Raw genomic sequence first — 70831 nt, forward strand, 5'->3', positions numbered from 1 at the left:
CGTGGATTTTGACCTTTGACTTCGATCACTGCTGGTATCCCGTTTCCTTTACGAGATCAGTAGCTAACATGCCTACGTGGCGACTAAAACAGCCCACCATAATTTGCTAACATGCATACGTGGCAACTAAAACAGCCCCTAATCTGCCATGTCAGGGTCAAAACCGGTTTTGATCCCTCTAAACCAGTCCGGGGACGAGATTAGCCTGTATTGTGAGTTGAGGGACCAAAGTTGTATGGAAATTTAGTTCGGGGACTTCGTCGGCACAGACGGGATAGTTGAGGAGCGAAAAAGACACTTGTCTTAAAGGATGTGATAACATTTGTGTCATGATCTTCTTTGAGCAACATACCATAAATTAATTTGGTGTTGTAAGCCTTGACGATCGAACAGCAAATATGCAAAGATGTTACGCCTTACAATCAATAAACCTACTATGTAGCATTATCAATGATGGGAAAGGAACAATCAACATGACTATAGAGATTATATTCTGAATTGAAATATCAATCTAAAAAGGCTAGTATAGATGAAGTGCTATGATAAATTGGGATTCCGCTATCATTCTTAACAAGTGTTCGTTGGATACATCCAAAGACCATCAACTTCATTGATTACTAACTTTAACTAAAACAAACTCAAGGTCTCCTATATGGGTTGAATAGTAAAACGCCCTCCATTTTGTATTCATGGCCAAGCACATATGGAAGTCTTTACCAACAAAAATTCAAAAAGCAAATAATGAAGAAAGATATCAAGATTTTATTGGGCTTTCAAGAAAACTATTGGGCTTGAAGATAGGGATCCAAAGGAGGACAAATCAGAGAAGAGATATCACCGATGGATGCTCGTAGGCCCCATAATAGGCTTAGACGGTAAGGCCTGTTGTGGTCCATTACTGATTTCTTTTTTTGAGTGAAGGCCATCATGGCTAGCTTTATTATCGCTTAAATCAAAGTTACATCATCAATAAGAAGAGGTAAAATAAAACTAGGAGAATTGTCCAAGCACAAACTCGGTGGATCAATTCTCACCATTCTTGCTAACTCATGAGCAACCTGATTTTTGCCTCTCTAGGACAATGCTCTATGATAACATTTTCGAACTCTTATAGAACTTCTAGCCAGTCAATATAAACTGCGGCAACAGGTGAAGAAGGAAGTTGATCGCTTGTCATTTCTTTTACCACATCAATGCAATCCGATTGTATGACCAACCTCGAGCATCCGATACTGCTCGCCAGATGAATACATCTTTGGAGCGACATAGCCTCTGCCATTGTTGCATCATAGACAACCTAAATCACATTGTTTGTGGCTGCTACGAAATTGCCACTAGCATCGCGTATGACTGCACCAGTCGCACCCTCCTCATGATCAGCAATAAAAGGTGCATCAATGTTTAGAATATGCATACCATTCGGTGGACGTTTCCAGCCGTGCCGCTGCATTCCGCTAGGTTTTGACAAAGCCCGAACATAGTTCATCGTGAAGGCTTGGATTGCCAAAGCTGAGCGTGTTGCAGGTTGAATAAATTCTCCTTTCATCTTTTGTCTTCTCTCCCACCAGATGTACCAGCTTGCCACCGCTACAAGCTCAGAATTAAGCACTGAAGTCATGTAAACTTTCTGTGTATAGCTACACCCAGGAGATCTTTAAGAACCGAGGATCCAGCTCGGTCCGTAGTCAGGCTTCTGGCAATTAGATCATTAAGACCAAGGGTCGTCCACACTTCCTTTGCCCACGTACAGGTAAACAGAACATGCCGAAGATCCTCAGCCTCCATAACGCAGGTAGGGCATTGGGAACTAACCGGAATATGCCTGTTAGCCAGAACCGGGAGACACGGGATTGTATTGTACAATCCTTTCCAAGCAAATATTTTTACTTTTGCTGGTACTTTCAAACGCCATAGCTTCTTCCAGGTGGGGTGAACTTGTACAGCACCAGCCCATGAGTACGCCGGAACTTCTCGCCATGTTGGTGTTCCCATTCGACATGGTATGCTGAACGAACAGAAAAAATCCCCGATTATTATGGTGCCAGGCAACAAAATCTTCAACATTTGATCGAGCAATGGGGACTGGCAAAATTCGCTGAGCATCAATGGGCCAAAAAATGTCATTGATAAGATCTACATCCCATGATCCCGAGACTGGATCAATCAGCTCACTGACCTTTGAGAGAATTGTATGCCCTCTTCTTGTCACAATTTTCCTGTTAGGACTGCTTGGTATCCAGGGATCTGACCAAATATCAATCTTCTCCCCATCACCAACACGCCATATACATCCACGCTTGAAAGTTTGAATTCCCGCCCAAATACTTTGCCATATGTATAGGATGCTCCCTTCTTCAAAGGTACATCAAGAAGATTTCCATCAGGAAAATACTTTGCTTTAAGTACTTGAGTGCACACCGAGTCTTCATTGGTAATCAGCCGCCAACATTGCTTCGCAAGCAAAGCTAAGTTGAAGCAAAATAAATCACGAAAGCCCATACCGCCTTTAAATTTTTGGACACACATCTTCCACCAAGCCATCCAATGGATTCTTCTATGATCATCGTCATCGTCCCACCAAAAATGTGACATCGCATCTGTTACTTCCTTGCAAATTTGTTTGGAAAGTTTGAAGACCGACATCGCATTACCGTTCACCGACACTGGGTCTCCAATCCACAAACTATTTTGCCCATACATTGGTGGTCATAGGAGAATGACTGAATCCAAAAGAACTTTCATGTTTCGAAACTCATGCCGTGGACACCAAATCTCTCGCTCAATATCTTTGCTAGGCAAGATATTTTCCACAATTTTCTGAACCTTGATTATTTCTTTATTTTTGTTTTTTCTTTTATTTTCCACAAATTTCTGTTTGGGTTTCATATCTAGCCTACCCCAACTTGCTTGGGACAAAAGGCTTAGTAGTGGTAGTTGTTGTAATATCCTTGCTAGGCATTAGCATGCTGGTACCTGGAGTTGTCTTCCCTACATGCGTGGATAACTTAGATGCGTTGCACCTTGTATCGATGACATATTTGAGGGGAAAGGGGGCGGTGGAGATAGTGATCACATATACTACAGAAAAGTCTAGCACTAACTGGCACTTAAACTTCGTTACCACTGTCAACGTCGTTCAGCTTCAGAATCTCCAGGCCAACCATGACTATCCACGAGCATTAAAAAGAAGCAGCAGAATCAACATTCCACATGGTATATTAATAGTACATATACAGAACATGCTGTTGTTGCAGAAGTATTCTTTGATTCGGAATTGCAGTTCTGGCCTCCAAGGACACATATTTATACATATACTAGTAGAACATAATGAAGTTAATAAATGAGAAACAATAATGTTACAAAGAACAAGTATAATTGAACACAGTAAACATGAATTTGATAGCCATCATCAACGACTCCGTGAATGGGAGAAGCCCCACAGCTACAGAAAAGAAAATGTCAGTGTGCATACAAAAATATTACTCCCTCCGGTCGGAATTATCTGTCGAAATATTACATGTATCTAGACTCTTTTTAAACATAGATACATCCATATTTGTGCAAATTTGAGACAAGTAATATGGATCGGAGGGAGTCTATCAACTTAAATATGGAGTCTGTTTTTTAGTGAAGAAATCAACTTAAATATGTACTCCCTCCGATCCATAAAAAGTCCGCGCATTTTGTACTAAGACTAAGTGGAGGACACTTTTTATGGATTCAGAGGGAATACACGATAGTGCAAAAGTAACAGAGGAAAACGTGTGAGAATCAGGCCCATCTAAAGAAGACATACATATTACTTTATTCACGTTATCACAGCATGCATGTAAACTTCCTATTGTTGAATATCCATATGGATCCACATGAAACTTATAATGTCTTAGGTAGAGTTGCGATAGAAATAATTCCCAAATATTTGCAATGCGAAGTTATGAATATGTTATGACAATAAATGTTAAAAAGTAGCGCCTGAAAATGCTGAGGTTAAAAAAAAGGATTGACTTGTGAAAAGAGTCCAAAGGGATTCACATTTCTCAGGATAACACAAACTATTAAAGCAGGAACCTTTAGCATGTGTGCATTTCCTAAATGCCATATTCATGAGCTAACATGACAAGCACACACACATCAATAAAATGGACTGACAAGAAACAAAAATTGTTACCTCGACATTCTTTAGTTCAAACTCCGGTCCATGCGCCAAACATGAGTTCCCAAATGTCTCACATGAGCCACTTGTTCCATGTATCCTATTAAGCAAAATCAAAAATCATGCTAAGAATATTTTTTCCACAGCAAATGAGGAAAGGTATATTCCAACATATAAAACTTACAGATCTTCATCAAGGCGCAGTGCAAAGTTTCCACCACCTCCAAATGCTAAAGTATCTTTCAGGCACAAATAATAGTACCTGTTTGCACCTGGATATGCATCAAAATAAGCTCTTTGTATAAACAAAAACAGAAACAAACTTTAATTTTCTTTGTGTTAATTAACTATAAACGGTTTACCAGTGAACTGGAGTACTATAAAAAAAATTCAAGCAGTACTCAAATATCATCTCATGCCTATTAAATAATAAATTTCATGCTACCTAATACATTATGAAACTGTTTTGCCACAATTTTCAACATAAAGTATAACCTATCAGCATGTGACATGACTACCCTCATTTTCTCCTACCATCAACATTCTAAACAATGGATCACCTAAATTTGCATCCTGCAAAATGTGTAGGTAATGTTATAACTGTAACGGCTGACACACATATGACACAATTCAATAGTCTTAGATGACCACAGGTATGTATAATGGGTGCACGAAAAAAAAGGTATGTGAATGACAGAAAATAAAATGTGTAACATGTTCTCACTTGTTTATTGCACGATCAATACGTACCAGTTGGTCTGAAAAGTCTGGGTTCACCATAAATAGTCGTGAATACAAATGTCTGATTTGTTCCCTGCTCCACCAGGATTATAAGTAAGATTACTACAAAAATTGGCAAGAAACTAAGGGGCATGTATGTCAATACAGATGTCTGCTTTATTCATGCAAGTTTCCAACATGGCTGACCTGGTATTTCCTTTTCTCTGTAGGTCTCAAAGGACCATTCAATAGTCCACCAAAGACAGCCCCTTGCATATCTCCTACAATCTAATCAAACAGGAGGGTCAAGAAATATCTTCAGAAGTTAGCACAACATTTAGAAATAAGCAGCGTAGCATAACAAAAATGTCATGAGTAAAAACACCTCAAAACGGTAAATGCAGGTAGATAGTTGGACGTACCAATAGGCACGGACCCTGAAGATTCTCAGTTCTGCGAAGAAGCGTTCTTAGAGATATTCCATGCTTCCAAGTGCTGCACTTCATTTGCCAAAATTAAGAAGGAACCAAAAAATTAAAAGGCAGCTGATTACAATGCAAATTCCGAGACGAAGAAAAGTTTGGAACCATGGCATGCTGATTAAGCAGTTTACCTATAGAGCAATACCCAGTGGCATCCCTTTAAGGTCCCAGGGAGAGAAGACTGAAAGAACCCAAACAGTTCTGGGGATACAAATGTAGACTTTTCAGTTAAATAATAAACAGCGCCTATGCAATCTGATGTTGACGTTTCCTCGTTTCCATTTTGGTTATCCCCGGACCTATGGGATTGAAGGATCTGGTTGTTATTAGAACTCCCAGTCCTTTCATCTCTGTCACTTTCAGAACCAGACTCCTCGCTCAATTCCAGCGGCCGATCTTTCCACGAGAAATCATTCCCTCTCCATCGCTTAGGAAGTGATTCAGGAGGTAATGGTCTCATACTTCCTGAACAAGGTGAACTATTTTCTTGTCCCAAGTTTGAGTTTGGTAGAAGGGACATCACATAAGATGATAACGATCCTTTGTTGGTAAAAGTAGAATGCTCTGCTGGAAAGGGTGTTTCCTGAAGAACACAATTCATTAGAATAGTGGAACATCAAAAAGTGAGAGATGGACTATTAAAACTTAACTTTAGGGCACATGGGAAACAGTTCTAGAGTTCAATGATCTGATTTTAGTTTAATGTATAGTTCGGTTGTCTTCTTTAAACCAGAAACTCTGTTAACTCCAGGCTAGTCTATTCGCTAAAGTTTATGTCCCTAGCATCCATTCAACTTGAAGATAGGCAATGATGGTAAGCCACATATGCTAGAATGTAAAAATTGAACAAGGCACTTCCCACAAGTGAAGATAGCTGAGGTAGAGGTACCAATGCTTAGGTTCCTTGAACAAGGTTTAAGCTTGCACAAACCAGGCAAATTTAAAAATGTCTGCATGGACCAAAGCTGTTGGTCTGTTGTTTGGTCATATTGCACATTATGTATCTGTTGCAACATTTTCCATATCATTCCTGGCATTACCTAGGTGTGCAGTGCTGAAGATCCTGACCATATTCTTAAATATGGTAGAAACCACTACTTTTCATTTTGAAGGTGAAAAACAGCATTTAGAATTTCTCCTCAATACTGAGCATGAACTATCAGCTGTCCCAATATCAGACAGGGCGCATCAATGCAATAGGAATGGCTGATGTATCACAGCTGCAAGGAAAGTTCCATCATTTACTCAGCCTCAGTACACACTCGAAATCACCCTGTCCCATTCAGAACAAAGGAAAATTCGTGGTTTACAGGATTGGAAGCCTACAAGAATTTTTTATGTGGAACAAATGATTTTTTTTTTTTTGCAAGGGACAAAGGAAGTGGTACCTAGAGTTCCTAAGAGAGCAGGCATGGCTAGCAACCATTGGGGCGTGATCATTGGTCTGAGAGTCCATCTATGTTCAGGAACTCGACCTGCGCCGCGTTCTCAATACAGCGACAAGCCGGCAAACCAATGTTTGTCAATGGCAAAGGCAAACCACGATTCGGCACATCAGCAATGGCAAACATTCCCGACAAAAATAAAATGTTTCTAAATGATTCACTTCTCTGCCTCCAAGGCGGCGCCTTTGGCCCAGGGCACCAATCTAAGATCCGTGAGCTTCCAAGCTCCCGACTTTCCGGGTTCCGGTGACCCCCGGGACGCGAACCCTTTCTATCCAACCAAGAGATCACACAAGATCATGGCCACAGGCCTCACCAACCATCAAATCGAAAGAAAAAAAAAATAACAGAACAGACATCGAACGCAATGTGACGGGGTGCGGGGGCGGGGGCGGCTGGATCTCAGACGCTCACCTGTGGCTCGACGGCGGCGGAGGCGGGGGAGGGAGGGGAGTCGGCGAGGAGGCGGGCGAGCCTGTCGGCTACCTTTTCCTTCCAAGCCTGCATTGCCTTGGTTGGTGGGGCGAGGAGGATTTCGCGACGAGGAGAGGAGAGCGGAGGAGGCCAAGGGAAAGTTTTGTGTGGTTGGTCCGCGCGTCAAGTTAGGCACGTTTGGCAAAGATGCACGGGCACGCCGGCACGGCACAGTTCTAGTTACCTGAGATCTCATGATGCCTCTACCGATCGGTTTCGTCATCGGGCAGAAACGCGAGAGGTCAATATGATTGGTCAAATTCGGAACGAAGATCGATATGGTTTCTGGATTCATCGTGTGATTGTGCCATCGGACTTTACGTTAGAGCAACTCTAGGCCCTAGCAGCAGTTATCTAACTGGAGCGATCCAGACTACGCGAGTTCGGTTGAACTGAACTCACATCCGAAGGCGTTAAAACAGATACCGAAACATAAACTGAACAGAACAGTAATTTAAACACAGATCGTTTCGCGCGTTCAAGTTCATAAACAGCGGATCACATACAATAGAACAAGTTCATACATCAATTTAAGGCAAAGTATCCGGTGAAAACCCTCATTCAGTGCAAACTCCATAAAAAACACGTTTAGAAGTTTTAAAAAAGTTCTAAACAAATACCATATGTTGGGACTGTGATATTCTACAAACCTGCAAAATTTCAAGTTCAAAATCGAAAACATTTGGGAGAAATTTAAAAAAGAAATTTACAATGAATAGTGTCAAAACTACAATGAATAGAGTCAAAATCGAAAATGAACAACAAAACTATTTCCTCTGATCCTAAATTCTTGTCGTGGTTTTAGTTCAAATTTGTACTAAAATCACGACAAGAATTTAGAATCGGAGGAATCAGCTAGCTACGAATACTAGCATACGCGAAGAACTGAACCGAACAATATACTATTCTAATCTATTAATAAAAACAAATAAAACCCAAAATTGTAGCACACGTGGACTTCAATCCGAAGCACGCGCGCACACACTCAGACACTAGCTGGACGTCAAGATCAGACACCCGTTGGACGGCAAAGGTCGGCCTTACTCCTATCGTCGGCGGCCACCTCCCGTCAGCACCCATACACGGCGCGCACCGCTTCGCCCTCCCCTCCTCAGCAGTGTAGTGTAGCGACTAGCGAGTAGTGAGTTGTGACGACGCCGGCCGAGGCCACCGCCCCGCACTTGGCTCGCTTCTTCTGCCTCTGATGCACGTTGCGTCGTCACGCCACCGCTTCGCGCAAAAGGCCGCTGCCCCAAAACGTCATGCTCATCATACACAAGCCTCTATGCAACGTGCAACCCAACCTGTCGGTTACTTTTGCAATATATTATATTACATCTTGTTTTTAAGATATTTCTCACTTTGTGTCATTGCAGAATTTTCATTCCAGTACAGCACAGGCACATGTCTTACATGAGCTCCTTTACGGTACAATTTACCAGTGCCTGAGAGGAGGGAGGAGTAGTATTACGCTAAATCAACAGCTCAGAGCTGGATATTCCAGGAATTCCATATAATAATTTTGTCCCGATTCACTGCCTTCCAGTCCGCGTATTACCATCCCGAGCTCCATTACCTAAAGATTTAGAGAGGGATTGGCCACCGTCATCGGCAAGCCGTTGCCGCCGTTGCCGGCCGGCCGATGGTGCATCTCCGAGATATTTCTACAGAGGCGGCTACTCTCCTGAGAACCAAGAATTCATTTCATTTGATCAAAATGAAATGAAATCAAATTGGATTTCATTTGATTGAATTTGAATTTCGGGTTGAAAAATCATGTTTGTCTACCACATGGAATTGAAGAGTGAGAAACAATTCTAGAGAAATGATAACTTTTAGAGAGGAATTGAGGCTAGTTATAGTGTGATTTCATGGAATTTGAGATTGAATTCCTGTGGCTAATTCCGTGCCAACCAAACAAATTGTTTTTTAGAATTCAAAATATATTCTACAATTCTATACCCAAATGATGGATGCCAAACGAATAGACTTTTTCTCAAGTTCCTTTCTAGGGCAACTTGAACAAACGAATTTAATCTACCAACAAGAAAACCCAGAACAAGCACTGCAACGCCAAATCGATCGTCGTTCTTGAACTCCTTGCCGGGCATTCGTCGGTGTGTCCCCAAAATATCCTTCCTTTTGTGTGTGGTTTGTTTGGATATTGTTCCTATTTTGCCATTGTACCGAAAATACTAGTCCTTTTGCCTATTAGTATTGATGAATCTGAACCTTTGAATCAGTTTCGTTGACTTAGATACCCCGGTCCGCAACTCATTGGAACAACTATCACTCAACTTGTAGTTAAAATGTTGCCATAATATGGTTTGTTTCTCAAGATTTAACTGGATTTCTGTAATTTGTTACGATGTGACCTTCATTTCAGCTTGCAGGTTCCGCCCATGTGCTACGACGCCGAAAACTAGTAAATGGGTGGAATTTGGAGCAGTGTGACTAGGGGAGTAAATAAATCTTTTTGTAGGATAAACCTACACTTGGACACCAAAGTAAAGGTAAACAGTGAAATTTACTCAAACACGGAGGATAAACCTGCCAACAGTATTTCTTTTCGATCAGTATATGCAGAGAGTTTTGGGTTTCGAGTGTACAAGTAAAACATTGATAAATTACTTCGCACGCTACACTGGCTATATATTATCTAGTTGAAGTATGCAGTAAAAGACCACCAAGGATCGGATTAGATCCTTGTTTTTGTTGTTCCATACTCAAACACTGAACTGCAGATAACTCCTCCTGTAGGACAAGCAAGTGCTCTTGTTCAGTTGAGGTTGTCGTGAAGGGAGTACTGCTTATCAGGTAGCGCCTGGATGACGTTAGGGTGCTCTGAAAAAGGTGGAGAGAAAAGAACAAACACAAAGTTGTGTGAGTTTTGAAAGACATTGCCATGTTGTCATGTACATGCATGCGCCAACAGAAAGCACAGGTGATATTGTTAACTACTACTTCTCAAAAAGAATGTTAACTATATCATGGTAATAACTGCATTTATTTCATGACCGACCGAAAATTTAATCATTTTGATAACAGAGTTGGACAGAAAGTTTTGCTTGTCTTCTTGACAAAGAAGCAAGGTGATCTGTATGTAAGAAAAACTAGTCTTGGTCAAGTTATACACCGAAGGACTCTATGGAGTACTGTATTATTAACCGTTCAGATTCAACGGCTAGCATTGAACGTCGGCACTGACAACAGGTCTGACTGAAATTACCTCTACTTGGTCTAAAGAAAGGACAGGGTTTGCCTTAGTTGACTCTCAACCGTGCATCGATTATATGATCGTGTGAAGACCGTGGGTAAGATTTACTGGTAAAGCAAACCAAGAAAATCAACGCGGCCATGAAGAGAAGATTCGGTTGCACATTGGGCGAGGTTTGACTCGTATGGAAAGTTTTAATTAAAGTTGGAGGGCAGAGCAGCAAAAGACTCGTAGGTAGTAACTTACTCTGTAGCACGGCGACCTGCGCCGGCGTGAGCTTCGCTGCGAACCCACTGAGGGCGCTCTTGTAGCTGTAGACCAACGCCTCCTTCGCCTTGTCCCTGCTCGCTCGGAGAATCAACAAATTAGAGAGTAGTATTCGACAGACTGCATGGAATCTGCAGTAGTAGTTCATTCGACACCAGAAGTTGGAAAAACTAATGCTCGTAGAGTTATTTATACCTGCCGAGCACTGTGGCGAGGATGTCAATATGGTACGCCGTGATGTCGACGCCGCCGGCGGGGGGCTTCACCATCACGACGTACACGCAGGCGGTGGCATCGGCGAGGTGCTTCTTCTCCCTGGACGCGGCAGCGACGGCGAGGACGAGGGCCAAGGCAAGGGCGACCGCCGCTGTGGCGCTCGCGTGCCTCATCTTCGACGACGAACAGAGTGCTGGTGGCAGTGGGTGTGTTTCTTGTTTTCTTTTTCTTTGACACCGGGTATGTTTCTTGTTTGTGGCGGGAAGGAAGCGAGGGGGAGGTGGTTGCTTTTATAACCCTGGCGTGTTCCTTTTGGGTGAGAGACGTCAGTCGCCCACCGCTTGGAGTATTTTCGTTGCGTCTCGGCTTTGTGAAAAATTTAAAGCTTATGTGCTGGGCTAATTTTTTGGTTGCAATCCAGACTGCCCGACGCACGCTTTTCGAATGTATAAATAGAAAGCAAATCTAAATATTGTTTTTGAAAGTTATTACTTTTGGTACATATGCCAATTGGAAAACATAATTTTTTTAAAAATATTTACATTTGAATTACTTTAGATATATTTGAGACGTAACCTGAAATATGTGTATTTAATGTTTATACCCAGAAATACAGGCATTGTACTTTTAATAGGTGAAGTATCTGGTGAAAACCACCTTCACGGTGCAAATTCTCCATAAAAAAAAGTTCAAAAAATTCTCAAAACAATTACATATGTTACAAAAGTGATGTTTTATATATTTGTAAAATTTCAAGTCCAAATTCAATGGCGTTTGGTAGCAGCGAAAAAAACAAATTCTGCATGAATAGTGATCTTTCAATGTTTGACACTATTCATTGTAAATTTCTCTTTTTAATTCCTTTCAAATGATTTTGACTCGAACTTGAAAATTTACAGGTGTGTAGAACATCACACTTCCAACATATGTTATTTTTGTAGAATTGTTTTAAAACTTTTAAACATGGTTTTTATGAAGTTTGCACCGAATGAGGGTTTTCACCGGATACGCCGCCTTTTTAATATACCCTAAAATCTTCAGAAGGTTAAATTTTGGGAGGTATGTATTTCATTTGGATTGTTATAGTCAGTTATATATAAAAAAAACTGAATGTTTGAAAAGTTTATATCCATGTGTCCTGAATTCATGTTTTTTAAAATCCTGGAGCCCAAGTGGTGTACCAACTACCAAACTGCCTTGCATGGTGTTCTATCTGGGCTTTCTGAAAAAAACAAAAGGTGCGGCTATTTCTAAGTTGCCTGATGTTTAAGCAAAAGGGTTAAATTTAAGTTGACAAATCAGAACTGTTGGATTAATATCTATTTTATTTCTCTTTTCTCATCATTCGTTTCAAATCTTAAAGCACACACCATATCCAATGGCTGAGAAACATCGGTGGGAAGTTTTACACTTGGATACGAAGACGTGAAAAAAATTGTGTATGCCTATGCAAAAATAAAATGTGCGGGTCCACCAAATTGTAGATGCGAGCAAAAGTTTGTTTTACCTGTAACTAAGAATACCATTACCCGTATCACATATTTGGATGTTTGTTACGTTTGCCTAACTTCAATTAAAGCAAGATTCCCGACAGAGAAATGATCAAATGAATAATTTCGCCATTTCCTGTGTTCTGCTACGTACATAGACTGAAACCGTAGGCGTCCTCTTTTGCCTCCCTTGCATGGCCAGGCGCTTCTCAGCAGTGTTTGAGGAGCATGTGCTCAACTATTAAGGTACACACATGATCCATCCGTTCTAGTACATGATAAAAATGATCAGGATATGGCAGGGGTCCCCTGCTTGCCGGTTTTAATGTGGAATCTCAAACATACGTACGTTCTTGCATCATGGCTGCCTTGAACACGATTCATCTTTAATTACTTCGGTTTTCAAATGGTATCCCTTCAAAAGTCAAGTCATCGATCTTGAACCTTACAGCTAAAATAGTCTCATACTAATGGCGCCTTAGGATTATCCGATGTCAATATAATATCTTGGTGCATACTCTTTATGTTTCTTAATGTTTATACACATGAGGTTGTCCTAAGTCAAACTTTGTCAACTTTGACCGAATTTATAAGAAATACCAACATATGTAACGCCAAATAAATGCCATATGAAAATATACTTGATAATAGTCCTAATGATACTAGCTTGGTGTTGTATATGTAATGTTTTCATCTAGAAACTCGGTCAAAGTTGACAATGTTTGATTTAAGACAAACCTAATTACAGAGGTATTTCAAAACAGAGGGAGCAGTAATTTAGTCTCAAGTTCCTGTTTGATTATTTGTTTGTATCCTCGGACAAGGGGTTTGAAGAGCAAATAGTCAATGAAACAAATACTACCATCGATAGCTGAAAACCTAGTCTCCGGGGTCGCTCTCGTGCTACTCCTGAGGCCGCCCCTACCCATCAAAACCTCCCCAGCCATACTCTCCCACACTCGCCATAGCAGGATGCCGTCTAGGGATGTCACTGGTTGCAGAGGGGCGTGCGGGAAACTCCTGGTTGCAATCTGCCGGAGGAGCAGCGCGTCGTGCCGGAGCAACAAAGGGCGGACGGGATCTTCCACCTCGCTGGTGTCCTCGGTCAACCAGCGGGCGCGGCAGGCATCACTGCTCCGCCATGTTACAAACCTAAATCCAGGCTTTGTGCCGGATGGGGTGCAGTGCTCATATGAAAATGAGCACAAGGGGCGAACAGAGTGAGGCCGCATATGGGCTTGGGCCGAGTGTGGCGGTCAGTCCAGCTAAGAGGGCCAAGCGAGCGCGAGTACCTTCGCGTCGGCGTGCTGGCCCAGAGTGGACTCTGTAGCTACTTAAAGGAGAAGGACATCTTTCTGTTGAGGCATCGAAGAATTGAGCGAATCCGGCAAACTCTAGTTTCCCCATCTCTTGCTTATGTATCTCATCCCCTGCTATTTCTCCAAGACTTGTTCCCTTGTAATCCACTACTTCGTCCCTTGTATCCACCTATAATCCGATAGTAGTATTGAAGGTACTAACAAGTGGTAACAAAGCTATTCCTATCCAAGGGATTTCCGCTCAATTTCTCTGGACCGACCGTAATTCTCAGCGAATGGTGTAGGATCCCATAGCGGATTCGACGCAAAACACTCCGGTGTACCAAAGACGAGTAGGTGGGGATTCGGAGCGAGCAGATCGGGAAAGATGGCTGACAATCTCAAAATGAAGCAGATGTTTGATTTCATGATGGAGGCGGAGAAGAGACGGGAAACGGCGGTGGTAGAACTCACCAACAAATTGGATGCGATCCAGGGAGTGCAAGTGGAGTTGATCGAAGCCCGATAAGACGCTATTGTCGGATTTGACGAAGACCGTGGACCATCTCTCGTTCCAGCTCAGTCATCTTGACCGGAGCCTGACCGATGGACATATCCTTGCCATCTCCACCAAATCAGGCCATGGCGTACTGGATCTCAGCAACAACTTGCTACCATTGCTCACCGGACCGTCAGATACATATATGAGAGGTGCCGCAAGCGGACATGCAGGCTCAGATGGGCACCACCAGCATCTGGAAAATCGGGGGCCTCAAATTGAGCCTCCAAGCAATGGTATGGTCTCAACCCCTATGAACTCTAAACCTGTTGGAAGAGTGTTGGATTTTGACTCGGGAGAGGCTTGATGGGTATAGTCCTAAGCGGTGGAAACGTAATTGTGAGAAATATTTTAGAATCTGTCAAATTGATGAGTTTTATTGGAAGTATTTTGCTACCTTGTACTTCGCTAGTTCAGCTGCTTAGTGGCTGCAGTCAGTTCGGCACAAGGTTGAGTCTATGAGTTGGGGAGAGTTATGTGATTTTGTGTGTGAGAGATTTGGTAGAAATCAGTTTCACTCCCTTATTCGTAGGTGGTATAGATAGTTCTGGTACATATAGACTTTTAACAACTTGATGCACCAAATGTTAACTCATAATTTTGTCAATGATCATGAGATCTTAACCACTACTTTCATTGATGTGTCGTGGGATGAGATTAGAATTGTAGTAATTATTCAGAGGCCGCAAGATTTGGATATTGCTGGTTTCTTGACAATCATTCAGGAGGTGTTGGAAATCTTGAAGCACAGGGCAAATCGTCATAGGATCCCTCAAATTGAGCCAAGTCTTCTCCTAAATCTGTGTTGACTGGTTTCCCTGCGTTGTGCAATGGAAGCAAAAGTGTTCTAGTCTCATCTTCTGAAGATAGATGTGGTAATGATAGTTCAAGGGCTCGCTTGTCGGGTGATAAGTTGAACACTCTGAGAGCATACAAGTGAGTTAAAGCGTTGTGTTTCACTTGTGTGGAGAAGTGGAGTCCTGGGCACAAGTGTGCACAGACAGAACAGTTACATGTGGTAATAAGTTGACCTTGGTTTTGTCGGTTCATCCTAGACTATGATTCGTGGTGTTTAGGATCACCACGACAGGGCCTGAAGACCCGCTGTGCCCCAAGCCGGTACACTTCCCTTTGGACAGAGCTGCAGCGAAGGTGGACAACTTTATATTCATCTTGTAGCGAGAATGTTTCTCCTGTAGCAACATGCCCGGCATGTGATCTTGTCTGCCACTCTGGTGTTCTCCTTATACTATAAAAGGAGGCCCATGGCTTCCTGAGTAAGAAGGTTGGCATCCAGGATAGACCGGGCATAGGAGGTTCAGGGTATGAAAAGGGTTAGATTTCCGACCGCCGGAGTAAAGTAGCATCTCTTCTCCCTCCTGCACCCGCCACCGCGAGCATAGCTTGAGCCGGCCGCTGAAGCCTTCCACTGTAATCTTCCCGGACCAACCACACACATCAATATAACTCAAATCAGGACGTAGGATGTTACACATCCGGATGGCCCGAACCTGGGTAAATCAACGGAGTCAAGAGGTCCTTACCAGCGAGGTTCGAAGTGCTCTCGCACCCACCCTACCTAAACTAAAAGGGGGTGTCTTCACTCCCGGTGTCCGTGCTCTCACACACGACAACGGTTAATCTCCTGCTTAGTAAGAAACACAAAGGGAGAAGTCAAAGTAGAATCAAGCAAAAGTGGCTTGTAGAAGAGCTGCGTACATGGGGCTGCTACTTCTTGAAGCAAGCACCCTCAATATGTGTTGAAATATGATCCGAATCCGTTACCAACTCTTGCTAGACGTAGCAGGATAGATTTGGTCTTTGTGTTGGTATACGAGTTGAACTCGTTTTCCTTTTCCTATTAGAACTCATGTTTATTGCCCGTTATATATACCTCATGTAGTCGCACCTAAAGACGTGTTTGTAATACTCCAACATAGTGAAGGTGCGCCTTCGTGCATCCGTGGTTTTTCCCGCAAGGATTTCCACATTAAATTCGTGTCTCTCGTTTCTAGTTTAATCTCTATTTTCGTAACAAGTGGTATAAGAACCACGTTCCTAAGATTAAATCTACACGTGCGAAGGATCGCACACCGGAAGCTGTCTTTCGCCGAGTTTCAGGTCTTGCCGGTGTCGGTTTCGAGAGACGAGACTGACGGGAATTATTTTCCGTTCCGCTGCTGCCCATCGCCGAATCGAAGACGCAGTCCCTGATTTGGTTTGCTGCTGGGCTTCGGATTCACATCCAGCAGACCACGCACAGCAATCTGACCAAGTCTCAGGCGCAAGTCATCTCGGTGCGTGAGGCGGTCCATGAGCAGGAAAACTCAATAGTTCGCTGCAAGTTCCAAGGCTGCAGCAGGACTAGTAGCACGTGAAGTGCTGCTCAAAGTTCTCGTCTAAATTACTACGAACACTCCGGGTTTTATCAGTTGCTATTTATTCAGTTTTTTTTCCTGCAAATTAATTCGATCAAGGATTGTTTCCGGCTTGTACTACTTTATGCATACAGTTTAATCTGCATCCATGAAGTACGACCTTCCGCTGCTGGATCGTGACACAATATTTTCCTTACGGCAAGTCAAGATGCGGACGTTCTTGGCGCAAGCCAATTATGATGATGCACTGAATGGATTTGCAAAAAAAGAAATCTGTTGATCGGACCCATGAGAATAGGGAGAAAAGGAATGGCAAATTCAAACAAGAGGATGATGCCCGAGCCACCGTTGTTAGCAAACAAGATTCTGATGGTGATGTTCTCGTTGTCTTTACCGGTGATTCCAAAATAAGAGATGTTTGGATTCTTGATACGGCATGTACTTTCCACATGACTCTGCACCACGAGTGGTTTGCAACATATGAAGCTATGCCAAATGGTTCTGTGTTGATGGGCGATGATTCTCCATGCAAGAATTGGCACCGTTCAAATCAAGATGTTTGATGGCACTATCAGAACTTTATCGGATGTTCGCCACATTCCGAGTTTGAAGAAAAATCTTATCTCTTTGAGTACTCTTGATAATAAAGGGTACAAATATTCAGGTGGAGATGGGATCGTCAAGGTCACAAAAGGTTCTCTTGTTGTGATGAAAGGTGATATGAAGGCTGCAAATCTTTACCACCTTCGAGGTACGACAATTACTGGTAATGCTACAGTTGTTTCACCTAAATTATCCGATTCGGATGCTACTAGTCTTTGGCATATGCGTCTTGGCCATATGAGTGAAACTGGAATGATGGAGTTATGCAAAAGAGGCTTACTTGATGGTAAATGCATCGACAAGTTGAAATTTTGTGAACATTGTGTCTTCGGCAAGCAAACTAGAGTGAAGTTTGGCACAAGAACTCATTCTAGCAAAGACATTTTGGAGTACGTTCACTTAGATTTGTGGGGTGAGTCCCGCGTTCCTTCACTTGGAGGTGCTGGTTATATGTTGACCATCATTGATGACTACTCGAGAAGAGTTTGGGCATATTTCTTGAAGCACAAATCGGATGTTTTCAATGCATTTAAGGAGTGGAAGATTATGATTGAAAGACAGACTGGCAAATATATCAAGAAGCTGCGTACTGATAATGGTTTGGAATTTTGTTCTAGAGAATTTGATGCTTTGTGCAAGTCAGAGGGAATTTTCAGACATTACACTGTCCCAGGTACCCCTCAACAAAATGGTGTGGCCGAACGCATGAATAGAACCATCATGGAGAAGGTGTGTTGCATGTTGTCAAGTTCTGGATTATCTAGAAGTTTTTGGGCAGAAGCCGCTTCCACTGCTTGTCACTTAATCAATCGGTCACCTAACCTTGCTATTGGAAAGAAAACTCCCATTGAGTTATGGTCTGGTTCTCCAGCGGATTATTCAGATTTGAAAATATTTGGTTGCCCTGCTTATGCTCATCTTAATAATGGTAAATTGGAGCCTAGAGCTGCCAAGTGCATTTTCCTTGGTTTTAAGCCTGGTGTGAAAGGCTACAAGCCGTGGAATCCTGAAACTAGAAAGGTAGTGGTTAGCAGAAGTGTTACTTTTGATGAGTCTGCTATGTTACCTGATAAGCCATATACTGATGTTCCTATTATAAAGTCACACAATACAAGTGTGCAGGTGGAGCATGTTATTGATTCAGGGTCTACAAAAGAAATTGAAGAGGGAAATGTTCAGGAAGCTCCCAATGTTGTGCAGCCACCACAATGGTCCATTGCAGTTGATAGGACTAAAAGAAATATTGTTCGACCCAGGAGGTTGATTGAAGAATGCAACGTTGTTGCATATGCTTTGAGCGTGGCGGAAGAAATTGAAGGTAATGCTGAACCTTCAACTTATTCAGAGGCTGTCACTTCTGTTGATTCGAATAAATGGATGACTGCCATGCATGATGAGATGGAATCTCTTGAGAAAAATGGTACTTGGGAGTCGGCCAAGTTGCCAAGTGAGAAGAAGCCTATCCGTTGCAAGTGGATTTTCAAGAAAAAGGAGGGCGTTACCCCGACCGAAGAGGTCAGGTACAAAGTAAGGCTCGTTGCAAAAGGTTACAGCCAAATCCCTGGTATTGATTTTACAGATGTCTTTTCCCCTGTTGTCAAGCACAGTTCTATTCATACTTTACTCAGCATTGTGGCTATGCATGATTATGAGCTTGAGCAAATAGATGTGAAAACTGCATTCTTACATGGGGAGCTCGAAGAGGACATTTATATGGAGCAACCGGAAGGTTTTGTCGTTCCGAGAAAGGAGAATTTTGTTTGCAAGTTAAAGAAATCTCTTTATGGTTTGAAGCAATCACCAAGACAATGGTACAAGAGGTTTGACCCCTTTATGATCTCTCAGGGTTTCAGAAGATCAGACTATGATAGTTGTGTTTATTTAAAGACAACTAATAGTTCTCCTATCTACTTGCTCCTATATGTTGATGATATGTTGATTGCTGCAAAGGACAAGGCTGATATTGTGAAACTAAAGGCACAGTTAAATAGCGAATTTGATATGAAGGATCTTGGTGCAGCAAAGAAGATTCTTGGTATGGAGATTTCCAGAGATTGACACTCTGGAAAATTATACCTAAGTCAGAAAGGGTATATCAATAAAGTATTGCATCGTTTCAACATGCAGAATTCAAAACTAGTGAGTACTCCTTTAGCTGCACATTTCAGACTTTCTTCAGATTCATGTCCACAGTCAGATGATGATATTGAGTACATGTCTAGAGTTCCATATTCCAGCGCAGTTGGTTCACTTATGTATGCCATGGTTTGTTCTCGCCCCGATTTATCTCATGCGTTGAGTGTTGTTAGTAGATACATGGCTAATCTTGGTAAAGAGCATTGGAAATCAGTTCAGTGGATTTTCATATACTTGCGGGGCACTGCAAATGCTTGTTTACAATTTGGAAAATCTAGAGATGAACCTGTTGGTTATGTCTATTCAGATTTTGCTGGTGATTTAGATTAGAGGAGATCTCTTACCGGTTATGTGTTCACCATTGGAGGATGTGCCGTTAGTTGGAAAGCAAGTCTTCAAGCTACAGTTGCCTTGTCCACTACAGAAGCCGAGTACATGGCTATTTCATAAACTTGTAAAGAAGCTGTTTGGCTAAGACGTTTATTTACTGAGCTTTGTGGAAGTGCGTCTTGCACTACAATATTTTGTGATAGTCAAAGTGCTATTTACCTGACAAAGAATCAAATGTTCCATGAGAGAACAAAGCACATTGATGTGAGATATCACTTTATTCGAGGTGTCATTGCTAAAGGTGATGTTAAAGTCAGCAAGATTAGTACACATAATAATCCAGCTGATATGATGACAAATACAGTTCCTGCCAATAAGTTTGAGTTTTGCTCAGGCTTAGTTGGTATTACTCAGTAGTCCTATGGACTTTGACGCACAAGGTGTTTATGCTCATTTGTTTGGAGGTGTTTACTTTCTTCGACTACTGGAGGGGATTCGGTTCAAGGTGGAGATTGTTGAAATATGATCCGAATCCGTTACCAACTCTTGCTAGACGTAGCAGGATAGATTTGGCCTTTGTGTTGGTATACGAGTTGAACTCGTTTTCCTTGTCCTATTAGGACTCATGTTTATTGCCATTATATATACCCCATGTAGTCACACCTAAAAACGACCTGTCGTCTCGTGCTTGTAATACTCCAACATAGTGAAGTTGCATTTTCGTACGTCCGTGGTTTTTCCCACGAGGGTTTCCACGTTAAATTCATGTCTCCCGTTTCTAGTTTAATTCTATTTTCATAACAATATGACTATTCTTCTAAGAGTTGCTGAGGCGAGAACGACCATCACGAGGGCGGTGACCTTTTTCCACAACCTGTGGGAGCCGCTGAAGGAGAAGGTGCACTCAATGAAGGCAATTGGTGTGAGCACAGGTTGTCGCACCGCCCGCAAAAAGAAAATCTACTCCCTCCGATCATAGATACTTGTGTCGTGATTTTAATATAAATTCGTACGACAATAATTTAGAATCGGAGGAGTACGCGTAGCATGCAAGGAAATACTCCCTCTTTTCCATATTATAAGGCATATATTTTTTTTGTCTAAGTAAACTTTTCTAAAGTTTGATCAAATCTATAGGAAAAAGTATCAATATCTATGATACCAAATAAATATATCATGAAAATATATTTCATGGATGATCTATTGCTACTAGTTTGGTATTGCAGATGTTTAGTTTTTCCTATAAACTTGGTCAAAATTTTGTTTGACTTAAGACAAAAACCATAAATCCCATAACATGGAAAGGGGGAGTAAGCAACTTGATCTATTCCACAGGCTCTAGGCTAAAATATACTCCCTCCGATCCATAATAAGTGTTGGAATTCATTACAAAGTCATAGTTCGATCCATAATAGGTGTTGGGAATTTAGTGCAAAGCACTTATTATGGATAGGAGGGAGTACTATCCAAGTATAAGAAGATAAAGAAATAATTTTCTACAAAAAGAAGATAAAGAAACAGGAGTCCTTTTGCAATTAGAATATCTCTCTCTAACATATCCATTATACAACCCCCAAACAAATTCTGGCATGAAAAATGGAGACAGATCAGCCCATGAGATGGTACAAATGGTATATATACAAATGGTATACAGCGCTAATGACTAATTTTACACCTCTATAACTTACATGTATGTATTGATTTCAAGAAAAAAGAAAAGCAACCAATTGGAATATAGAAGTACTCCACCTGCATCCTTTATTTGGAGGTTGCCTTGACCTGACTCGCCGCCACCGACATGGAACGGAGCCGCCCAGCAATCTCTGTGAAGGCTGGACGTTGAGCCGGATCTGGGGCCCAACACTGCTCCATTAGCCTCCTCCACTCAGGGTCACATGAGGCTGGCACATGCGGCCTCAATGTGTTGTTTACGATACCTCCTACAAAAGGAATTCAAGAGACCCATATCACATCACATAATAATGGAAGAAGAGAAAACACGAGAATAGAAGTAATTAATGGTCTTGGAAGAAATGAGTTCGCATAAGAACAATGAATTATAAAAGCCTATCACAGTATTTATATGGTGTAAAAATACACGAAATTCAAATCTGGCTATCCTTTTTGGCCGTCGACTGGGTAACCAGAGATCACCAAGAAATCCAGTTGCTCGTGGTAGCAGCCAGTAACCAGTCAGGATTTTAACTCCTAATACCAGCAAAATGCTGGCAGTCTGGAACATCAGATAACCAGGGTATAGGACTGCAGGAATTGAGAACAGGGAGCACAGTGGATATTGTTTTATGTAATGCAGGATACTGTCTGGAACACCTTTTTTTTTATCACATCAGATTGTCAGTTTGTAATTTTTTCTCCTCGCTCTTGCAAATATCACCTTCCCTACTCCAATTTATAATACTGTCTTTGAATGATTCGAAAATTTAGGAAACAAAATTTAACACTGCATGGTCCAAAAGTTTTCTTTAAAAACAGGCTATTTAGTTCAATCAAATGAACTAAAATTTGAAAGTCATACCACTTTTTGGAAACTAGTTCATTTGTTTGAAATAAAGAGGGTTCGAGGGTACCCTAATGATGACCCATTTGCATCTCCATAGATCACCTTACTTTGCCTTTCGTCGTCACTTCGTCCAAAATTATTAACCCAGAAGTGCTACTATTTGGGCCAACAGAAGAAAAAGGAAAACACAGACGGCATTTCAAGTCGGAACAAGTTTCCTTAAAAAATGCTGCAGGGAATGAATTACACACCTATAATTGCACCATAATGCATATTGGCGTAAGGTTCTTCTCCAGTGAGGATTTCCCACATGACAATGCCAAAGGAAAATACATCAACCTGTACCCATGGCAGTGATATGACTCAGTACCTTAAATGGAACTTGTTAAATAAAAACTGAACCAATTGTGGATATTATTGTCACCAAAGTTGAATGAACTAGATGATGCCCCGCACGTTGTTGCGGAATTAACATAAAGAGTATTCAAAATTGAAAACATATAATAAAATTGTACATTTTTCACTTAGTGGGAATAACTTGATGGAAGTAACATGCATGCATGTGCAAAAGGATGAGTTTTCCACTAAATAGGTGTGAACAAATTAATTATGTGATGACGTGGCATGCTTGCATGTTTAGAGAAATCAAGTAGTGGGTTGCTTCTACTTAGATATAGAAGATATAATTTTTTTGGAAAATTAAGACTTTCTAAATAAGTCCAAGATTTTTTTTAGGCCAATAAGTCCAAGAATTTTGGTTTAACCTTCTCAGACACCTTATTGCTGCCTCCATTCAGTAATTCAGGGGCCATCCATGGAAGGGTGCCTCTCACACCACCTGAAACCAGGGTATTTCTTTTTATTTTCGATAAGCCAAAGTCACCGACCTGAACAACAGCATATTCACAGAATGAGTGGAAAACAAAGCAATCAGTTCAAAGAAAAGCATATGAAAAACACTGAGATGTTGCAAATTGAAGTGTATCTCACTTTACAAATAGGACGCGATTGGTCTTTAAGATTCACGAGCAAGTTATCACACTTCAAATCAAAGTGCACAATATTTTTGGAGTGCAAATACTCCAGCCCAAATGCTGCATCCATTGCTATGATGAGCCGCTTACGACGATCAAGATTTCTGCTAACAACCAAAATACTGTCACTCACAAGTCGCAATAAAAGAACAACTGAAATACAAAAAAAGCAAAACCGATAAAGCAATTACTTGTTGCGCTGCAAGACATGCCGAAGAGAACCATTCACCATAAATTCAGTTACAGTCGCCAAGGTACCACCTGGCCCATCTTTCACAACACCATAAAAAGCCACAACATTTGGATGGTGAAGCTTTGAGAGAATTTCAGCTTCGCGCCAGAATTCGTTTGCCTGAAAAAAACAGCGAATATGGAAGTAAATTGTGGTACCTAACATGTTTGGCATCTTATTCTGAGCAATTTCGGGAGTGAGGACATATTAATCAACATCCAAGCATAGTGGTATCCCATTCCTGTCTACTTTGCTGCATGTAGGGATTGTCAAGGCATGACATCATTGCACAATAGTAATCCTAAGCCCCTAATACGGTCAAGCGTATACTGCAATAATGTTGTGTTGTATTGTAAGCTTCCATGCTCATGAATCATGACCTATTTGCGTATTTAAGATGTTGCAAATATAAGCAATGATATCAGAAATACTTATTATGGAAACAAAACTAAGCTGAAGTGGAGCTTACTAATCTTTCCAGCTCTGAAGATCGCCCTGTAAAACAGCTTTTCTTTATTCTCTTAATAGCCACATCACTTCCTCTCCATTTACCATGGTATACAGTCCCAAATGTGCCAGAACCAAGTTCCCTAAGTTCTTCAAGGTCTTCATTCTTGATGATCTGAGGAGAAATTTTTTAGTCTAAATTTCAGTAAGATAATTCAAGGAAAAAACAAAAAGCAGACTGTCCAGCCAAATTTAACAAATTGAAATTCACAAACAGCTAACGCCATTCATGCACACAGAAACCCTGGCCCAATAATAACTGAGGATAATATCAGATGGAGATTAACACAAGATCGATGTGTATTATATTCAGTGTGAATCTCAGTAGAACCAAATTGTGTAACCGAGTTGTAGAATCTCACTCGACCAGATTTTCCAAGTACAAACGTGTATAGTTAAACACTATACTATTACTTGATGTATCTTAACAACGTTTGTGCCTTCACTTCCAACGGTCTAGTGAAGAATAAAGTTAGTATAGTCTCCACGTAAGGATATAAAAAGAAAATTCCCATATAGTACATTTCATCCGGTGGCAAGTAGTAACATTTTGCATTTCATAAACAAACCATGTGAATATTATAACTTCCTTAATTTGAGTTTGATTTCTTTAATTAATTACTGGGCCACTGTGGTGCTATAGCGCTGCATAACTCAATATGGACAGGAACAGCGCTATTAATGCCAAGAAGTGGTATGCAATAACATATTGCTGAAATAGAAGCCGCCAATTTCCCTTTTGGGGGCTAGGGGTAGAGTTTTTTTCTAGCTCAACAGGATTAAAAGAAAATCCAAAATACGCAAGTCAGTACAAAATAACGATTGAGATATGCCATTGGGTTTTACAAAAAAAATGATATTGTAACCTCAACCATCAAATGACCATTGTGTCCTCGACTCCAGTTTTGTCAAGATGTTTTAGTGCTTTGGCTAGTGGGATGTAAATTATAGCATGCGCTATTTTCGATCAAAATACAGTATTCTCACAGTCCTACTCTTTTTATATTAATTTCCTATAAGTCCCATTGTATTCCAGAAGATATTAATGTGCCACATATTTAAACATCTAAATAGAATCCCAACATATTTAAACACCGCCTATTCTAACATCATGTTGGACATTGCACCTGCCCATCTAACATTACACTGGGGTATTTTGATTGCAGCTCCGCACAGTACCATGTCTAAGAGATCTCTTAACATAAGATCACCTATTTGAACACGTTGATGCACATCTATTTGGACAGGTCGGAGTTGCACAAGCTCACCTCTCGGTCTGGTTGGACTTGCTCTCCTAATAGGCTGGCACCGCACGTATAAGCACGATGCCGGAGAGCGGAGAATAGGACAACATCATGTTTTATGTGACCCAATTATTCACTTTTACGCCTGCCAAGTGGGCGTGATCCATGTCAAAACCCACCTTATCACCCCATCTACTTGCATGATGCTCACCAGTACTATCTGAAACAAGCCAATATATGAAAAACGTGGTTTTCATAAAAAGATCTCTAATACATGGTGTTTCGCGCAACTCAGGGCAAAATAGTGGACTAGTGGTGTAATGTAGATGGGTTGGTGCAGTGTGCGGCATGCTAAATTAGATTGTGAGATGTGAAAATGTCGCTTAGACATGGTATTTTGTGCAATTCAAGTTGGACTGGTTGTTCCATGTGCAATTTACCCTCATATTCGCTTTTTGGGCGTCAAAAGCCCATGTTCATGAAGATGCATTAATTTGTCACTCGGACGTCTTGATTTAATTTAACTGCAGAGCTAACTCTTCACATAATGCACCATACTTTTGGAGTACGATGAACTGTTAGTGAGCTGTTCAATGCTTGTTATCGTAGTCCGTGATTGTCATGTGCACCAAAGATGGCAGCAACAAGAAGAGCATGGCAGTAGATATTACTGATAACTAATATCTTTTTAAATTAGTTGTTTCCATCATAGATATAGCCAAAATTATTTGGCAGACTCCATTTGAGGATGGAGAATGATTTCATATTAAGCCAAGATGGATAAACAACTCAATCAAGTCATGAAGTCCTTGCTATACTCCTCTCCATGATAGGCTGTTACAGCATAGCTTCATTCTACTTCAAGTCGACAAAGTCATTGCAGTCTGATATTCCTCTGACAGATGTTTATCCTCACTATTTCCTAGGACACATACCAATTGGTATTGGAGTCAATTTATGCACGCTTACCTGGTTGATTAGACAAAGTCTAGTAGGGAGAACATGATGGAACTGTGAAGGATCTGAAGGAGGTGCTGGCCATATAGGTATCTCCATCCTTGACAACTCTTGGCACAAACCAAACAAGCCCTGAATATCTGGTCTCACTGGTCATGGCTGCATAAGACCATGCCGTATGAGGACAGACATGTCTCGGGTAGGGTTCAACCGCATACCAACAGTCACACATTACCAACTACCATGTGATTGCTGTTTCCGTTATTTCTCTCCACCACCAACGATCTTCACAGAATTGTGCCACTTCAAAGAGTTGTTACTACAGTCCTACCAATGATTTCAACAATGACAACTACCCCACAGCTCGAGGATGAGCTGGCTGTCAAGGAGGGGGGAAATGTCATCTGCGACAAGGATGGTAGCAACAGCATGCGCATGGTAGTCAGAAACTGGCAACCCCTAGGATAATGGGATTATAATAACTCTCCAACTGTTTTTTTTTTTCATTTTGGTAATCAATTCTTCTCAATTATTTATACCCAAGTTTATTGGACACTTCTGTTATTAGTTGACTTATAAAGCTGCCTTTCTTGGCCAGATTTTCTTCCCTTCCACAAGATCCTTTCAGAAGCAAAGGCGTCACTCAAATACTGGTTCCTTCTCCGGCTCACTACGCAGCGTCAGATCTGAATTTTAACTTCTCACCCAGCGCAACATCCCGAACCACAGCACATGCTCTGTTTGTGCACAGATGCCAGAAACGGCAGAGCACATCCTCATGCATTTCCCATACACCAGGGACCTTTATAGGCCACCCTCAGTTGGGGAGGCTTTGGTTCTGCACCCATACGTCTTCTTTCTCCTTCCATGATTATTGGCCCTCCAGGTCACGTGCTCCCCCAAAGCAGCGACTCAAGCACTTCGACTCCACCGTCGTCCTCACCATGCAATGTATTCGTACTGCCAGGCGTGAGAGTAATAAGTGTTCCTAGTCAAGTCTTATGATCTGGCATCAGTGACTGAAGACTCCACAGGATAAGTTGATCGTTGCAGGCAGGCCTTCGGTTAAGCAAACCTCCTTTAGATGTAGCTCCTGCGTCTGTGTTGTTACGATTTTCTTATGGTGTAATCTAAAAAGACCTTGGAGGCCTAATTCTTGTATATTTGTTTGCTTTTCTTCTTAGCAAAAATATTTGCAAAGCCTTTCCACGTTCTCTAAAATAACATTAATGAACAAACCAAATCCTATACTCCATGACGTGTTCCTTTCCTTGGCTTGATGTTCTAGGTCATTTCCTCCTCGAACACCCACAAAAGCAATGCCAAGTACCATTGCAAAAACATGATAACCACAACTAAAATATTATTTCCTTTCAAGATTGCAAGAAGTATTCCTAGACAGGTGCCCATTTACTATTTTCTAATTTTAAGTAGAGTGACATTAAAAGAAGGAACTACATCATAACAAAATAAATTCATCTCTTAAGTTTTGAATGTGTTACTCTACATGACAGCAAGAAGTTTGCATTTTGTACTTGTCTCGATAAAAAGTCAAAGCATTAGAGCATATGACAGTAATTAAAATACATAGCTAGTCAGGTCGACGGGTTCAGATAATAGAATTGCATCATACAAAATATATTTTAGAGTTATGACCATCAACACACGTCCAGGTTAAAACTTAAATCTCCAGAATTTGTAAGGCTAGGTAGGTTTTGCCAGGTCTGACATGAGTTACAAAACTAGCAATAGCCAGAAGAGGCAAATAGATGGTTTGACAAGAGAAGAAACATTCACAGTTTATGGCCAAGAAATCAGATGCTTGAATGACTTTATAAACACCATTGAACAAGCAAGTTGGGACTCAGATAGTTACTTGGCCATGGTGAATCTAAATTACGATTTTACAGTTGCATTTAGACAATTTCAGATGAAAGAAGGCACATGAGTATGTGACTATTAACTAGTACCGACTACCAAGAGACACAGAACTGGTCAATAACTGGTTACAGATCCATGGTTTTAGCTACTTATTTCATATCTTCAACTGCATGCTTTGCTGTTGTTCCACTTATCGCAGAGTTCACTGGCATCAGCACCAAGAAAAGTGTATGCTAGTTTGCCTATATATAGATGCATAACCAGTATGCAGACACAAGCATGAATCAACTCAGAGTTATTGTGATTGTAGAATACAAGCAAAGCATTCCTAATATGTAGAAGGACATCAACTACAAGGGCAGTGCATAAACTGCCTTGCAACTGAAAGACATTTATACCTGCAAGTATTCAAAATCGTTATCTACAAAAGAAGCATCCATGACAGGTCCAACAGCTCTGCTCTCTTCAAACTTTGGCTCCTGAAACCAAGAAAACAGTCCAAATTTATGAACTACCAATGTCACGAAAGAAAAAGGATTTCAGACCTCCTTATACCTCAAATTCAGGAACAGATGGTATCATCTCACGCATATTTGTAAAAGGATTATCAACCTGAAACCCTTCAACGGTCTTCATCATCGGTGGGTTGTCAGTTTGTGATGGGATAAAAGTTGGCGGCAAAATAGTAGAATCAACATTGGTGCTGGAAGGCACTGAATGTGTTCCCACATGAATAACATCCTGAGGGGGGAAATTCTTCACATTAACCATGTCATGCTCTAAATGTGCAAAAGGGTAAGACCCCTCCTCAATCTTTGCTAGATCTTTGTCCCTGTCTTTATGTTGAAACTCATTTTGTGCAAGATTTCTGAAGAATGACCACCTTTGGGGTTCATAGTTAGGCATGTTCAAGCTAAGGATAGGATCATTAAGAGGATGTGGTGATTGCGCTGCAGTGTTAGCTTTCGCAAAGAAGTCAGAAAGAATATCAGGGGAGCTCCTCTCACCAGTAGGTCCGGTACAACCAGCAACATCTTTATCATGTGTTTTAGGGATAATATGTTCCTTACGAGAATCATCTACTGTACTAGTGGAACATGACACAACTGGATCAGATTCAACATCAGTTGAGAATGCAGGCTTGGGAGCATCCCAACTATGTGGCATAGCAACCTGATCTCCCCGCAGATTAGTTGCTTCTATGCCATCAGTAGTTGCCTCCGTAACTTTACCTTTGACTACAATCTTTTCCGCTACATGCATACACGTATCATTTGAGGACATCGTCTCACCAAACAGTTGTTCATTAAATGGAGAAGTCTGTTGTACAGTATTGACATATTCCTTCCCAAACTGTATGAGACTATCATCAGTAATTGGATCATTCAAATTTAACGCCCAGGTGGCTAAATTTGATTTTTCAGTCCCCTCAACTGCAGGATCAATAGCTTCTGCAATTGATTCATTTGCCACACCAGACTGTGATTGAAGAATTAGAATCTGAGAATTAAGTGGATCATCAGATTTAGATAACCGGTTCAGAAACCCTGCCTGCTCCCTTGGAATCCACTCAGAATGAAAAACTCGTCCAGGGTGAGGTGGTGAATTCTTATTACTGTGATCCGACATGTCAACTTGAAATTCAGAACACCCAGATGCAAAAGCTTCACTGGATTGCCGATCATCTTCATTACACTCTGAAGCCTGAGTAGGGGACATAGTTTTTGACGCGGTATAAGTCTCTAGGCTCTTCACACTGTAACTTGGATGGACAGAAGATGCTAGGCCTTCTTGAACAGAAGAAGTAGCAGGCAATTCTGAATGCATATATTTCAGAGCAGAAGACTCGTGATCCAGCATAGGAGCACTCAGATTCTCAAGGGACCGAAAATAATCCAGTCCATTGTTTTGAAGCGGCATTTTGACAGAATCCCGTTTTTCCTTCTTCACTGATCCTACTGCCATGCCATCCTGATATGACTGTTGCTCAAAAGATTGGAGTGAAGCAGTTCCGGAATAAGGTGCATACTGGGAAGTATATCTAAAATCAGAAGGTGTTGATAGAGGAATAGACATCTGGCCCTCGCTATCATGAAATTGTTCACTGGAAGTTGGATAAGAGAAATCAGAACCATGCACATGCTGGATCCCATGGTTAGGGTAAGAATGCAAAGTTGCTGTATTATCACTGGATAGACCCACCGGTACTGGTCTTGACATAATAGCAGGAGGGACAGAAGTTGATTCATTCAGACTATGCAAATTAGAACCAGTTTTCCTTAGATCTGCCGGAGTACTATCAACATTGAAATTAATAAACTGACCAAATTCATTGATGGAAGTGTTTACTAAACCATGCCCACTTGAAGTCTTTGCAGCTCCCACGTCCATACCATTGATGGCAACAACATACTGGATACCAGAATCACTATCCATACTGCCAAGGCTGAAATTCATGTCATCAAAATCAATCGAGGAAACGAGGAAGATCCTAAGCTTCTGGGACCCCTCCCCACTATCAAGGAAGCCACATTCCTCCATCATGTTTCTCAAATCTTCATCATTTGAAACTGAAATCAGTGCATCAAGATCTTCACCTGGCAGCTGATACTTGATAATATGAGGTTGATTAAAGATGGCTGTTGTCTTCTGTTTGAGCTCCTGCCAGGAAATATTCCTACTGATACGGATTATATGTGTCTCGCCACCTGCATACCTAAGCTTTCCATCACTTGGTCGGGGTAATATTTTCCCCCCAAAGCTACAGAGAATTTTTATCCTTCTTGAGGTGTCTGAGGCCCCAGAAGAAGCATAGCCATGGGCCAGTCCATGACTACTTCCACCACTGGAGGGAGCTCGTGGAACCGACCTAGTTGATATGTGCCTGCTTCTGTTTTCATTTTCAGCAAAAGATCTTCTTTCAAGCTCATCTGGTTGCTGATTATCTGTTGTCAAAAAAATCGATGCATCAAACCTACTTTCTGCTCCCGTACGGTGAGCACCAAGGATTCCTCTAGAACTTTTAAGATCGGCAACAGATGCAGCATTTTGATCACGAGGCATAACGGGAACCAGATGCTTTTTGGATATAGCTCGATCTCTCATGAATTCAAGAGCAAACTCCTCCCCAGTCTGAATTGAAAAATTAAGGACGGGCTTAGTGGTGCTTGTAGCAGGGTACTCTGGAACTGGAGAGCTGGTAGATGCTGAGCTCGAGCTCGGGGATCCATGTACAGTACTTTGAGCTTTAGAGAGGACATCATCTTTTCTAGGTTCCATCAAGCCTTCTTGGCTAAAGTCCAACAATTAAGCAAGACCTACAACTCATTGTCATTTATCCATGAATTTGAGAACTGATTCTTTGCCTCCGAGAAGCAACACATTACATGATGTAGCAAATCAGCTCAACCTACAGCACAGAAGCACAATAATCACACTTAAAAAAGAACATGCAAAATTGGAGTTTGTAAGCACTAAAAATCTAATTATCCAGGACAAGATTTGGTATGGGGTTGCATTTGGTAGCATGAAACAACACTGTTGTGGAGCAAGAATTGCGTTCAACACGGTGGGAAGACAAGCAGGGATAAGCTAAATAGTCTAGACAACAGTTCCAATAATATCCCACATGAGGCCAACAAAAAATTAGTAGTATGAGCAGCAGCTCAAATTCTTTATTATTTTTAGAGCAGTAGCAGATCAAATTCTATTACTAATTGTATACATGAGGATCTAGCCAAAGAAGTACACTCGTATTAGATTCTTTAGCGTCAATATGCGACAAATAGTGACATACAAACATTACTCTATGCAAGCCAAGAAAATTAGCCAGACGTAGCCATGCTCCAACAGCAGAACAGCTCACAGTCACAGCAAGATGCTCAGGGTAGCGAGCAGTGGCAATTCATGCAGCCGAACAACACATGACATAACACGCACCCAAAGCACGCTCACGAGACTACCCAAACACGGAGACTACCCAAACAGGACAACAATAATAACAACAACAAACCTTTTAAAAAAAGGAAGACGGAGGGGGGCAGGGGCGGGGCCATAGCACGCCGGCGCCGCGACCTCGTCCTTGCCGCATCAAAGCACGCTGCCGGCCCGGATCGACAGGCACTCGAGACAGCAGGGAGGAACAGGCAAGCGTTCTCTGAAAATCGAGGAACAGGCAAGAAGGGACCCTGACCTGAACAGATGAGCGCGCGCTTGCCGCTGCCGAGAAGGGCGACCGAGGAGAACCACCGCCGGGGCTGCTGATTCGGGTGGGCGAAATTGGCTGAGGGCTGCGTCGGGGCCGAGGAATCTCGGAGGCGACGTGTCTGCGAGGAGAAAGGGGAGGGACGAGAAAGGGAGAGGAGAGGCGACAAGACAAGACGCTCCTCACGCTGACTTCACACTGGCCTCGCCTTCAAAATCAAACTGTTGTTGTTGGCTGGCAAGGCAAGCAAGATGCGTGACTGTGTCGCGTGGGTGCGCAGCGCTTATCTGGAGGGCAGGAGAGTTTCTTTTTTTTTTTTGACACGAGGGCACAGGAGAGTTGGTATGGAGGCCCCCACGGTAGCTCATCACTCGTCATCCGTCTTGTTAAATTTTGGCATCTTTTGCCTGGCTTCATTTGTTCCGTTTTCAAATTGGCAGAGATGCTTCTTTTCTTCTGCGTGGACACCTTATTTTTATAGCAAACGCTATATATCAAGGAAAAGTGGAAAACTAACAGATGCAAATATAAGGGTGAAACCGGATCGGATTCGGACTGATAATGACCATACCGTATCATATTTCATATTTTTCTGGATTCCAATGCGGTACGGATGCGAAAACAGATATGGAATGTACCGGACAATTTCGAAAACAGACTTTGTACGGTAACTGAACGGCATTGACCAGAAGCCGACAAAAATGATCGGACAATATAAAAAAATAATAAAAACAACCATGTTCAAAATTAAGTATCATCAATTTCCATTGTCGAAACGAACCACAAGTAGTGCCGCTGTACTAGCTACTACCAGCTGCTTCCTCCAATCCATCCAATCCATAATAAGTGGATCGGAGAACTCGGAAAAGGTACGAACACTAATTCGCCGTTGCATCTTCTTAGGGATTAGCTAATGACTACTGAGTACTACTGTAACGGTTCATTCCATTGTCCCGTCGTAACACGATTGGCTACGGCCACTCTTTGGGTCCTGGTCACGATATGGACGGGGAATAGAGAGACTGTATACTAGGACTCTACCGCCTAGGTGAAAAAGATAGCTCGGCCCGAGCTTTTCTTTTGATGGGCTGCATATGAAATACCTCATAAATCGGATTAGTCATGTCGGATTATCCGATTAATAATCTAGTGTGTGCGTATAATACCGATCACATATCCTATTCTGAATCCAGCTAACTATTCGGCATCTGTTTTAGAATCCGACCGGATAGACAAGTTCATCTCCCATATTCTATCTTACCTGATTTGGAACCGGAAACAGATCTGGTTGGAAATTATCTGATCCAGTTTCACCTCTATACAAATACGAGAACAACAACGAAAGGATACAACAGAACTGCAAATTCCACCAAGAAACAGAAGTCCTTCAAAAACTAAAATTAGAAGTAAATTCAGAGAGTTTCTCCGCAACTCCCAACGTTATCAAGAACTGATCCCCCCGGCGTTACCGGAGCAGTCGGAAGAAAGAATGAGCCCCCAGAGGCCACATACCTGGCATTGAAGTCCCTTGCTCAAAAGCTTTTTTGAACCGCACTCTTGTCAAACACATCGGCCGGAGGCGTCATTCAAACCCTTCTAGCACCAGATCTAGGGACAAATCCAGACCGCCTAGCAAGCAGCCAGATTCACTAGACACCACGACGAACCCAAAATGGCAGACACATCCATCTTCTTCCCTGGGCACGCCGCCGCGCACCCGCTCACAAGTCGTAGACAAAACACAGAGACACTCCAAATCCAGGGCGCCAAGGAGCAAAACACAGATCTGACCAACTCGCCCTTGCTAGCCCCCCAACGTCAGCGAAATTGAAGACGCTGGCACAAGAAAGGAGCCGGAGGACTTATTTGAAAACAGAATGTCGTCTTCACCTCGCCACCGCTGTCAAGAAACAAAGAATTAGGGCTAAAAACACCAACCAAATGGAAGACCGGGTTCCCCTACTCCTGCCGGTGCCGAAACAATGCAGGAGGCGACGGGAACCGCGGCCTGCCACCGGCGGGCACCAAACTCCTCCGGCTTTTTATGTAATCCTCCGGGAGGGCGGTTCCGCATCCTTGCTTTGCTTACTCTCTTTTTTTGTCTTCGCTTATGCATAGCGGGGTGATGGGTTTTCTACACCTCCACCCGGTTGGATCCGCTCGTGTTACATCTAGAAGTTGAATCTTAAAATTTACACTTACAATCCTGCACTTTCTCGAAATCAACATATAATGGCGTGTACAATGAGATGACTTCAGCGTTTTCTTAGTTATGTCACTTAGTATAATTGCTTACGTTAAAGAGAAAGAAACGAAGAAGAGCATTAGTCTTCTCTTAACTAAGAGTAATCTCTTCACAAGAATGATAAGACAATTTTCCCATTGTACTAGTTTCACATTTTCTTAACATTTATTTCATTAATATTATTCGTCCAAACTTTAATTGTAGGATTTAACTCTAAAGATAACTTATTTTACAACATGCTTTGTTTTCTTTGTACATGCTCTAAGTCCATTGTACTTTGAAACATGAATGAAATATATTTTTATATATGTTTCAGTTGTGATTCAAAATCATGGATTATGAATTTATTTCAAGAAAGTGTGAGTTGTAAAGGTAAAAGTTTGTCACCAACCATGGATTGCGGTTTTTTTTTATGAACTGCAAGGATGTAAATGTAGAAAAGTTAACAACAGCAGGTCAAACGTTATCTCGTCGCTCCTTCCCTAGCCGCCACCCAGCTGGCCTCAGATCACATCACGCCAGCCTGCTGGCAAGCAACGCGTCCCTTCTCTAGGTTTTGGTGCTATACAGATTCTCAAAAGTTAGGACGCGGTGCTATGATAGTAATGGTAGCACCACGCGGGTCAAGAATAAGGTTTTTCCAACTCCTCGTCCTCCTCGTCCACCTCGTCAACGACGATCTCGCCGGTGGCGTCAAGGATTACGGGGTGGTTACTCGCTGCTCTATTGGAGAGGTGGATCTAGTTTTCTGTTTGTGTTTTGCAGGTAGTCTACGTGTCTGATCGACGAGGCTCAACCAGCTTCAATCTCATCGTGGAGTTAGTGAGGCTAGGTCTTCTCGCATCCGTCTGGCCGCATCTGGAATGGTCATCCAACCCTCTTCGTCGCCTTCTTTTCCGGGAAGGTGGTCTGTTTCTCAGATTACTGTCGCCGGCATCTTCTGACTCCGACCAGCAACTTCCCGGCTGCTACTAACGTTTTCTTGGTTCTGACGTAGTTCGGAGGTCCAAAGACAGCATCGAGCTTCGCTCGTGGCTCGCCACCGACGAGTGCTGGAGGAAGATAACGACGTTTACCCACAAGAACTTCAGTGTAATTTTATTTTACTTTAAAAATGGTTCTATAAAGGTTGGTTGCTTTAATATATGGCCTTGACCTTCTTGAAAAAAAAGATAAATGCAAAAATACTCCCTCGATTCTAAAATATATTGTGTATAGCTTTTCTTGACCATCAAACTTCCAGCCCAAACAAACACAACCAAAAATTTGATCTGCGGAATAGCTTTTTTTCTTGAGCGATAAAATTTGATCTAGCTTGTAGCAAAAAATATCAACATCCTTTTAAAAAAAATATAGAAATCGGGATGGACCCGAGGCGGGAGAGAGAGAATGTAGAGAGAGGAGGGCTGGTCGGCGGCATGTATTTTTATCTAACCAAGTTCAATTTTTTTTTTGAGAAAATCAGGCAATAGTTAGTATTTTTTTTGTCGACTAATATTGTAAGTTAGTGTTTTGATTTAGGTAGTCCTTCTTGTACCTCCTCTGATTCATAATAAGTGTCTCAGATTTATAGTATAAAGAATCTGAGGCATTTACTATGGATCGAAGGGAATATCAATACAACATGTAAAATATATTAACTAATACAGTTGCATATGAGATAATTGAGCAATCAACTGTGTTTATTTTTTATGTCTCCAATGATATTTTCGATTGTTGCAGTCAATGCATGTTTACCTTAGGACAAAGTTTTTTTTCCCTGAAATTGGCCAATTTTCGATTTGTTACCTTAGGTTTGACTGCTAGCTGGATGGTAACCATATTTACTGCTCACCAGTTCAAATTCCATATTATGCTCAGTTTGGGACCAATATCGGATGAATATTTTTTTACTAGCCAGCAGATAACCACCTATTATTATCCAGAATTTCTTTCAGAAATATTTGAATGAGCAGCAGTAAAGCTTCTCAGGACAATAGGCCTGAATGGTGGAGCTGAATCAACGAGCACTTGCGTCTTCAAACTACTGTACAACATTTCCTAATAGCTTGGTGGCCTCATCTTGCAAAAGCTTCCAAGCGGCATCTACATGTTGCTCCTCTGTCAACGGTGCTCCAACTACAAATCTCAACACAAACTTGCCAGAAAGAACCTGTTCAAGAAAGTACCAAGAAGAAAATCAGTGGATACATGCTCATGATTAGATATCAAGACTACGAAGGATCTGCTAGTAACTCACCGTATGTGATATGAAGATCTTGCCACTTGAGTTCGCACTATCCATTAGGTCATAGTTAAGTTTATGGCCATTGTCGACCTCACAAGTTGGGGGCACAAGGCAGAAACAAACAAGGGAAAAATTCCTCGGAGTTACTACCTGAATTAACAAGTAAAAAAAAGCTTTCTAAAAATAAAGATTTCCAGTTTAAGAAAATATAATGTGCTTCTAGACTAGAGCCAGTAGTCTTAAAATTAGACATTGGTTTCTTTTTCCCTATACCTCAAATCTTGGATCAGATATTACAAGTTGTTCAAAATGTTGAGCCAACTGGATGTGCTTTCTGATATAGCTCTGTAGGTTTTCCACGCCATAAAGCCTCAATACCATCCATAGCTTCAGTGATCTGAAACAAAAGAAAGGCTCCACTTGGTAAAATACATGAAACTAAGACTGTTCATCGCCCGGTTGTGGCCAGTTTGTCAGTTAAACACCCGATCCAGCCTAGAAGCAGCAGGTCAGGCTGGTGTGGGTTATACAGTTTATGCCCTTTAGACTGCCACCACACAAACAACAGCCGTCGCGGCATCATCATCCCGCCCAGTGCCAGCACCGGCAGCAAGCAAGCCATCCTCACAGTGGTGATGGGCATGACGGCAGCCCCGTCCGGCGTTCCAGAAAGCAAGCAGTCATTGTGGCTGCGGCGGCAGAGGTCCCATTCGGCACATCGTTCCAGCAGCTAACAGTCATCGGGGGGGCAACAGCAAGCGAGCAGTCAGCCATGGCGTCGTGAGATGTCCCTCTGTCAATGAGACAACGTTCTCTAGCACCTCCATTGGAGTCCTGAGCGGCGGAGCAAGATCACTAGCTTTGGGTGTGTTCGGTTGATGAACAAAGTCAACCCTACCAATGTTTTGGCCATGAATATTTTTTTTACTCTTGCTTGGATGGTTGTCAAAATATTGGCAAGCCAATGTTTCATGACATACTTTAGTTCATCTTTGTTGCCAACATTGGCCAAATCTTGGCAACTAAAACCTTAGCCAAAATATTGGCTAGCCAACTTTTGGGTGAGATAGGCTTGGGCTAAAACCAAACACAGCTCTGCTTGGAGCTCTAACCCCTGAGCAGAGCAGCTATGCAATTGATTGATGCATGTTCTAGGTAGCTAGCTCTGTATTTCTGCTCAACCGTGGCTGCTGTGGCACTGGCATCATGTTTGCGTTGCCCACACCCGCAAGAAGCTAGTCTAGGGCTCAAATATGCCAAACAGGCAACTGACGGTTTCAGCGGTTTGAAACCTGACCTGCAACCCGCGAAAACCAGCCATGCGTTTTGGTTTGAGTTAGTTTGACCGTTTATCATGTTGAGCCTAACCTGTGAACAGCCCTACAAGAAACTAGCAGAATTCAAACCGTAGTAATAATGCAGCTAGTCATAGTGACTGCATTAGAAAACCAGAATTCTAACCATAGTAAGCTGTCCTCAACAACATTAATGGTTTAGAGGTGTTGCCTGTTAAGCTACTTGAATATTTCCGACACAATCTCAACCTTGAACCTTCACGCAGTTGTGATTGAGGAGGGGTGTTCTAGGTTCCAACCTACCTTCCTCCTTCTAGCTCTTGCGTTCCATGGGCGTGAACTGGACGGGAGGAGGTAAGCTAGTCATTAGTCCTGGATCTGAAAGGGAGTGATTATTGGGATCCTCTTGAAGCAACCGCCAGTCATCTTCAAGCTCACCGGTGGTACCAGCATGCTGAAGATGAAGCCAGTGCTGCCTCAAGGATCTCCGGCGGACGCTCCTCCCCGTCGGCCAGCAGATCTGAGACGGCATCGAGCCAATGGCCTCTAAGGCACAACCTAGATCTACTACATACACAGCCATGGCGAGGCCAAGCCTCTGTACTCTACCTCTCTGGCCACGAAGCTGACAGAGTGTAGGCAAGAAAGCGGCGGCGGTAGGAACGGGGGTCTCGAGCAGAGGGAAGGGGAGGGGAGAAACAGAGGAGGAAGGGGCGAGTATGGTTGCACAATGCTATATACACCAATACATCTAGCTGATCACATAAGCATCATATATATAGCATGGATGTATCTATTCTTAAAAAGCGTCTAGATACATGTAATATTTCGACAACAATTTAAGATCGGAGAGAGTATTAAGAAAATCCTGTTGAATAAAGAACAGATAAAATGATAGAGTATTGAAATGCTAACCCTGTTGTTCAATACCTTGTCTAGCACACAAATTGTCAAGTACTAAACTACTCCCTCCGATCCTAAGTTCTTGTCGTTGTTGTAGTTCAAATTGTTTTAAAACAACGACAAGAATTTAGGAGTATATATGCTAGAGAAATTTACCTAAAACGACGGCCAAGTGGAATCTGCCAATCTTTGAAGTCAATAACAGAATTTTCTTGGGAAGCCTGAAAATATAATTTTATTACACATTGGCACCAAGCCAAACAAAATTACATACAGAAACGGACTTTTTATAAATAAAAAACTTTAACAAGCTTCTACACAGAATTTGCTGTTATTAAAATTACATTACAGGCATGCAGACCTTCTTCAACACAATACTTTGATTCTCTTGATTAAAACTTCAGAAATATACACTTCAGTTCATTCTGTAATTTGATTAAAACTGCAGGAAATATTTACATACTGCATTATTACCAATATTGTACGTAGTAATTATAGTACAAAATTGCGGCAAGTCCTTGTAAAAACGTAGTAGGCAGAGTTTCACAACCACTCGGGAGATGTTTCATAGGATCTGGAGGGAGCCAGTAACCAGTCACATTTTACTCGCTTCTCTTGTTATATTTAAATTTTTTGGCACATACAATTTCTAAACAAACAATAACAAGCAGACTAAAGAAAAATCTGAAACTGGCATACTCCTGCTAGGAAAAACAACTCTCAAAAGCCAATGGATTTCCAGTCCAGTTGATAACCAGCTGGTTACCACTAGGATTTGGGAACTTAGGATCAGAAAGAAATCACATTCTCTATTCAGACAAAAGTGACGACCTCTTCAAAAAGTAAATCCAAATAGAATATCATCATTCATCAGCAATGATGAAAATATCGAGAAGAAAAGCATAGAGAGGGAATGAAAGTCTTAACCTTATTCTTAAGAAACTCTGGATTTGTAGACAATGCTTGTATGAGATAATTCCTATCCTGTTTGTAATGTGTGATGTTAGTTTCTGCATTGGCAATACTGACACAATAACGAAGTAAGATACTTGGACGCAAACAAAAGAAAGAAAGAAAGTTAAGATGAGTAAAATATTTTATGCAGATCGGGGCATGTAACATGGCTTACTTTAACCCAAAGCAAGGAACAGTCGAAATTTGTGAGGAACCATTTATGTGCATTCATATTAAATGAATCAGCTTCTTCCACTCCATTGAGGTATTTTCGGTACTCTGGGCATATACAAGCACTTCCAGCATATGCAGCATCAATATGGAACCACATGTCATGGGCCTACCAGAAATAAACAAATCAAAGAAATAAACAAAAGAATTCCATCAACAAACATAGATACAGCAAGATATTTAAAATTCCATATGTATAAATTGCATAAGTCATATACAGAAACAAGGTAACTAATAACACTCGGTCTGTAGAACCAAGTTCCGAAAGGCATGCTCCAAAAAGATCACAGACGTAGGACAGTACCAGTTCCTACGGGAGAACCCACCAAAACCTATTTTTAGCTCAAATATAAATTTAGATAACTTGGGATTTCAAATACTTCTGAAAAAGGCAGGAACTGAACTATTGAAGATATTAAATATCTAGACAGATTAGATCGCTTCAACTTAATCTTGGTCATTTCCAGATTATCATACTCAAAAACTGGGCTAAAGCCCTAAACACCTGTGCTATCTGTCCTAGTTCATGCAAGGGGTCCACTGCCGATGAAGATGTTGTACCAACCTGAAACAAATAAGAAGTTTTTTTAGAAAGTAAATATTGATGAAAAAACTACTCCCTCCGTTTCTAAATACTTGTCGCTGTTTTAGTACAAGTTTGCACTAAAACAGCGACAAGTATTTAGGAACGGAGGGAGTACAAGGGAAAAGCTAAGCTTAACTATTCCATATTAAAAAACTCTATTTTGCACCTATTCTACCGCCTCTGCTGTGGGGCACCAGGTCATTCTCAATTTCTCATATTAGATGGTACTTTCCAATTAATTACACCTCTTTTGTAATGGTACCGAGCTAATTTTCTCAAAAATAAATAACATCTTATTTTTGAAGTAGATGAAGATTGAAAAGTAAGGGGTCATTCGGTTTGCAGAATTTTTAGAACATTTTTACAGGATTTCAACCTTTAGGATTTTTTCCTAGTAGCATTCGTTTGACATGAGTAGAGATGCTAGATTCCTAAGTATTATGTCCAAATTGACCTAATTTCTCAGGAGTCTTAGCATAAGGTGAGACCCCATGGAAATATCCTAAGGATTGAAGTGTGCAGGACATTCTAATGCTCTACTTTTCCTATTCCTGTGATTTCAGAATCCTGTAAACCAAATAAATATAGCTCACATGACTGATAGGATAACTGAACTTTCATATACTATCAGGGTTTAAGTTGTCATTAACTCAGTATATTGACTCATGTAGTTCACCAAAAGAAATATAGTAGATCATATTGAGATGTCAATGTTGGAACGCATGAACCTGTTTCTCAGTGCCTAACTATAGCAAAAGAAAATGCACACAAAGGAAGTACAGTTCATTGCTTACCGTTGCACAGATGAAGAATGGTATCAAACCAGCTGACAAATCTATGGAGATGGCCTCGCTAACTGCTCCTGGTGTAACAGCATAGTTCATACTACAGTCAGCCTTCACAATTCGGATGTTTTCTGGGAAAATTCCAGCAATCTGTAAACAGAAGTATTTCAGTGAGGTAAGCAGAAAATAAACAGAAACTACAAGAATATAATACAAATTTTGTAACTACTCCTTCCTTTCCATATTACAAGGCATATGATTTCTGTCCTAAGTCGGACTTTTTATAGTTTGACCTAGTTTATAGGAAAAAAATATCAAGATCTATAATATTCCCTCCGATCCATAATAAGTGTCGCTAGTTTAGTACAAAGTTGTACTAAAGTTGTACTAAATCAGCGACACATTATGGATCGGAGGGAGTACCAAACAAATACCAATAGATCAACTATTAAATATATTTTCATAATGCATTTATTTGATATTATAGATGATATTTTTATCATCAAACTTTCAAAAGTTTGACTTAAGACAAAAATCATATGCCTTATAATATGGAAAGGATGGAGTATTTCACAGACATTCTTTTTAAATAGCATCAAGTCTGAAGATCAGAACAAGAAGTCAGTTTTTTTTGAGAAAAAAAAATATAACTAGTGAGATTTTTTATTAGATAAAGATAACTCGAAATCATTCTACAGAGAGATCAGACCATTCATTTTAACATAACTAGTGAGATTTTTGTTGAATTCTATCTGCATACCTGGCATGCCTTTTTCAGAGCAGAATGTGTTTGATCAGATGCATAAACTACTATTTTTTCAAGGGATTTCTTCCCGTGCTTCCTTAAAGTTCTATCTCGTGCAGACAATAGTACAACAAGAATGGCTTCACTGGCGGTACCCTGGATTACTCCTCCACCAAGTGCTGCAAACAAAGACGCAATAGAGAAATTCAGAAGAGAGACTTCCGCCAGAAATTAAGTCTGAAAATTTGTGCACCAAGAGCTAACAGCAATATCCACTATTCTGCTTAAGTGGCATACAAAAATTAGATGTCTCAATTATCAGATCAAGGATAGTCCTCCTTCAAAAAAAAAATCAAGGATAGTCCATATCACAGTGTGTATCTTAGGATGCCACAGTCCTACTGGATTGTTTCAACCCTAATCCTACGCAGGATCATAATCAGGTAGTAGCATATAATTATAAAATAGTGGTCCAGACCATACGATTTTTAGAGCCATGATTTTCAAGGTAAATCATAAGATGACTGAGATTTTTTTTTTCTCTGGAGAAAACAGAAAAGCTTTGTGTCTTCGAGCATTGATAGAAGAAAACATATGTACAAGCCCAAGACATGATTACAACTCTAAATACCAGTGCTATGCAGCACCAGGAGCAGCAACCACAGACCCACAGCCCCTGCCGTCGCCAAGAAGCAGGCCTTGGCCCTGATTGTGTCCATCCCTTCCGAGAGCTGCACCTTGCAGAGCGCAACCCAGACCTGGTTGGTAGCCAACATTTGGTTGCCAAAGGAATCTTGCCAACTTCTTCACAAATTTTGCCAATAAAGGCTAACAAACCCTTAGCCAATTTTTTGGCTAGCCAATAGTTGGCAAAAATTGGTAGGGCACAAATAGTCAAGAACCAAACACACCCATACTTCCCCAACGCGAGCGGGCCACAGGCCCTTCCGATAACCACGATCTAATGCCTATTGGCCAACACGCATTATCTCAAATACGTCTCTGCCGTTAAGCCATAAAAGAGCCATGTTCCCTTCCCAACCACCAATTTGGTGGATTGAAATAACACGCCTCGCTCATCTCTAGAGAATTGCATGTCCAGGACTTGCCAGGGGCAGCAAGGGTCAGTGCACATCCTCTAGATCCAACGAACCGTGAGGCTGATTACAGTCCGAGCATCCTTTTGACATGCTAATTAACGAACATGGTCATAAACTATGGTTGTATTAGCCATGGTCATAAGATTAACGAACATGTAAATGGTACTACCTAGGACAATCATTCCGACATGCTCACGTTGTCCTACATGGCTACATGTCTATCGCATAGCCAATGATGTGGCTTGAAAATGCAGGTCATACTAGGGTGCATGCAGTCAACTACATGAAATTTTGGACTACTAATTTCTGGAAAACTATATAGATCGACAATGTGAAAATAGTGGACTTCCGTTGTAAAATTATTTCATATCATATGATTTTTGTTGATGTTGGTAGCATGTTATGATTGAAGGTAGTAAAAGTCTTGCAATGGAGACTGCAAAAAGTAAAGAACAACCTACATTTCTGAGGAGGTGTCATCTTTAACAATTAGGTCAGGATTCCTTTGTAAAACTAGACTAAATACTCAATATTATGGCAGGAAGAAAGAAATAAGAAATGGCAATGCATGATAAACAAATCAATTATATGAATAACCATCAGCCAAATATGGCAAGTTTCACGGATGGTGTTTGTTAACCTTCTCCTTCAGATCATATCTAGACATGTCAATTAATGGAGGTGCTCAAATATTATAAGAGAACAGAACTATAGAAACAATAATATATGACTGCACTCTTACCAGCTGATAGAAACTCGCTAGGAAGCTTAAGCATTTTTGCAACCCAGTCTAAGACTATAACCTCTAGCTCTGTTGCAGCAGGAGAGGTTATCCAACTAAATCCAACAATGTTAAATGCAGCACTAAGCATCTCCCCCAGGAATCCAGCGGTGCTGCTATTTGAAGGATAGTAAGCAAAATAATTTGGACTTTGCCAATGAGTTACTCCCGGTACTATCTTCTCCCGAATATCTGGACACCAGAATATTAAGCTTAATACATGAAAAATTCCTTAAGTTTAGCGCATGAAATACTTTTGATGAATCCAAATTCCCATGTCACTTGAAAGTGGACTGGAAGAAACATCACCATCAAAAAGGGCATCCAAAGTATCAGGTTGGTTTGGAGCTGAATCTGGAAGAAGTTCCTTTAGATATCCTGGCTGCAAGGAAATCAACCAATCAGTGGCTATGGAAGCATAAATGTGGATTGGAATGGCAACAAACTCCATAACATAATCCATATTCTGTACTCAATGGGTGGGAAAGTTGACTGTTTGTTCCCTTAATTCTTTAATGGCATCATGACCACTCTACAACCAGAGAGATGATAGTTTTATGGCCCTTACAATAATGCATTGCCATATATGCTTCTTGCAAACAGTATAGTAATGTCATTAATTAAACTAGTAAGGGCATGAAGTGTTCCCATGGTGTCCTATGTCGAGGGATCAAGAAATATGTCTTCTTACTTAGTTACTTTGACGCCAATTATCTGAGGACTACCTACTGTACTATATGCATGCATTTCTACGTGTGCAATTAAAACTTAAGCATTCCCCTTATCTGTACCCGAACCTGCCTATATAAGCCATCATCTGCACTCCCTCAACGGCACAATCACTAGTTCCATTCCACGTTATGCTCCACTCAGGATACCCTTTTGGACCTGCTTGGGATTGTTGTATTTTTTGTCGAAGGGGCTGGTATTTAGTTCCACTCCCCCCAAGTTGAACTAAATACCTGTCCTTCCACTAAAAATACAACAATCCAAGCAGGCCATTATTGTATCTACTCCACCAATATTTGACACTTTTAACATTCCATTTCTGTATATTTACTGATGCAGAGTCCCTTGAACCTTGCATTCATTAGTTTCATGTCTTTCTGATCCTCAGTAGTCAGATCTCCACTTCGACTTGTCTACAGTATATTTGTTATTAGCTTGTACCATATTTGCTATCTGCTTTATTAATATACTCCCTCTTTCAAAAAATAGAAGGACAAGTCCTAATCTGAGAAATCCGGAAATGCAAGAACTAATTGATCCTTGAACTCCCATAACACGTCCCTATGTCCTCGTTACTAGTTGCCAAATTGATTCTTAATTGCACCTCTACTCAATGCTGCAATGTGGTTGGCCTAGTAGGAAATTTTCTTGGGAATAAAATTCATAGATTTCAGCACCCTTCTTGGGAGAAAATTTTCCTTGCTTCACTCGACTTTAAAATTTGTCCTTGTATTTTTGGATGGAGTATTAGGAAAAGGTTTTGCCTTATTTTTCTTTATAAAAAATATAGTGCATCTAGTTCCATTAGACATGCTTGTATATAAATTGGTTGTGCCAAACTGTTGTTTTATTATGTCAATTTCTTAGAGACACTACAAAAACACAAATTTTCCCATTACCATTACAAAACCTGGGTAATTTGCTAGAAGACACCGCAACGGCTAAAAAAATTTATACTCCCTCTGACCCATATTACTTGTCACAGATTTAGTATATGGGTCTGAGGGAGTAGCTGAGATGAGAGAGGACTGAAGGGCGTAATAGAAACTTCACATGTGTTCTCTCTCTTCTAGCTCAAAACGTGTTATTTTTTTAGTGGTTGTGGTGTCTTATACTCCCTCCGACGGGTATTACTTGTCTCAAATTTGCCCAAATACGGATGTATCTATGTGCAAAAAGTGTCTAGATACATGTAATATTTTGACAAGTAATTCCGACCCGAGGGAGTAATAAATTACCTGGTTTTTGTAATGGCACTAGACAAATTGGTGGCTTTGTTGAGTCTCTGATCAATTGACTCAAAATACCGGGACAACTAATCTTACCTTGTATAAACCAGAGCACGATAAACCACATAGATGAAACCTACTAAATTGGTCAATGTGCAACCTGAGTCATACTATATTCAGTAGTAGTTGTCGATTCTGTAGTTTAAGCAAAGCTGCTGAATATCAAGGGCGATAGAGTAACAGAAGTAGCATACTAGCAAGTTGTACTGCAGAACGTGTCGAGAGCCGTGGTCGTACCTGGACTTGGCTAAGGACGGGATAGGTCTCAATGGATTTGTAGTAGTCGGCGATGAAATCCACCATCCGGTGGCCGCACTCCCGCAGCTGCTCCTCGTCCATCGGCCGCATCCAACCGCCGCCGCCATTGCTGGTAGTGCTACCGTCCCTTAATTGGCAAAATTATCAGCACAAAAAAAAGCAGGCGGGGATTATAGAGAACTGCTGGACGAAGGGAGATAGTAGAGGGAGACAGTAGAATGCCGAGGTATGGGGATGAGATGTTCACATGTTTTCCGACGGCAGAAGTAGAGGGGCGGGGGCGGGGGAGGGAGCCAGGGAGGAGGCCAGGAGGGGAATGGATTTTGTTTTTCTCTATCGTTGGGGTTTTATCCATCGTCGGGACGTGTGATCCTGGTGCAGTATGTGCTTTGTGGGTATCGAAGCGGCAGCCACGTAATCAAACAAACCGGCCTGGAAGCATGCAGCGTTTTTTTCTGGACGCGACCACGCCCGCTAGCCAACCCCTGGAAGAAATGTCGTCATTGACCCTGTCTCTGACCTCATGAACCCGGATCAAGGAAGGAGGGTGGGATGAACCGTTGGTGAAGGAAACTTTGTGGGAGGAAGATTTGCAGCTGATCCTATCAATTCCAGACAGCGTGTTGCTGATGCTTCAGGCAGTTTACACCACAAGTCTGCGCGGAAAAACTTGATCTAAGATCAGGCAATGTCGACGTGTGACTGCGTTGTGATCTTATTGAAGGTGGTGGCTCAAAGCTTAGCTTTGTGGATGGCAACCCCGAGTTCGATCTTTGATTGGACTCGTCATCGTCTCACTACCAGGATCACAAAGTTTAGTGACGGTGATTTATTTTCGTGTCGGACACCAGAAATACCGTCACAAAAATCATAAATTGTGATGCTAACTAGTGTTGGCCGTGCCCAGTGAGTAGAAGATCACAAATTGTCTTCTTTTTTTGTTGATTTGAGTTCTAACAATGGTCATTTGCAGCAACCATTGCTTTTTGGATGTGTGGACTTCTAACTACCCATGAATCTTGTACTTAGTTTGATGTTTGAACCTAGCTAGTAGCTGAAATATGATGTATGGACAAAATGATGTGTATAACTTTTGTTGGTTCTGATTTGGATGAATGCAATGTGGTGTTAATGTCATGCATCTAATTGTTGTGATCTGGAGCTATTTATTATTGTGAAATTTCATTTTTACGAATTGGTCCATTTTTCTGTCGGTTATTGCAGCGCCAGAAGAAAAAATTAGTTACGTCATTCTTATTTCTTTGTCGGCTGTTCGAATGTCAGAAAGTACCGTATTCTTGTCGGGTCAACCGACACAATTTATTTTTTTGTCGTTTATTTCTGACTGGTGAGCCGTCAAACGAAGTCGTTGAAACCGGACGGCAAAATGTTTTCTTGTCGGCCACCGTCAGAAATATCCGCCAGAAATATTATTTGTGACGGGTCACCGTCACGCAAATTCATTTTCTCCGACGCTCCAGTTCTAACGGTATTTGCGTGACAGTTTGCCGACACGAATTATTTTTCTATCGGTTTTTGGGCTATTTCTAACGGTTTCGCACCGTCACCGAACCCTGGAATCCTGGTAGTGTCTGTGCACTTGCGATGTTTTTTCGTGAAGGGTTTTCTTAGGAGTTATGTTTCTTTTTGTTTGCTCCGGCCTGTAACATAGGGTTAGTGGTAGTTTGGTATAGTCACTGTTTTGATTTTTTAGTCGACTTTGTTCGCTTTTCTGTTTGGCTACGGCTGTGTGCATCAGTCGAGCAGAGACTGTAGATTATCTATTCCCAGACCCGCAGCTGCATTGCCCGATGGGTACGAAATTTTTCCCATTTACCTACCCATGGTTAAATATTTGGCTCAAATTCGTACCCTAATGAGGTTTTTACCCGGCAGGTACAAGGTGTAATGGGTACCCAGTGTCTTAGATGTTGTCTCTTAAAACATCATAGAACTTAAGAGACAACCTCTCTCCAATCCATGGTATATCAAGTATGGTCTCCTAGACTTTCTTATTCAGTAAATTGTAGCACCGTTCTAGTATTTTATCTGTAGACCTCATATTCCACCTAAGATCTTGTGCCAAGAGCGGTATCTAATAATGGTTTCCCGACATTACTAGAAGGAGGGAGAATATTATTTCTTATCAGTAGTAATAATATCTCCAATGGATCGTTACTAAGAATTGGTACTAAGATAGAAATAGCAAGAAATTCAAATGAGAGGATGTAACCCACAAAGTAAGGTTTTAGTAACAAGTGATCTATCCAACAAGTATTTAGTTGTTGCTTGCGCTTACAAGAGATCGACTAGTTTCTTGTACAGGTAACCATATTACTTTACTTTTCATCATTTCTCCTCTCCACATCATAAAAATCCTAACATGGCACGTCATATCCTTAGTAACAGTTGACATGTACTATTGGAGATGCTTTAAGAAACAACAAGAATATCTCTCTTCTTTAATTATGAAGGCACATGTGATTTTTGCCTATATGGAGGGCTAGGAGACAGCTAAGATGGCGCATTGAGAGAGGCCTGAGTCACACCCTGAGTTGCTCCTTGTGAGATCGAGATAGGCGATCAGAGGGGGGGTGAATGATTGCGCGGAAGCAAATTAAAACTTTTCCCGAAAGTTCAAACCCTAAATCACCTTTCTGTCCGTGATAGTAAAACAGCCGTAACTTTTGATTGGATGAACCAAAAAATACGTATGAGTATGGAAAAGAAAGGTATTAAAATTATCTAACCAACCCAACAAGAATCAGCTCAATCGGACTTACCAATCAAAAGATATGATCAAAATAGTAACAGCTGACAGAAAGTTACGAGGATTAATCTAAAACCAATTTCGAGGAATAACAAGAAAGATGAATTAATCGCAATCTTCTCTTGATCTCGTGATAAACCTGCAGCAAAGTATTATGAACTTGTGATGAACCTGCACCAAAGTATTAGAAAGATCTAGCACGAAGATTTCACGAAGATCCGAGAAAACAGAGATGACACCGCCAACGAATCTCTTTATTGCAACGATGTCGATCGATTACAAAAGATGCAACCATGCATCCAAGAACTCTCCAAGAATTGATCTAGATCCAAAGCTTTGAGTTCCCTCACGTCCTTGCTAAAACCCTAGCTAGGATGCCCTCTATTTATAAGGGAAAATTCGCAACCCTAAACCGAATCCGAATCCAACACGGACTCCTCTGTCCCGTTCAGTATTTTGCCCGTGGGGCCCACATACGACCTCGGATTGAGATGACGCCAAAAGAAAAGTTGTTCGTCTCGACGACGCGCACAACTTTCATGTGGATCACGTTTACATCCGACGCCATCTTAATGATGCTACTGTTTAATCTTTAAACAGCTCTCATCCAGCCACGGCTGAACCTACATATCTTCACCTCGATGTCACTTCATGCCATCAACTCTTCTTGTGATGTCTTCAAAACTCGACCATCACGTATCGAATATCTCCAATACCGTACATCTCCGGTATAAACAATATACGACAAACCGGTGCCCTCCCGGATCATCGTAGCATTCACTTCCATTGTTCCTTCGCACGAACGTCCCGCATGACCTTGATCCTCGACCTCAGCTTCTCCCAAGCTTCGTCTCTCGATCCCGTCATCGACCACGTTCTTCTAGCTCCGGCAACACCTGAAAGCGAACACACAAATAACCAGTACGAGCACAAGTCCATGACTTGACTCAGGGTAAATTTCACACAACTCACGTCATGTTTTCACATAAGAAACTAATGGATCAGCACACCACTAGTAAAGCACTAAGTCCAAACAAGATACATGTCATCACTTAAATATCCATATTATCCAAAGTATCCACATCAATGTTTCATCTAAAACACTTGCCAATGTTACACATCACATATGATTTCATAATCTCCCCCTTGATGAAAACATTGGCAACCTCTCGTTAACAACATTAGACATTGAACATTGATTGGCATACACATTCACTTAACTCTCAGATTTTCAAGGTTTTGAAAAGAAAATGAAAAACATCAAAAAGTTGGAGAAACACTAATAAAAGAACACCAATAAAAGGTAAAATATGGTATGTATATGTGTTGAAATCTCTCCCCCTTTGACAATGAATTTCATCAAAACCACACAAAAATATTTCCCCCGCTTCAATTTTTTTTTTAAAACTAAAAGCGATTTTTTTTCTTGTAACGAGCATTATGAAACATCATGAACATGATAATTGTGTATCCAAGTCATGTAAAAAGTAGTTGTACTCGACATGTATATAAGTATGATGTAATCTACACATGACTAACAATCAAGTATTGTTACGATTTATTGCAAGACATGGTCTCCCCTTGTCAACTACATCAATACTTGAATACAAAATAGCTTGCAACACATTACATTAAACATAGCACTTTATAAAAGCATAATATTTATTTTCATTTGAATTTATATACCAAGTCAATTCAACCTTGTCAAGCCTATATTTAAAACACCATGCCAAGCCTATGTCCAAAGTGCAATGATTAACAATCAGAAGCTTAAGGCAAATGGTAAGCAATCAGAAGCTTAAGACACAGGTTTCAATAAACACAGCAACTTCCAAGTTCATACCAAAGTGCAATGGTAAGCAGTCTCGTGAAGATGTAGTGCGATATTGGCATATTTATTTAGTAAAAATTGCTTGACACCACGTGTCTTTGTATATTTGGAACCTTGATACCATCATATTTTCATCATTGCTAGTAATTAAGTATCCAAGACCAAAATAGCTAACAAAGTTTAACCATGACAAGATTTAGTTCAAGTTATCATTCGTATTAGAAATCATGTGATAGACTATTTCATACGAGGATACATATAAAATGACAATGTCCTCAAAACATAAACGTGGTTGCAAAAATGTCATTTCAGGATGGAATACAATGCTCATTACTTTTTCAGATTTTTTATTTATTAAAGATAAAAGAACGAAAAAGAAGCAAGTATCGTACACGAAGAACAAACTCCCCCTCAAACCATCCCGTATGGTTTGATTACTCCAAGTTCACCTCGAAGAAAAGCAAACCGAGAAGAATCCAATGGTTTAGTAAAAATGTCTGCCAATTGACGTTCGGTATCTATAAAGTTGAGCACAACATTTTCTTTTTCAACATGATCTCTAAGAAAATGATATCTTATATCTATGTGCTTAGTTCTAGAATGTTGCACTGGGTTTTTAGCAATACATATAGCACTAGTGTTATCACAATAAAGTGGTACACTTTCTAAAATAACCCCATAATCTTTCATTGTAGCTATTATCCATAAAATCTGTGAGCAACAGCAAACAGCAGCTACATATTCACTTTCAGCAGTAGACAGAACTTTGTTTCTTAGAAGACCAAAGTACTAAAGAATCACCCAAAAATAAGCATGTACCAGATGTACTCTTTCTATCAATTCTACAACCTCCAAAATCAGCATCCGAAAATGCACGCAATATGATACTAGAGGAAGCAGAAAGCCAAATGCCAAAAGATTGGGTGCCATGTAGATACCTGAAAATCCTCTTGACAGCTTGTAAATGTGATGTACGTGGGGAAGCTTGAAACCGTGCACACAAGCATACAGAAAATTGTATATCCGGTCTAGAGGCAGCAAGATAAAGAAGTGAACCAATCATACTCCTGTACATCTTTTGGTCAACAGGTTCACCATCCTAATCAAGATCAAGCGACGTCGTAGATCCCATTGGTGTCATAATAGGCTTGCAGTTTTCCATCCCAAAACGTCGTAGCAGATCCTTCGTATACTTACTTTGATGTACAAAGGTGCCCTACTTTGTTTGCTTGATTTGCAGCCCCAAAAAGTAAGTAAGTTCACCCATCATGCTCATCTCAAATTCCCTGCTCATAGTTTCTGAAAATTCTGACACCAAAGCATGAGAGGCAGACCCAAAGATAATATCATCAACATAAACTTGTACGAAGAGTTGATCATTGCCATGCTTGAGTACAAATAAGGTTTTATCAACGTTTCCCATGGTAAAACCCTTTTCAAGTAAAAACAATTTTAACCTATCATACCATGCACGTGGGGCTTGTTTTAAACCATACAAAGCCTTTGAGAGTTTATAAACATGGTTTGGGAAATTTGGATTCTCAAAACCCGGTGGTTGCTTAACATAAACCTCCTCATCAATGAAGCCATTGAGAAAAGCACTTTTAACATCCATTTGATAAAGCTTGAAACCTTTAGATGCAGCAAATGCCAATAAAATTCTTGTAGCTTCTAATCTAGCAACAGGGCAAAAGTTTCATCAAAATCAAGACCCTCAATTTGAGTAAAACCTTGAGCAACCAACCTAGCCTTGTTGCGAACAATAACACCATCCTCACTTTGTTTGTTTTTAAAAACCCAACGTGTACCAATAAGGGTATGACCTGGAGGTGGTGAAACAAGAGTCCAAACTTGGTTACGCTCAAAATTTTCTAATTCCTCATGCATGGCATTGATCCACGATTCATCAGTAAATGCATGAGATATATCTTTGGGCTCAGCAGTAGTAGTAGGTGTAGGAACAGCTACAGATGGTGCATGGACAGCAGGGGGCACGCCATCCTCCTCATCATCTTCATCATCTAAAAATATTCCCTTCCCCTGAACATGTGTTCCTGCATTAGAAACAAGAGGACTAGAGCCAGAACTAGCCTCATCAAAAGTCACTTCACTGGTTTCCATTAGTCGGTTAGTCTCGTAAACATAAACACGATAACCACGTGAATGAGCAGGATATCCAAGAAACATGCCATCATATGATCTAGACTCAAACTTATCTAGATTGCCAGATTTAAGAACAAAGCATTTGCATCCAAAAACTCTTAGGTGAGATATAACAGGTTTACGTCCAAATCGTAGTTCATATGGCGTTTTATCAATTTTGGATCTCAAGAACACACGATTTGAAACATAACAAGCAGTAGATATAGCTTCAGCCCAAAACTTTCTAGGAGTAGAAAATTCATCAAGCATAGTACGGGCCATCTCAACTAGAGTTCGATTCTTACGCTCCACTACACCATTTTGTTGCGGTACATAAGGTGCAGAAAATTGATGTTCAATGACAAGTTCATCGCAAAACTGATTAAAATATGAATTCTTAAATTCAGTTCCATTATCACTCCTGATAGTTTTCAAAGATCCTGGGTGCTCAACACTTAATCTATTCACAAGACTCTTAAAATGACTAAAAGCCTCATCCTTAGATGCCATAAAATAAACCCAAGAATATCTTGAATAATCATCAACAATCACCAGAACATACCACTTACCACCAAAAGTTTGTACTCTTGATGGACCAACTGTATCAAGGTGTAGAATCTGTCCTGGGGCATCAGTCATGACACCAGTAATGCGTGCATGAGAACCTGCAACCATCTTACCATGTCTACAAGGAGAGCATACAACATGTTTTTCTCCCTTAAGTTTAGGCAAACCATTTAAGACATTCATACCACTAATGCGAGTAAGATGATCAAAACCAATATGCCCAAGTCTACGATGCCAAAATAATAAATCTGTAGATGTGTTGGCAACTAGACACCTAAATTTTGCATTTGAAGCAGCATGAAAATCAGCCTTAAAAACTTTCCCAAAGCGTGATATATCAAAAACAAGATCACCCGAAGCATCTAAAACTTTGCAAGCACTCTTCTTGAAAGATACTTCAAGATCCTCATCAATCATTTGTGAAACCGACAATAAGTTGTATTTTAGATTTTCAACCAAAGCAACATCTTTGAACACAAAATTGTCGGTTACCTTTACTGTACCTTTCCCAACAACAGTAGAGGTAGAAGCATCTCCATAGGTTACACTTTCAGCCCGAGATGCACGTTTGAGGAAGGAGAACCAATTTTTATCACCGGTCATGTGACGAGAACAACCGGAGTCCACTAGCCATATGTTCTCCTTCCTCACGCGAAGTGCCTACAAACAAACACATGCCGAGATCTCAGTACTGGGGTTAGATAAAAAGCTTTTAGGTATCCAGTACTGAGATACACGACGAGTAGGCAGAGCACGAGTTTCTTTATACATTGGGACAGATTGTATGTATCTCGTGCAAGTTGAAACGGAAGGTGAAACATTCACCCTAGGCACATAACGGGGAGTAGTAGTTTTATCATGAGCATAATGTGCCTTGAAGGAATTAGATCTAGCTTGTTTTCTTTCCTTTTTAATTACTCTAGCTAGTCTAAAACAAGAACCTACACCATGTCCAGGTTTATTACAATAAGTGCAAGTGTATCTACTTCCAGGTTTAGCATGTGATATATGACCTACATTTGCAATTGTTGAAGTATCATTAGACATGATGCCGGCAGATTTAAAAATCACATTGGTTGGCTTGTTAGATGTTTCAAAAATTCCATTACCAAGTGACTTAACAATAGTGGGTGGATTAGCCTTAAAATGAGCATGTGTATTAAAACCGAGGCCGGTCTTATTTTTACTCACTTTAGACTTATCTAAAATCATATTCAGATTTTTGTGCCCACTAGAAAATTTCTGCAAAGATGCGTGTAAATAATTAACTTGATGAGACAAGGCAATACAATTATCACAAACACCATCAATGATTTGTTTTCCACTTTGGATATGTAAGGCATTTTCAACATGAGAAACCCTAGCATTTGCATCTTTCAACTTCAATTCAAGAATATGACAATTATTACAAGAAGTTGAATCTGTCAAATCAGAAGTATCCATGCTAGCATCATTAATATGTTTACGTTTATGCACAATAGGTTTCTCGTTGTTTTCTAATGCAACTCTAAGCTTATCAAGAGTATCATCATGAATAGAACGCAAAGAGGTAAGCTCAGAATATATAGAATCACAAGACTTGCAGGAATCATCATCAGGAATCATAGACTTAAGTTTAGTAATTTCAGAATTCAAGGATGCAATTTTCAAGTCATATTTCTTAATTCTTTTAGTAGCATGATCAAGCAAAGAACTCAATTTACTAGCACTTTTAAGTAATTCATCATAAGAGAGTTCTACCTCACTGTTGCTGTCACTGTCGTAGTCGTCACGGGAGGTAGCACTCTTATTGCTAGCCATAAGACACATCCCATTAATGTCGCGCTTTCCTTTGGATGCATCATCTTCATCAGACTCGATATCCACATCACTCAAGCATGGTTCACCATATTCATTGATTACAGAGAAAATACTGTGAGCCACCGCTCGAGCAAAGTCGTCCCTCTTTTTATTCTTGATGTTGAAGGGGCGCTTCTTCTTCTTGTCCTCCCCATTTTCTTCTTTCGACATCTTGGATAAGAATTTAGGACAATTTTGGCGAAAGTGATTTGGATCACCACATTCAAAGCACCTTGGAGCATTGTTCCCACCTCTCTTCCTTGAACGAACATTTTGCAGGGCACGTGTAAAACGAGAGGTGAGGAGTGCCAATTCTTCCTCTGGGTATTGCTCTAGCTGTTCATCAGTTAGTTGAGACAAAGAAGACAGAGCATAACAATATGTAGATGTACCATCATTAGATCTGCCAGGGTTAGTAACAAGTGCAATTGATTTGGAACCGGTTCTCCTAGCAAGAATATCTAATTCATGAGTTTTCAATTTTGAGTACAGAATATCAAGTGTAAGTGTGCTCATGACAGTAGATTCTCTAATAGATGTAACTTTCATCTCCCATCTGGACATATCTAATGCACTCAAAAGTTGCCTAGAAGCCTCAGCATCAGTATAAGTAACACCTAATGCACGTAAGTTGCTGAGAATTTTATTAAAGCGTGCAAAGAATTCATCCAAAGATTCACCTGTATTCATCTAAATCTCATGTACTCCTTTTTGTACATGTCTTGACGCACCTCCTTAACAGAGGTTGAACCTTCATGATAACTACAAAGTGCGTTCCATACCTCATGAGCGGATGCAAGGTGAGCGACACGGTCGAAGTCACTTCGTTGTAGACCTTTGATGATATAGTTCCTCGCCTTGTAGTTGTTCTCCACGTGGACCAAGTTTATTGGTGTGATCGCATTGTCTGCGGGAAGCTCATAGGGCTTGGCGATCTTCTCCCATATGGCGTAACTTTGTGCCATGATGTATGCCTTCATCTTTGCCTTCCAAAACTGAAAATCAACACCATCGAACACACAGGGTTTGGTAGAATACCTATCCATATCTAGCAAGTCTAATCAACCGGTTAAGATAGATTAGAGAAACCTTGCTCTGATACCAATTGTGAGATCGAGATAGGCAATCAGAGGGGGGGTGAATGATTGCGCGGAAGCAAATTAAAACTTTTCTCGAAAGTTCAAACCCTAAATCACCTTTCTGTCCGTGATAGTAAAACAGCCGTAACTTTTGATTGGATGAACCAAAAAATACGTATGAGTATGGAAAAGAAAGGTATTAAAATTATCTAACCAACCCAACAAGAATCAGCTCAATCGGACTTACCAATCAAAAGATATGATCAAAATAGTAACAGCTGACAGAAAGTTACGAGGATTAATCTAAAACCAATTTCGAGGAATAACAAGAAAGATGAATTAATCGCAATCTTCTCTTGATCTCGTGATAAACCTGCAGCAAAGTATTATGAACTTGTGATGAACCTGCACCAAAGTATTAGAAAGATCTAGCACGAAGATTTCACGAAGATCCGAGAAGAACAGAGATGACACCGCCAACGAATCCCTCTGATTGCCTATCTCGATCTCACACTCCTTCTTTGAAAGGCAATTTTCATTCTCCGACAAACGTGAGAATGAGTCTTCACACCTCTTTAATATTGATCGGAGATCTAAATAAAAAAATCATTTTTATATATCCACAGACCCCACAGGCAAGCAAGAGAAGCGGTTATTATTAAGCCAACAACAAACAATATTAGCAGTAGCATGTTCCTAATTGTAAGATGCTTTATCTTTGCTCTAAGTCAAACTTCTTAAAGTTTGAGTGAGTTTATAGAAAAATACACTAATATATATGATATCAAATAAGTATACTATGACAATACTTATTTCTCATTGTTCGTAATAAGCATGATACCTTAGCACACGTTCTGGCTTCTTTCCCACCAAATGTGTCCTTCACGCGAAGCCTTGTCGGACGTAAATTGATTGCTTGGGCCGACCTCTTGGCTCGCTTTGCTACTGTGAACCTATGTCCTGGTCAGGATGAGTTTCATTGGAATCTTCACCCCAACGGTTTATTTCCGGTCAAATCAATGTGTGGTGAATGATCCAAATAGCTTCTAATATGTAGCCTCCCCATGATGTCTCTCGTATATTTGGGTCTTCGTTACAGGGTGTTGATAAAAGATTGAGAGCTCTTCTTATATTTGGGGCTGCTGCTTTATATTGGGCAATTTGACTGTACATAAATGATAATGTTTTTAATAGAAAGATTTAACTTCTTGCACACACTAACTCCGTACTTGGTCTACACTTCTCAAGCCGGCGGAGTGTCAATTGGTTTTGATGGCATGCAACAAGCTGGAGCAAGTGGCCAGGGATATTTTTACCCATCATGAGTGGCGGTCTAGTCTCCGCCTTGAGGCTGCTTAGAGTTGTTTAATGTCTTTCGTTGTAATAAGTTTGTTCGGTAATTGGTAGCTGTGTTCGTTTCGGCGCAGAGCCCCGGGGTTTTATATTCTGTGTTGTATCACTCGATATAACATTAGATCAATAAAAACTTCTATTTTAAAAAATAAAACTAATTTAAGCTTGTATTTTTTTTCTATAAACTTAGTCAAAACTTAAAATTTTGACTTAGGACAAAACTGGAACATCTTATAATTAGAAACAGAGGAGGACAAAACATTATGAACATCTCTTCACAAGATAGTAGCAACTAGACAGAGAAGATTGTGATTTGTGAACTCTCAAAAAAAAAAAAGATGGTGAACTGAGTCATGTATGTTAGAAAATGCACATTCTGAAGGTCTCTTCATATTCGCTTGGCCCATTTTTCTGCAGCGTGCAGCCCAGCCCAGCCCAACGTGCTGTCTCCACTACCATCACGGATGAAATCATCATTCATGCTAAGCTCTACCGTTTTCTCTTGCTTGCAAGTTAACAGCACTCGCTAATTGTCCACGTTGCCCAAAGAAAGAGGCAATAATTTGGCATCATGGCAATTGACAAAAGATCAATCATAGTTCCATGCCACAAATGATTTGATGAATCATGAACTGAAGTGGTCTAAAATAACAAGTAGGGATTCCGCTCCAAGTTTGCCTTGTTTGCCAGGTTAGTGTGAACGCGAAAGACCAAAGATGTAGTATGTCCTTCACTAAGCCATTGTTGAATGACTTTTCTTGTTAGCAAAGTCGATCTCTGCCCAAAAATGGAAGATCCTAATGTTTTCTATTTCGTCCATGCATGATTATTCCGTGATCTTTCCTTTTCTTGAAAGAAAAGTCTCAAACGTTGACAACTCATTGAGTCAATTTCAGGTCACATGGCACAAATTAATTGCGCTACGCATAGAACGGTATGGTCACTGCTAGAAAATCGCGGTTTATCTCTCCATAAATAGCCGGCTAGTGAACTTCACAGTCGAACTCGAACTTGAAAGGCCACTCGTCCCATTGATTTTGCCTATAGCTAAACACTCAAAAATGCATCAAGATCAAATTCTCATTCAATGTGGGAAAATTTTACACCTATATGCAATCGCAATCTATCCATCTAGACTGTCTAGCCATGTTAGAACATACTGCTATGCAATTATGCTTTTCATCTTGATTTTATCAGATCTTGAATGAACGTATCGTCAAAGCTTAATCAATGGTCAAAATTTGGCACCGTTTGATAACGCACAACATGATGGACACATATTGTAGGCAAAGGCAGTATGCATTCGTGGATCCACACTCTGTTTCTGTTGGGGTCCCTTTTCATTTTTCTGACGATCGACTAGCTTTCTGTAAACTCTAAAAGGCTTCATGGATGCTGAAACTATCATGGCTGTTAATAAATTATTGAAGATCAGCTCTCGAGCTAGTCTCAACTCCTCAATCATAGTCTTAAAGCGTCTGAACATCTTTTGTGGATATTATGGCTTTTCTGCTAGGATTATATTACGCTTGGCAGAGAACATGAATAATAGTTTCAGTTGAACGAAACGTAGCGCCATTGAGCAGAATAATGAATGAAATACAGTCGGTAAAAAATCGGTGATACATATCTAGGCATGCTCAAGTGTCTCCATACATGCATCCCTTTCCGAGTAATGGCATGCTCTTGCTCAACCACCGTCCACCGGCTTAGCTTGTTGCTGTGGGTCTGACCGGAGGAGGAGCCAAGTGCAAGATACGTGAGGACAGCAGCAAACGACGCGAAGCTAGTCTGATCAATTTGACGGATACCGATAATACCGCTAGCAGCTGATGGATGACCGGTCGATGATCGACGCGAGAGAGGAAGGAATAAATGCTCCGATCCTAATCGCGAGCTTTGTATATAATTAATCTAGCGTTTGATGCTTCAGCAATCTACAGCAAGACGTCAACGTCGGGATCGACCGATCTCGATCCTGAATCGGATCAGGGCCGGCGTGGGAGTAATTTACTTGCAGTTGCTAGCGAATGGTCGTTGTGGTGGCATGCATGGAATGACATCACTCGATCGGGAGCAGCTAGCATTGCCACATGTAGACTCACTCGATCTCTCTTATGGAGCCGGAGCCGAGTTCGAATTGTCCCCGAATGATCCGAAAGGGACCGATGAGGGGTAGATGGATGCGTACGGCGATTTGGGTCCATCCCTGACCCTCGTGGCTCGGGGGATTCAAATCAATGCGCTTCACTGTTGACAACCTTGCGGCATGTAGCCAATGCACTCATCCATCCATCCATCGCCATACGAGTATATTGCAGGCGGCGTCACGGACCATTCATTGGACGCGTCGTATGTATCCAAGCTTGCGTCTCGTTTCATTCCCTCTGCTGTTTTCATGTGTGCTCCTCACGCGCTGACACGCTACGGTTAGTGCACATTTTATTCTTTACCTTCTTTCTCTTCAGGTACGTATTACTATTATGTACTCACTCCACTGGACTACTCCCGCATTATACAGCAGCAGAATATCGTTTATTGACGGTAGATATTATTTTTATTTATTTTTCAAAAAGGAGGTTGAAAACCCCGGCCTCTGCATCAAAATGGTGCACACAGCCATTATCTATCTATTTATCTATTTATTTATTCAAACAGCCTGACAAAACTCATACATCAATCGAAAGATCCAAAACCACCGAACTATACCTACAAGCTTAATGAAGGCGGTGGCCATTATCGGGACCGCATGCCCTGACCGCACACCACCGCGCAACATCAAAATCTGGAGGGCACAACTGGACACAACTGGTCTAGCAAATCCAAGGCGAGTGCCGATACTCACACTATAGAAACTGCCGCCACCTTCTTCCACCAACCCATCTTCAGGACAAGGATCAAAACAATGCATCTTATCAGGCCTGGCGGTAACGACGGAAGCCAGAAACACTAACCAGCACACTTCCAGCAGCCCTCCGCCCAAGATGCTCTCGCACGAAGATCTGGTGTTCCCCCAACGGTGCCCCCAAGGGAGAGCGCGACGCTGTCAGCGCTGCCGCCGCCTAGTCCAAGGACTCAGGGTTTTCACCCGGGGACCTAGGTCGGGGTTGGAGTGGAGGTACCTCGACAACGCCTCAAGAGGGAGAGACATCCAAATATCACCGCCGTCGTGGTTGGACTGGCCAACCAAAGGGTTTCCCCTGGTAACCGACCCACAAAAACGCACCTCGCCTTCTCCAGAGTCGACGAAAGACGCCGACCGCCAGATCTGACGAGAAGAGGCTGAGCAGCCGCATCCGCGAAGGCAAGGCCACCTCCGTAGGAGGCGCGACATCGTGAAGACAGGCTAGCCCGCCCGCGGCCGCAGAGCCTGACTCGCAGGGGCCGCACAGGCCCGCCGCCACCAAGGCCGCCGCCGCAAGGGCCAGCCCGTGGCCGCCAGGACACAAAGAGGCGCGCGGCAGAAGATGTGCAGCGTAAATCTGGCCGCACGACGACCGCCGCCGCGCGGAGAGAAGACCATGGCCCCGCCGCCGCTAACGCCACGCGGGCTTTGCCTGACGGCGCGCCCCGGCGCTCCGCGAGGGAGGGTGCATCGATCTAGGGTTGCAGAGGGCCGGGGAGGTTACCCACCGTTTGGTTATCTCTGAAAAAATTTGGGTCCTGTAAAGAAAGAATATTGACAGTGGATATATATGTAAAATAAAATAAAAATGTTACTGTAAGTCGGATACTAGGAATAATTTATTTATTTTCGAAAAGGGGTTTTTCCCGGAGTCTGCATTGAAACGATGCTCACAGCCAAGACTAGGAATAAATGATGTGCTGGAGGGATCCATGCATCTTGCTCGCTGGCAGCGGGCAGTTTGGGCACTGTAGTGGTGATCATGATGCTAAGGTTCATGCATTGATGCAATGATTTCGGTACGACGTTCGCCGGCGTAGATTAGAAACCTTGTTCGGGTGCATTTGTCCTTCGGTTTACTTCCAAAGGAGTTAACTGTATTCCAGGAGTTTCATCATGTTGCCAAACATATATGGATGGATGTCGTGGTACATACAAGTCATCATTAGATTGGAGGCTGCATGTGCACTGGCATGTACTTCTCATCACGAGAGAGAGCGACAAAACGGCCGGCCGGGGTTCTGGAGAGGGAATTAGTTGAACTGTGTGTTCTTCTCTTCCAAAAACATCGAATAGACGCAGAATTACGCACCACCGCACACAATAACTGGCACACGAAATCTTACGAAAATGCTTTTCTGTTTTGCTATGCGAATCAACTCGCAAGGTTCTAATATCTATCCTGCATTTTTTTTTGCCTATTTCTGCGTTTTTCTAATTAGTGAATAAAAAAGGCTCTAAAAAAAATCTCACGAGACTCCTAAAACTGAGAGGGACTAAAGTTGGTCAAGATTAGCCGCACAAATCTCAAAGGCATAAAGTGGATAAGTAATTAATACTCGTGGAACTTCACAAAGTAGAAAATTGGCAAAGTTGAAAAGAAAAACAAGAAGTCTGGAACCCTTAAAAAAGAACGAGTACCAAATCAAATTAAAAGATCGGAGCACCCCTGAAAAGTTGATTCTGGGCGTGTACTTTCTGGCCGTACTGATACAATGAGCAGCTAAATTTTCTATAGCCACACTTTGTTTCAATTTTGAAGTGGTACGTAGCTAGGCTTTTCATTTCTCTAATTTCGCTTCGGACGCAAGAAAACGCGCCGGCGCCGGCAGAGGCCGCCATTAACATTATATAAATCCTCAGTGCTTCATTCTTGCCGAAAGGGTGTGCTAAGCTAGCCGTAACTTATCTCTCACATCACTTAAAGCAAGTACTCCTTTCACTTGTTAACTACAGTAGGAGTAACTAGCTAGGGTAAATGAAGTATGCGCAGTAATTATGGTATACACGCGGGAGCATGCACCTTTTAGCAATCATGCGTATTCGCAGATTAAAAGAAGAAAAGTGTGTTGTACAAAAAGTATGCACATTAGCAAATTTTTCTAACAAAGTATGCATTTTTTTTTAGAAAAAAGAACACAACGGTCCACTTCGAAAACCAAGGTTTATGAGAACTGAATAAAAAAAATTGTTAGAAAATGACGATGAGTAATCTTAGCAACACGACATCCATATTTGTTCACGAGGTTCATCGTGCTCTGACAATAGGTGTTCGTCTCTACAAAACCGCAGCATGCCTAGCTTGTCTGACTCAGAGTCTTCGACGACATGCTGTCCAATCCTACCACGCTCATCAAAAGAGTAGAGCCCAGGTTACCACGTGCAACGCTTGTCCAACATTGACGCCATGTTCTCCAAGCCCATGTGTGCTCGCTAGAGGTGTCGCCCCACTGGAGAGGTTGCCGCCAACGCTTGGCCGATGCCGATGTCATGCTCGAATGCTGCCTCTTCTACAATTCTGTTGTGCCTCCGTCTCTCCCTCATTTCTCCTGTTGATCGAGACGGCCAACGCTTCTCTCCAGTCACCTCGTCGTCTTGTCGCCTATCACTATGGCACCCGCCCACGCTATTCCTCTGTCCTATAGACTCCTGAAGGGCCTCGGTGGAAGGAGAAGAAGAGAAGACTGGATCAGGAGATGTGGGATCGAGAGGTGAACCGGGAGAGTTCAAATTTGTACTAAAACAAAGGCAAGAATTATGGGACGGAGGGAGTACTACTGAAACAGGATATAGGGGGAATAAATGTGAGTTGGGATTACGGGGAATCAAGGTGAGTTGGGAGATATGGTTCTAGAATTTTTGATCGAGAGATGGATCGATTGGGAGGTGGGGAGAAAACCAAAGAGACGACTAGGAGGAGAAACAATGAGGAGAATCAGGGTTGGGAGGGGGGGTGTTTGTACCCAAGTTGAAGCAGAGGGCTTAGTGGGCCAAACATTTCCACCGACTCGCCATGTTTTGGGCATGTCAGTGGTACTAGGCCATCAACGATAACTGTGTCGGACCTCAATTTGGGCTTGTTAGTGGTGGGCATATGTGAAGCTTTTCGTTGAAACTAGACTGATTTCTATAATCACCACTAGCTCGTGCCCGGCTGGCTGCCAATGGTACGGTGACCAATTTTCCATTCCCCTCAGTGATGAATAGGGAAGGTGTTCTCTTTCTCGTAGCGCACGGTGCCTTTACATATGAATTTTTTTACAATTAATATGTAACACTTTATTCCATCTAGAGGCCCTTGCGCGCAACTCCGGTTAGTACACTCGAATCTAGCTGAGTTTGGAGAGAAACTACGGACAACACGTTTTCGCTGATAGATTGCAATTTTACCCTTGTTGTTCGATACTCCCTTTTTTGAGATCACACTGCACACATCCATATTGGAGTATCAGATAATCTATACCCTTAGATCAAAGAAAATGGATGACCTTTCTGGGCTACTCTAAAAGAGCTTTGCATTCGACTCGATCAACTTTTTTTTTGAAAAGGAGGGCATCCCCGGCCTGTGCATATCAATCAATGCACACAGTAAGTGTCAAAATATTACATGTATCTAGACAAATTTTCGGTATAGATACGTTCATATTTGTCAAATTTGAGACACTTAATATGGGACGGAGAGAGTATTTTCTTTTTGCCAAAGGACAGAATAGGCAAAGGTGACAAACTAATTTCACGCGTTCAATGGCATGTAGGGTGTTATAGAATGGGTAATTTGACTTTGGATGAAATATACAGTAATAAAGAAGCCCGTCTCCGGAGGTAGGATGATTTACAATAGTCGAAAGAACTACTCTGTACGCATTTTTATAATCATTGGTCAAAGCTGTAAATATTGTGCGTTATCCAAAGCATTGGTCAAAGGTATAAATATTGTATTTTCACAATGGGCCATTGAGGTCCGAGGACCTCACAATGCTTTCCTCTCTAGTTGAATAAATTAAGCCTACCTTTCACGTACTTACTCTTCGAGACAATTGAAGTATAGCAGTTTACCACTTATTTTCAACACTAGTAAAACTAGCCAAAGTTACATACTCCATCCTATATTTTGGAATGGAAGGAATAATAATTTCTTTTAAAGCACTAAAGCATAAACTGTTTAGTTCGATGGGCTTCTAGAAGCATCACATTTGTTTTAGCAAAGGGAGGATTTTGGGTGAGTGCTTTTAAAGAAGAAACTTGAGTTGTTCCTACTTGCTAGTACTGTCACTCGGCCAAACCATCCCATGCACGGAGCTAACCAAATTCTGGGGACATAATATGAAAATCCAAGAGTTGAGCAGAAACCCTACCAACCGGCAAGCATATATCCCTTAACGGCTTAACTTGCGACGTAGGAGAGGCTAAACATTTTGCCTCACTTATTCTGATAATCCGGTCCTTATGCATGGATGACTCAGTATGAACAGCCCAACTAAAGCTCACCTAACTAGTTAAACCTGATCAAGCGTTAGTGCAGTATGGAGCTGAAAGTGTCTGAAATGTTTTGAGAGCACAAATTGATCAATACTACTCCCTCCGATCCTAAATTGTTGTCGAAATATTACATGTATCTAGACGTTTTTTAAGAAAAGATACATCCATATGAATAAATTTGAGACAATAATTTAGGATCGGATGGAGTACCGTTTTTATTTGGAAAACTAATTCTTCAAATTATTCAGATTTATGTTTATGTTCTCATACTTGCATATATTTTGAGCAAGGCATTTTGTTTTTCACAAAGGAGGGTAGCTAGCACGTCCCCGACCTTCTGCATCGTCGTGCACACATAATTTATATTATTGAAGAATAAAAACATGTAAATATGATGTTTTGAATGTGTATGATAGTGTGAAATTCTGATAGTATCTGAATGATTGTGAAATACATCAGCTTGTGTGTGCTTTCTTGGCGGTTGGGACGGCTGAAAGGTTGTGCAGATAGGGCAGCTGCATCGCTAACTGCCGAACTTGGTGTTTTTAGGTACTGATGTAGCCAAACAAAGTGAGACAATTTGGCTAGAACTACAACTTTCTACCACTGACAAGGGCCCGAGAAGTACATATATAGCTAGGCGTCAGTAGTAACTTTTCTCAGCCAGCAGTAACATGCCACATTGCCACTGACGGGCGCGCGGTAAAATCAGACGTTATGGTGAGCAGAAGCACTGAAGAAGGTGCCCAAATCCCGTCAGGGAGCGTCCGAGTAGCAACATATATACATGTCACCGACACAGGGAGTCGTCTGAAAGGATTTGATCACCAAAGAAAAGTTGATACATAAACTAAACAAGCCCTACCGTGTTGATCAGGCCATATATATGTGTGCATGCATGCATGCGTGAAATTATAGGGTTTGCCTGCATGGATGATGCTACAGCTAGCGCGTGCTCGCAAAAGATGAGGAATATAATTTAATAAATGAAGAGTGGCCTTCCTGCCAATTTCCTTGGCCCCTATAGTCCCCGGCCGAAAGTCAAAAATACTATACGCGCTACCCATGCATAGGCTGCCCACCGCCGCGCCCGCCCATGCATGCAACCATGCTTAATTTAGTTTGCAGCTAGCCTACACGCTCCACTTACGTACTGTATGCACATATACCAGATTGGTATGGATTATTATTTTGCGCAGAGTGTTAGGTACCGAGCGTTGCCAGTGACTTTAGTCCCATCTCGCTAGTGGGAGGAGACTACGATCAGCATATAAGAGAGAGTGGCCACTCTCTCATCAGTTCAGGCTTTTGGGATGAGAAGGGCTCTTTGGTTATATGGCTGTGCAGGATGCGCATGAACGTCTAAACACGACACGAGTGTGTGGAGTTAGGACTGGGACGCTGACACAGAGAGAGCATATAGTATGTGAGATCGAAATTGAATAAGCAACTTGGTTTAGACATCACATCACATTAACGTCGCTCTAATGATCATCAGCGCCGCTTGGTCGGATACAATATGGTTCGACTCGATCCCTTCGGATGATGGACATGATGGGGAATTTTCCGATTAGTTCCAATTTTCCAATCGGCGGGTTACTCTAATCGCTCTCACATTACTAGTAGGTACACATGCACGTACTTCATTAATATTCTGTATTGATTTCTCTAGTCATAAGCCTGCAGAAAAGCAAAGCAAAGCAAAGCCAATTAAGCCGCGCCGGAAATTAACTGGAGATCAGAAAGGGATCGATCTCAGTTAACTAATCAAACCCGACGACAAATTAACTAGAATCCCTTAGTTCCCATTCAACAACAACAATAACAACAAAAACAAGCGTCAAAAAAAAAAAACAAGCCCAACAACAACAACACTCCCCTATTTATACCCAGCACCGCTCCTCTTCACTCCTACAGCACCTTCCTCACTTACACCCCTCACTCACCTTCTCTCTCAGCACACGCATATAGCTCGAGCTTCATTCGGAGGTGAGAGTGACCACGAGTACACTTGTACGAACACACGATGGCGGCGAGCGGCGGCGGCCGGGTGGTGTGGGTGAACGGGCCGATCGTGATCGGGGCCGGGCCGGCAGGGCTGTCGGTGGCGGCGTGCCTCAACGAGCGCGGCGTGCCGTCAGTCGTCCTAGACCGCGCCGACTGCGTGGCCTCGCTGTGGCAGCACCGCACCTACGACCGCCTCCGCCTCCACCTCCCCAGGCGCTTCTGCGAGCTCCCTGGGATGCCCTTCCCGGATCACTACCCGGAGTACCCCGACAAGGCCCAGTTCGTGGCCTACCTCGAGGCCTACGCGGCCCGCTTCGGCGTCCGCCCGCGCTTCAACCAGTCCGTCACCTCGGCCCGCTACGACAGCGCCGCCGGGCTGTGGCGGGTGCACGCCCAGGCCCACGATGAGGACGGGGTGGTCACGGAGTACATCAGTCGGTGGCTCGTCGTGGCCACGGGCGAGAACGCCGAGCGCGTCCTGCCGGAGATCCACGGCATGGAGGACTTCGATGGCCCCGTGTCGCACGTCTCCGAGTACAAGTCCGGCGCTCCCTACCGGGGCAAACGCGTCCTCGTCGTCGGCTGCGGTAACTCCGGCATGGAGGTCTCCCTCGACCTCTGCCACCACAATGCTCTCCCCGCCATGGTCGTCAGAGACTCGGTAAGCACACAACATGTACCTCGGACTCGGAGAGTCCATAATCATATACGGAGTATATAACATGCATGGAAATCCAACGTCTAATTTTGATTGCCTTGCTTTTTTGTCGGTAAGAAGGTGCACGTGCTGCCGCGGGAGATGCTCGGCGTGGCGACCTTCTCGGTGGCCGTCTTCCTCCTCCGGTTCCTGCCGCTGTGGCTGGTGGACAGGATCCTCGTCGTCCTCGCCTGGATGTTCCTCGGCAACCTCGAGAAGCTCGGGATCAGGAGGCCGTCCGGTGCAGGCCCGCTGGAGCTCAAGAACGCCAGGGGAAGGACTCCGGTGCTTGATATCGGCGCGCTCGCCAGGATCCGGTCCGGCGACATCGAGGTCGTGCCGGGGATCAGGAGGCTGTTCCGTGGGGGCGCGGAGCTGGTTGATGGATGCCGCGTGGCGGCCGACGCCGTGATAATGGCCACCGGGTACCACAGCAACGTCCCGCAATGGCTCAAGGTGTGCGCAAGTTTATTTATTGCACTTATTACAATTGAGGAACAAATTAAATAGCTAATTGTTTATGGGTGGCTTTTCTTCTCAAACAAGACATTACTTAGTCACAACTGAAAAGTAAACCTATACCTGATTCCTTTAAGCTATATTTTTGTGCCTGCTTTAAATTAATGGGGGCAAAGCAAGATGTATTCTGCCGAAAAAAGGATCCTAGAAAGGTTTTGGATAATTATGCCTAACAAAGTAGGGCACAGTTAGAAAGATGTTAGGTACTAAAAGTCTACACTTCTACTTTTTATTGTTTTATATCTAAAGGTTTCCTCATTTAATTTTTATTTCCCATGATCAGGGAAGTGACTTCTTCACCCAAGAAGGGTACCCGAGGGTGCCATTCCCAGATGGTTGGAAGGGGGAGTCAGGGCTCTACTCTGTTGGGTTCACAAGGAGAGGCCTCTCTGGTGTCGCCTCAGATGCTGTCAAGGTTGCACAAGACATTGCCAGGGCATGGAAGCATCAAACTGCCACAAGATAAAGGAAGCATACTAATTCAATTTCTAAAGGCTTAACCCTGACGAACTTGCTAACTTCATATATCTTGTAAGTGCCATGGCATGGAAGCACCAAACTGTGCCACATATATATGTCACCCACCTAGCTAGCAAACCATTCCATTGTACCAAGATTTGTTCGGACCAAAACTGGGGGTGAAAACAGAAACAGATTCTTCCACATGGTTCTGGCATCTGGACAAATGGTGGTGAAGCTTCAGAATTCAGGGGATGGATGATTGAACATTTCCTGAGGCCAGGTTGAGTGCAATCAAGTAGATCGAGCCCAATTTTTGTTGTACCCATGGGCGTTTTTATGTACAGAATGTTATGTAGTAGATCTAATGGTTGGTAGAGACTCTGAGTTGGCATTCATGTGTAGTACAGAATCTATAGATTCATGTTTACGTATGTGAAGGTCGCAAAGACCAAGTCAACAACTTCTTACTCAAAGTTAGCATGCCAACAAAGCATAGTCAAACCTACATGGACTTGGTCAAAGCCTCCTTGCCATTGTCAAATAGGTGGTGGTCTGGTGGAAGGACCTAAAAGGAGTAAAAGAAATAAGACTAGGAGACTAGAAGCAAAAAAAGAAAAAGGAAGGAGGGATGTGAGGCCTATCAGTTCGCCTAGCTTTTCATCGTAACCTCATGAAGAAAAGTGATGATCTATCTCTAATCTGCAGGGCTGGGCAAGAGACCAACACGTCTCAGACAACAGCGGATGCAAACTAGAACAACGCTACACTTTGCAAGGAAACATGTGCCTAGAGAACTTCTGACACCCAGGCCAGCCAGAGGATTACTGATATATTGATCACGATTTCGTGTTTCCCGCCTTCTGAGACCAAGGATCCAAGATGGCGATAGAATGACCGTCGTGGCACCATGGTGGCGCCCATCCCACCACCATCGTATCTCACACACTCATATGGATTTGTTTCAAGTCGTGCACCTCGTCCTCCTCTGGAATGTGGAATCTATCCGGGATGGAAATTTTCAAACTTAGTGGGATTTCTCCGACGAACAGTGGTTATGGCAAAGGCGATCAGGCAAAGAATGGTTTCTGCTGTAGATGGATACGACGTGAGGTGGAGTGTGCTGACTAGAGTAAAATAGATCAGGTGTCAAGTGTGAAATCATATGTGATGTGTAACATTGGCAAGTGTTTTAGATGAAACATTGATGTGGATACTTTGGATAATATGGATATTTAAGTGATGACATGTATCTTGTTTGGACTTAATGCTTTGCTAGTGGTGTGCTGATCCATTAGTTTCTTATGTGATAACATGGCGTGAGTTATTTGGAACTTACCCTGAGTCAAGTCGTGGACTTGTGCTCGTACTGGTTATTTGTGTGTTCGCTTTTAGGTGTTGCCGGAGCTAGAGGAACGTGGTCGATGACGGGATCGAGAGACGAAGCTTGGGAAGCTGAGGTCGAGGATCAAGGTCATGCGGGACGTTCGTGCGAAGGAACAATGGAAGTGAAAGCTACGATGATCCGGGAGGGCACCGGTTTGTCGTATGTTGTTTATACCGGAGATGTACGGTATTGGAGATATTCGATACGTGATGGTCGAGTTTTGAAGACATCAAGAAGAGTTGATGGCATGAAGTGACATCGAGGTGAAGATATGTAGGTCCAGCCGTGGCTGGATGAGAGCTGTTTAAAGATTAAACAGTA

The 70831-nt window shown here is 41.8% G+C and overlaps 5 protein-coding genes across 11 annotated transcripts; 1 reads left to right on the top strand and 4 right to left on the bottom strand.

Moving 5' to 3' along the window:
* Positions 1-3179: 3179 nt before the first annotated feature.
* On the bottom strand, positions 3180-7413 carry LOC100822204 (TLD domain-containing protein 2). Of its 2 annotated transcripts, none has more exons than XR_002964841.1 (8): positions 7215-7413; positions 5487-5938; positions 5296-5368; positions 5081-5161; positions 4904-4967; positions 4338-4415; positions 4169-4253; positions 3180-3442 (listed from the first exon to the last, which is right to left on the bottom strand). XR_002964841.1 is itself a non-coding variant. In XM_003563140.3 (8 exons), exons 1-8 carry the CDS (start codon positions 7305-7307, stop codon positions 3410-3412), a joined length of 969 nt encoding a protein of 322 aa, XP_003563188.1. In that variant the 5' UTR covers positions 7308-7413; the 3' UTR covers positions 3180-3409. The 2 variants fall into 2 exon arrangements, 1 of the variants encoding a protein (XP_003563188.1); XM_003563140.3 differs by having other exon boundaries at positions 4338-4425.
* Positions 7414-9782: 2369 nt separating this feature from the next.
* LOC100822516 (subtilisin-like protease SBT3.4) lies at positions 9783-11254 on the bottom strand. The gene is made up of 3 exons (XM_010240664.2): positions 10954-11254; positions 10738-10832; positions 9783-10118 (listed from the first exon to the last, which is right to left on the bottom strand). Exons 1-3 carry the CDS (start codon positions 11145-11147, stop codon positions 10054-10056), a joined length of 354 nt encoding a protein of 117 aa, XP_010238966.1. The 5' UTR covers positions 11148-11254; the 3' UTR covers positions 9783-10053.
* Positions 11255-21275: 10021 nt separating this feature from the next.
* LOC100828846 lies at positions 21276-32581 on the bottom strand. Of its 4 annotated transcripts, none has more exons than XM_010240667.3 (9): positions 32337-32579; positions 28700-31553; positions 28543-28623; positions 24025-24177; positions 23515-23675; positions 23280-23430; positions 23054-23176; positions 22541-22628; positions 21276-21708 (listed from the first exon to the last, which is right to left on the bottom strand). In XM_010240667.3, the coding sequence occupies exons 2-9, from the start codon at positions 31421-31423 to the stop codon at positions 21527-21529; spliced, it is 3663 nt and encodes a 1220-aa protein (XP_010238969.1). In that variant the 5' UTR covers positions 31424-31553; positions 32337-32579; the 3' UTR covers positions 21276-21526. The 4 variants fall into 4 exon arrangements, 3 of the variants coding, with proteins under 3 accessions (XP_010238969.1, XP_003560267.1, XP_010238974.1); XM_003560219.4 differs by having other exon boundaries at positions 32157-32579; XM_010240672.3 differs by having other exon boundaries at positions 23280-23427; positions 32337-32578.
* Positions 32582-36400: 3819 nt separating this feature from the next.
* On the bottom strand, positions 36401-46881 carry LOC100822828 (tyrosine decarboxylase 1). Of its 2 annotated transcripts, XM_010240679.3 has the most exons (13): positions 46724-46881; positions 46456-46603; positions 44510-44582; positions 44162-44392; positions 42335-42498; positions 41584-41724; positions 40709-40768; positions 40148-40312; positions 39946-40002; positions 39175-39239; positions 37094-37217; positions 36833-36970; positions 36401-36745 (listed from the first exon to the last, which is right to left on the bottom strand). In XM_010240679.3, coding segments are annotated over exons 1-13 (1497 nt in total). In that variant the 5' UTR covers positions 46726-46881; the 3' UTR covers positions 36401-36616. The 2 variants fall into 2 exon arrangements, with proteins under 2 accessions (XP_010238981.1, XP_024312677.1); XM_024456909.1 differs by lacking the exon at positions 40709-40768.
* A 20488-nt stretch (positions 46882-67369) lies between these two features.
* LOC100823136 (probable indole-3-pyruvate monooxygenase YUCCA9) lies at positions 67370-69578 on the top strand. Of its 2 annotated transcripts, none has more exons than XM_024460621.1 (3): positions 67370-68109; positions 68224-68601; positions 68948-69578. In XM_024460621.1, the coding sequence occupies exons 1-3, from the start codon at positions 67468-67470 to the stop codon at positions 69128-69130; spliced, it is 1203 nt and encodes a 400-aa protein (XP_024316389.1). In that variant the 5' UTR covers positions 67370-67467; the 3' UTR covers positions 69131-69578. The 2 variants fall into 2 exon arrangements, with proteins under 2 accessions (XP_024316389.1, XP_003563191.1); XM_003563143.3 differs by having other exon boundaries at positions 68227-68601.
* Positions 69579-70831: the final 1253 nt, after the last annotated feature.

This window comes from Brachypodium distachyon, chromosome 1 (genome assembly GCF_000005505.3).
Source record: "Brachypodium distachyon strain Bd21 chromosome 1, Brachypodium_distachyon_v3.0, whole genome shotgun sequence".
Classification (NCBI taxonomy): domain Eukaryota; kingdom Viridiplantae; phylum Streptophyta; class Magnoliopsida; order Poales; family Poaceae; genus Brachypodium; species Brachypodium distachyon.

What these genes read in the sequence shown, in the direction of transcription:
- LOC100823136 (XM_024460621.1), top strand. Translation starts at nt 67,468, where the DNA reads ATGGCGGCGAGCGGCGGCGGCCGGGTGGTGTGGGTGAACGGGCCGATC. An exon ending in CCATGGTCGTCAGAGACTCG is followed by an intron (nt 68,110 to 68,223) that starts GTAAGCACACAA and finishes TTTGTCGGTAAG; the next exon opens with AAGGTGCACGTGCTGCCGCG. An exon ending in ACGTCCCGCAATGGCTCAAG is followed by an intron (nt 68,602 to 68,947) that starts GTGTGCGCAAGT and finishes TCCCATGATCAG; the next exon opens with GGAAGTGACTTCTTCACCCA.
- LOC100822516 (XM_010240664.2), bottom strand. Translation starts at nt 11,147, where the DNA reads ATGAGGCACGCGAGCGCCACAGCGGCGGTCGCCCTTGCCTTGGCCCTC. An exon ending in CTCGCCACAGTGCTCGGCAG is followed by an intron (nt 10,833 to 10,953) that starts GTATAAATAACT and finishes CCGAGCGAGCAG; the next exon opens with GGACAAGGCGAAGGAGGCGT. An exon ending in GCAGGTCGCCGTGCTACAGA is followed by an intron (nt 10,119 to 10,737) that starts GTAAGTTACTAC and finishes CACCTTTTTCAG; the next exon opens with AGCACCCTAACGTCATCCAG.
- LOC100822828 (XM_010240679.3), bottom strand. An exon ending in CTCTGAAAAAGGCATGCCAG is followed by an intron (nt 41,725 to 42,334) that starts GTATGCAGATAG and finishes TTCTGTTTACAG; the next exon opens with ATTGCTGGAATTTTCCCAGA. An exon ending in GTTCCTTGCTTTGGGTTAAA is followed by an intron (nt 40,003 to 40,147) that starts GTAAGCCATGTT and finishes CATTACAAACAG; the next exon opens with GATAGGAATTATCTCATACA.
- LOC100822204 (XM_003563140.3), bottom strand. Translation starts at nt 7,307, where the DNA reads ATGCAGGCTTGGAAGGAAAAGGTAGCCGACAGGCTCGCCCGCCTCCTC. An exon ending in TTCAGGGTCCGTGCCTATTG is followed by an intron (nt 5,162 to 5,295) that starts GTACGTCCAACT and finishes CTGTTTGATTAG; the next exon opens with ATTGTAGGAGATATGCAAGG. An exon ending in CAGAGAAAAGGAAATACCAG is followed by an intron (nt 4,968 to 5,080) that starts GTCAGCCATGTT and finishes CTGGTGGAGCAG; the next exon opens with GGAACAAATCAGACATTTGT.
- LOC100828846 (XM_010240667.3), bottom strand. Translation starts at nt 31,423, where the DNA reads ATGGAACCTAGAAAAGATGATGTCCTCTCTAAAGCTCAAAGTACTGTA. An exon ending in CATCTGTTCCTGAATTTGAG is followed by an intron (nt 28,624 to 28,699) that starts GTATAAGGAGGT and finishes TCTTGGTTTCAG; the next exon opens with GAGCCAAAGTTTGAAGAGAG. An exon ending in CTTCAGAGCTGGAAAGATTA is followed by an intron (nt 23,676 to 24,024) that starts GTAAGCTCCACT and finishes TGTTTTTTTCAG; the next exon opens with GCAAACGAATTCTGGCGCGA.